The following is a 72089-nucleotide window of genomic DNA, read 5'->3' as shown; positions in this document are numbered from 1 at the left end:
TAAACTGGTCTAGTTGACGACTACCTCGCGCACTTAACTTCTTTTATTTTTGAGAAGACCCAACAACCTCGCGAGGCTTTAAAAAAATATTGCGACAAGGACGAACACTTTCCATGAATAAAAAAGAAACAGAATTAATGAGAAAGAGAATTAAAAAATAGATATTTTAATAAAAATAAAATAAAATAGATAGGTGATCCTTGTTGTTTTGCTGGGCTTCTGAAGGTACAGTGTTTCTTCAGATCCAAATAAAAAAAGGTAAAAATTAAAACAACAAAAGCAGAACCAGATAACGTGGTACATTAATTAATACAGCACTTATGATCTTTGTTCAATTTTCGTTTTCTTTGTTATAAGAGGTGTTCTTTTTGGACACTTGCATGATCCAAAAACGTGCTTTCTCGTGAGTGTGAGTCTTGTTGTTGTGTGTCGGCCATATGATCTAATCTTTGGACAACGCCAACTAAAAGATGCATCTTCAAAAGGGATTTTTGTTATCTGATTTTCAAGGCCTGATTTTTATTTAGTTAGTTACTGATGTATAAAGGAGTCAGTCAGAAATTGTGGGTACATCTTTGATTTTGTCTTCGGTTTTGTTGCGGTGTTTGGTTGGTTCAGCAAGATTTTTTCTCTTGTAACTTTGTGAAGCCAGAACTCACTTTACTTGTTGAAGGGTTTTTTGAAGCCATAATTAGAAAATATATGAAGGTTTTTTGAAGTTCTTTTTATTTTTTTGGGCAATGTTGAGAGTTTATGGAATTACAACTTTCATTTCTGTATACTGGTTTTGGTGTATTATAATATATATGCATCTTTGGGCTATTTCCCTTTCTGCGGAAATATGGCATAAAGATTCAAAATTTGTTTTATAAGGTAAGAATTACATTAATGTACTTCATTGATTTGAACCCTTCACTGTTCTTTTTAATTGAGTTCCTTAAATGTCTAATTTGGTAGCCTATCTGGTTTGTGCAGTCTTCATCAAGAGAAATAAAAGAAGAAGGGAAGTTTAATATATGTAGCACTGGTGGAGATGATTACTTTCATGGAGTCAAAAGAGAAGATTAATGAGGTTGATAAGTGCTTAGATTCTCAGTTATGGCACGCCTGTGCAGGAGGGATGGTGCAAATGCCCCCGGTGAACTCAAAAATCTTTTACTTCCCTCAGGGCCATGCTGAGCATGCTTGTGGGCCGGTTGATTTCAGTAGCTGCCAAAGAATTCCACCATATGTACTCTGTAGAGTCTCTGCAATCAAATTCTTGGCTGATCCTGAAACTGATGAGGTATTTGCAAAAGTTAAGTTGATTCCAGTCAGTAATAATGAACCTGATTTTGATGATGATGGAATTGTTGGAATTCATAACACTGAAACGCAAGATAAGCCTGCATCATTTGCAAAGACCTTAACTCAATCGGATGCTAATAATGGTGGAGGGTTTTCTGTTCCAAGGTATTGTGCAGAGACAATCTTTCCCAGATTAGATTACTCTGCCGATCCCCCTGTACAAACCATTCTAGCTAAGGATGTTCATGGTGAAACATGGAAATTTAGGCATATTTATAGAGGGACTCCTAGGAGGCATTTGTTGACAACTGGGTGGAGTACTTTTGTGAATCAGAAGAAGCTTGTTGCTGGAGATTCAATCGTGTTTTTTAGGGCGGAGAATGGTGATCTTTGTGTTGGAATTCGCCGTGCAAGGAGAAGGATCAGAGATGGACCACAGTTGTCTTCTTGGTGGAATGGGAACTGTGTTGCACCTTATGGAGGGTTTTCAGCATTTTTGAGGAAGGATGATAATAAGTTAATGAGAAATGGTAATGGAATTGTTAATGGATTGAATTCAAATAACAAGAGTAATTTGATGGGGAAGAGGAAAGTGAGACCTGAATGTGTTATTGAAGCTGCATCGCTTGCTGCCAGTAGGCAGTCCTTTGAGGTTGTGTACTACCCTCGAGTCAGTACACCGGAGTTTTGTGTGAAGGCCTTAATGGTGAAAGCAGCATTGCAGGTCCGGTGGTGCTCTGGAATGAGGTTTAAGATGGCCTTTGAAACAGAGGATTCGTCACGAATAAGTTGGTTTATGGGAACTATATCTTCTGTTCAGGTTTATGATCCACTTTACTGGCCCGATTCACCTTGGAGGCTTCTCCAGGTATCGTCATCTCTATTGATCTGCAATTCTTCATCAAATTAGGCATAAAAATAGATACCATGAAATTTCGGTTACTTTAGGGATGGTTTATGCTTGTCAAATCTTTCATCATTCTTGTTATTGTCCTTCACTTTTTTTTTTTTCTGGTTCCACTGATACTTTTCAGTTCCCAAATACTCTGCTAACAATATGATTTACTGCAGGCACTTATGTTCATCTTAGCGTGTTAAGTTTCATTTGCTCGTTTGAACATTTTTACTATAACTATGCTGAATTGCTTCAACTTTTAGCTATTGTATTTTGCAATTTGTCCCCTTTTTGGCTCTATTATTTCCCGATCATTGATGATGCACTAGCATTGGTTCACACTGCGCTTTGTGAATATGAATGTGGACTTAAGATCGATTTGCTGACTGAAGATGTCAAGGAAACCAGTCTTTTTCATTTTTAAGCAACAGACCGTCTAGCTTTTAATAAATTATACAATGTCAATTATATTTTGGTCTTGTCTAGGCAAGTTTCATGATTTCATTCCAACATAACTTTCTTTTTCAACTGTTGGCTCTAAGGTATGATTGTTAAATCAGTTTAGCTTACTAATTGTATGCATATGAACTTTCTGGTTTTTCTCCAGATCCCTTTAAATATCTCCGACAATGTCTTGACATTTTTCAGATTGGTATTGGTTTTGATAAAATCGTATATTTGGAAGATCTACTTTTCTTCTCTTATTTTTTCCTTCTTGTATATTCTGCCTGCAATATCAATTTTTGTTTTTTAATTTCTATTTCTGGATTTCTCATTGCACTTTTTTGACAATTTGGTCTAATTTATCGAAGTTTATATGGTGCAGGTTACTTGGGATGAGCCTGATTTGCTCCAGAATGTGAAGCATGTAAGTCCATGGCTGGTCAAATTGGTATCAAGCATGCCCGCTAGCCGTCTATCCCCTTTCTTACCAACAAGGAAGAAGTCAAGACTGCCACAACACCCAGATTTCCCCCTTGATGAACAACTACCAATGGCAACATCTTCTGGCAACCTCCTTGGGCCCAACAACCCCTTCAGGTGTCTACCCAATAACACTCCTGCAGGCATGCAGGGAGCCAGGCATGCTCACTGTGGTCTATCCTTTACTGATGTCCATCTCAATAAACTGCAGTCAAGTCTGTTTACAGCTGGTTTACCACTGCTTGAATGTGCTGCTGCTGCAACCACAAGGGCCTCCAGTGGCCCAGTCGTCCAGAAGCCTAGCATGTGTGAGAATGTTTCTTGCTTGCCAACCGTGGCACTTTCTTCCCAGACTTTTAAAAAAAGGACGATGCAAAGACACCCCAACTTGTTCTTTTTGGCCAGCCAATACTTACAGAGCAGCAGATGTCTCGCAGCTGCTGTGGTGATACAGTTTCACCAGTTCTTACTGGAAATAGTTTGGAAAGGAATTTAGATAAGATGGCAAAATTTTCCGATGGTCCTGGATCTGCAGTTCATCAACAAGGCCTACCCCAGCGCACATTATGTGAAGGTTTCCACTGGTATAAGGAGAATGGCCAAGAAACTGAACCTAACTTGGAAACTGGTTATTGTAAAGTCTTTATGGAATCGGAGAATGTCGGTCGTACTCTTGACCTTTCATTACTCAAGTCTTATAATGAATTGTACAGCAAGCTTGCCAACATGTTTGGTATAGAAAATTCGGAGACACTCAGCCATGTTCTCTACCGAGACATTACAGGTGCAGTGAAGCATATCGGAGATGAACCAGTCAGGTAGTGATTCATTTGCTTTTCTCCTTGAAATGACATATATCCTCAGAAATGTTGGGTTCTGATTAGTTTGTGTTTTGTTGTTGCAGTGACTTCATGAAAACAGCTCGAAGATTGACAATTGTAATGGATTCAAGCAGCGACAATGCAGGAGTAAAGGAATAAAGTCATGGTTTCAATTGTACAGCTCGTTGATTGCATCTTTTCTTCCCTGCTGACCCTTTATTATTATTATTTTTTTTTTCTTGAAGTTATGAGAATCTGCTCTAATCCATTTTTTGGACGTTCAAGCTAAATCCTCCACGGCTATTTGTTCCTTTTAATTTCTTTAAAGTAGGCTTCTGAACTGAAACTTCCTCTCATTGTCATATAGTCAAGTCAATGAGAAAGTTTAAAATGGCAAGATCTCTTCCCAGAAAATAATTAATTAATATTTAAACAAATTAAATTTAATTAATTAAGGTTAAGGTCAAAGAAAAAGTCAGAATGCGCAGGTGGGAAGTGTTGGAAGGATATAGTTCAAAAAATTAAGATAGTAATAATAATATTAATTAATAATGAATAACAATGAATGACTGTTTTCTTCTTTGACTTGCCTTTTCCCGGAAATTATTTTCCATTTTTATTTTGCACTCATTACTTCTTTCTCCGATTTAAGTAATTCGGGCATGGAATATTCCTCTTAATATGCCATGGATTCTACCCAGAAACCATAAATCAGGTGCGATAATAAATCGGAATTATTAGTTCCTTTGATCGCAAAAAGTATGAAAATTAATGGGCCTATGTTTGTCCGTATTACTGGGCCAAGTGTGTTGATTTGGGCTTAAGTTAATAATTCAAGTTTGATGGGCTTTCATTAATGGGCCTATGTTTGTCCAGCATCAGAATCTCCGAGAAAGATGAGCCACTAGCAATCAGAATAAATAGTAGATCGAATTTTCAACAAAATAAAAAATAATAATATAATATTTCAATAAAAATGTGTGGACTACAAGAACGATATCTTATCACGTGACTGATTTAAGATTTGTGTTTCTCTAGACTAGACGTAATTTCGGGTACAATCATCATCTTGTTTTATTTATTTATTATTTGATTAAATAAAGAGTGAATGGCATTGTCCCACCCACCCACCCATATATTGTCTTTGGAACGCTTTTTCACTCCTAATTTATTATATAATTTTCTCACCCAAAATTAAATTTTATTAATAAAATAATAATAATGTTTGACCTGATTTTAGAGTGGATTCACTTGCTGCTTTGTATGACAACAATCAAAATTTATTACAAAAAAAATCATAGTTGATGTTGATTTTTTTAAGTTTTTTTCAAAAAAGTTAATGTTTTGCCCGTCAATTAGTTATTTCTCCTATATATATCGCCTCCTTCTCCCCCTTTCTTCATTCATTGTTATTCTCTCTTTCCCAATCCTGACTTCCTAGTTTACAATTCTCTCAAGGTAAATAAATTTTGTTCTCCTTTCGATTTTGTTTTTTAAAAGGTTTTTAAATCTTTGTTGTTGATCTGTATGTTTTTGTTATTGTTTATGGTTTCAGATGCAGATCTTTGTTAAAACTCTCGCCGGAAAGACGATTACTCTCGAGGTGGAGAGCGCCGACACCATCGACAACGTCAAGGCAAAAATCCAAGACAAGGAAGGAATCCCGCCAGATCAGCAGCGTCTGATCTTCGCCGGCAAGCAGCTTGAGGACGGCCGTACTTTGGCCGACTACAACATCCAGAAGGAGTCAACTCTCCACCTCGTCCTCCGTCTCCGTGGAGGCATGCAGATCTTTGTCAAAACTCTCACCGGAAAGACCATCACTCTCGAGGTGGAGAGCTCTGACACCATCGACAACGTGAAGGCTAAGATCCAAGATAAGGAAGGAATCCCGCCAGATCAGCAGCGTCTGATCTTCGCCGGCAAGCAGCTTGAGGACGGCCGTACTTTGGCCGACTACAACATCCAGAAGGAGTCAACTCTCCACCTCGTCCTCCGTCTCCGTGGAGGCATGCAGATCTTTGTCAAAACTCTCACCGGAAAGACCATCACTCTCGAGGTGGAGAGCTCTGACACCATCGACAACGTGAAGGCTAAGATCCAAGACAAGGAAGGAATCCCGCCAGATCAGCAGCGTCTGATCTTCGCCGGCAAGCAGCTTGAGGACGGCCGTACTTTGGCCGACTACAACATCCAGAAGGAGTCAACTCTCCACCTCGTCCTCCGTCTCCGTGGAGGCATGCAGATCTTTGTCAAAACTCTCACCGGAAAGACCATCACTCTCGAGGTGGAGAGCTCTGACACCATCGACAACGTGAAGGCTAAGATCCAAGATAAGGAAGGAATCCCGCCAGATCAGCAGCGTCTGATCTTCGCCGGCAAGCAGCTTGAGGACGGCCGTACTTTGGCCGACTACAACATCCAGAAGGAGTCAACTCTCCACCTCGTCCTCCGTCTCCGTGGAGGCATGCAGATCTTTGTCAAAACTCTCACCGGAAAGACCATCACTCTCGAGGTGGAGAGCTCTGACACCATCGACAACGTGAAGGCTAAGATCCAAGACAAGGAAGGAATCCCGCCAGATCAGCAGCGTCTGATCTTCGCCGGCAAGCAGCTTGAGGACGGCCATACTTTGGCCGACTACAACATCCAGAAGGAGTCAACTCTCCACCTCGTCCTCCGTCTCCGTGGAGGCATGCAGATCTTTGTCAAAACTCTCACCGGAAAGACCATCACTCTCGAGGTGGAGAGCTCTGACACCATCGACAACGTGAAGGCTAAGATCCAAGACAAGGAAGGAATCCCGCCAGATCAGCAGCGTCTGATCTTCGCCGGCAAGCAGCTTGAGGACGGCCGTACTTTGGCCGACTACAACATCCAGAAGGAGTCAACTCTCCACCTCGTCCTCCGTCTCCGTGGTGGTATGCAGATCTTCGTCAAGACTCTCACCGTAAAAACCATAACCCTTGAAGTGGAAAGCTCTGATACCATAGACAATGTCAAGGCGAAGATCCAAGACAAGGAGGGAATCCCCCCGGATCAGCAGCGATTGATTTTTGCTGGGAAGCAATTGGAAGACGGCCGCACCTTGGCCGACTATAACATCCAAAAGGAGTCGACTCTTCATCTTGTGCTGAGGCTTCGTGGAGGCATGCAGATATTTGTTAAGTTCTATGGAAACGAAAACGAAAGCGAAAGGACGATAACCCTGGATGTGCAGAGCACTGATACGATCGATAATGTGAAGGCTAAGATCCAGGAGAGCGAGGGCATTCCACAGGAGAAGCAGAGGCTTATCTTCAGTGGGAAGCAGCTGGAGGATACGTGTACCCTTGCTGATTATAACATTCAGGAGTCCAATCAGGAGCCCACCACCCTCCATTTTGTTTACGCTGTTCGTGGGGGGGGGCCTGGGAGGGACTGGGCGGGGTGGGCGGACGAGGACAAAATGGGGGAGAAGGGGGCGGAGAGAAATGGACGTGGGGGCCCGGGGAGGGGGGCGAGGAGAAATGGACGTGGGGGCATAGGGCTTTGGTGTTGCTCATGTTTTACAAGAGGGGGGGAAGGAAGTGAAGATGAAGAATGAATCGTGGGTGTTTGTTTTTATTATATTTGTGGGTGTTTGTTTTTATTATATTTATAAAATTTTGATTGATTTAATATAATAATTAAAAATTAGATCACTATATTTTAAAATTTATCCACTTATCTAAATTGGATAAGAGTTTTTTTGGTTAATAAAAAAATTATTAATCAATATATTAGTGGCAAATTGTTCTTAGCTTAGCCATAAAATAATTAGCCTCTAAACATAAACAACTCCAAATTAATAACATAATTAATTATATTAAACACTGATTTGTTTACGGATACTCAATGCTTGATTTAACTGTTTCAAAATTGGAATCCCGAAGAAGTTTCGATTCTGCTCTAAATCAATTAAACATTATATTAAAATTGCGATCCAGTGGTGATCCCGAGCCATAAGAATGTGACAACATTAATTTTTATTAACAATCATGATTTTTGTTTCAGTAGGGATTTGTTAACTAATTAATTAGCTAAGAATGAGACGGACATTTGTCACGTAAGAGTGAGGAAATCATTTAATATTTCATTAACAACCTTAAAATTTATCAAAATATAAGAGACATCACTATATATATATTTTTTATCTTGTAATTAAAAAGACAAACCCGTGACTTATTTTTAGTGATAACATAAAAATTAAAAAAATTTTGAAAGTTTTTATACGTCTTATGTGTATTTATTTAATATATAAATATATATGATTTAATATTTTTAAAATAAAATAATATTTACCCATATAATAATATATATAAATATATATATTTATATATATAAAATAAATATATATAATATAATTCAAACAAAAAATATTTAGATTGAGATGTTTTTAAAAAAATTAATTAAGAAATAAAAAAATGTTATCCCCACCATAATCAAATTGTCTAGTAACAAATTAAATTATTTAAAGAAATATTGGCTATTTAAAATAGACGTGAGTATTTAAAATAAATAAATGATAAAATGGGGTGAATTTGGATTGGCTGTTGCTCGTACTAAAAGCGTTACTGGTTTGTCAAGGAAAGGAAACGTTTTAAATAGCTAAATGAATATTTCAATTAAAATATTCGTTTTAAATAGCCTTTTTTTAATAAATAAATGTCAGTCTCTTTCACCTCTGGGCGTTTCGTATTGCAGCCTACTTTTTTAAAAAAGTAAAGGAATCTTAAACATGGATTACAACATGAAGACGGCCGTACTCTTGCGGATTACAACATCCAGAAGGAGTCTACTCTTCACCTGGTTCTCCGTCTGAGGGGAGGCATGCAGATATTTGTGAAGACATTGACCGGAAAGACGATTACGTTGGAGGTGGAGAGTTCTGATACAATTGATAATGTGAAGGCAAAGATTCAGGACAAGGGGGGGATTCCACCGGATCAGCAGAGACTTATCTTCGCCGGAAAGCAGCTGGAGGATGGGCGAACTCTGGCTGATTATAACATCCAGAAGGAATCCACCCTTCACCTTGTGCTGCGTCTGCGTGGTGGTGATTTCTAAGCATGTGGTTTCTTTGTGTCCGTCTGTGTCGTTCTGATTGAGTTGGAATGGAAGTTTTCATCCTAATATGGCCATTAGGCCTTGGTATTAAATAATTATAGCAATAAATTTCTCGTATTTAATATTTTCTGGGTTTTTATGTCAGTTGTGAATGTTGTTTGCATCTTTGGAATAATTATTGGACATTTTAGAAAACCAGAAAGCGTATATGACATTAATGCAGATGATCTTGTTGTAGACGAAACAAATCTTGTAGGCAATGATAGTGGTGATGATCCCACATACGATTAAACCGTATAAGAAGAAAAATACTTGAATATGTATGAAGGTGTCCGGATGTCAAATATGTTGTTTTTCGGTGTTGCAAGAAGGTTAGGTTCAAGGTTTAGATAACAAGTTCTAGCAATTGTTCAAATGTTGCTCAATTTGAATATCCCTTGTATTCAAATTTGCCCAATTCTCTCCTTCTCAGTCCACCTATTTTGAAGATTAAATCTAAATATGACATGATATTATCTAATTTAAGCTTAATTTAAATAAAAAATAATTTAATTTGAGTTTATCAAGTCAATATTAAAAATAGTTTGAATTTGATTCGATTTTGATTTAAATTTATAATTTAAATTTATGATTTGAATATATATATAGGTCTTATTCATGATTCAAATTCATGACTCATTCACAAAACGATACTATTTAACATATTTGAATTAAGTTATAAGTCAAATTTAAACTGAATTAAGTCATATTTTTAATTTACGAGTCAAACTCTATCAATATCAAATTTGATTTAGTTTAAAAAATAAATTAAACTTTTTAATTTGAACTCGATTTAAATTCAAACTAAATAAATTTTAACTAAACTAAGTCAATTTTTGAGTCTAGACCAACTTGATTCATGTCCAACACTAAAGTTAAAAAAAACCCTTACTCCTAAATTAAACTGTTGAAATATTTTATGGTAAATTTCTTTGCATTACTGTTATTATCATGGATTTAGTGACATTATAATGTCTCCTAAGTGTTCATGTTAACATGCCTGCAGCCTCAAACAAATTTTCATCCATTTTTTTTGGTAATTTTATTTATTTATTAATTTAATTTAATTTAATTTATTTATTTATTAATTTATTTTATTTTTTGGTAATTTATTTATTTATTATTAAATTATTTTTAATAATTTATTAATAAAAATTTAGATTTTTAATAAGGGAAATTTTAAAAACTAGGCAAAATTAAAGGGGTCTAAGCGAAATTATCCAAAAAATTCAGGTTTAAGCAAAAATGCCCATGTTTTGTGAAATGACGAAACTGCCCCCATATATAAACACAGCAAATTTTCACTGTGCAATTCAAAGAAAATTCGAATTTTTTCCACATCCCACGACAATCCCACGGCGAACGTCATTTCCGTCGATTTTCTTGCTTTCCGGCAACCGAAAATGGAAAATAATGTTATAACATCTCCCGTAATCTTGTTTGGATCAAGTTATTGCTCATATTATTGAGATTTGATTGAGATTTTTGGGTTTCAAATTTTAGGGTTTATGGTTTGAATAATGCTTAAAATGTTTCAATTTTTGGTTGTTTTTGTTGAATTGATTGAGGGGTTTTATGTTATACAATGTGTAGATTTGATTTATGAAAAAATCGGAGGTCGAAACGACCAAAAATTGGCCGAAATTGGCTGCCGAATGGATCGACAGTCTGCCGTGGGAACGGAGTTTCCCACGGCAAGACGAATTCTCCCACGGCAATTGAATGGACAATGGGTTTGGGGGGGTAAACTGGCTTTTTTAACACATTGGGGTGTCGGGGAAATTCTTAGCCCACGTCGGGTTTTTTTGACATTTCGCAGGTTGTCGTGGGAAAAGCCAAATTACGAAACTGCCCCCTTTATAAACACACCAAAATTTCACGAAAATCCCACGGCAAGTTCTGTTTTTACTGTACATTTCCACGAAAATTCCACAAGTTTTCCTCCTCCCACGTCAATCCCACGGCAAAGGTCATTTCCGTCGATTTTGAAGCTTTCCGGCAACCGTAAATGGCAAAGAAGGTTAGTATATCTCCCGTAATCTTGTTTGGATCAATTTATTGCTGATATAATTGAGATTTGATTGAGAATTTTGGGTTTGAAAGTTTAGGGTTTACGCTTTGAATATTGGTTAAAATGTTTGGATTTTTGATTGTTTTTGTTGAATTGATTGAGGGGTTTTATGTAATACAATGTGTAGAGTTGATTTATGTAAAAATCGGAGGTCGAAATGACCAAAAATGAAGCGAAATTGGCTGCCGAATGGATCGGCAGTCTGCCGTGGGAACGGAATTTCCCACGGCAGGACGAATTTTCCCACGGCAGCGTCCTTTGCAAGTCTAGTTGGGGGGTAAAGTGGATTTTTTAAAACCTTGGGCAGCCCATTACAAAAGAGGGGGTTTTATGGATATTGTTCTGTTTCCAGGCAGCCACATTAATTGCATGCCAGTTTTCTGACAAAACAAATACTTTTTGACTTTTTTTTTTTTTCTCTTTTTCAGCAGCTCAACTTTTAAGCACATAAATTTACTTATATACCCTTTTTTCTAACAAATTCGGTTAATACATCAAACTTTGGGAGGGAATAAGTCTTTTAGCCTTATTGATAAATAAAATAATTATGTGTACAAAATCTTTATTTAAGTCCGATTAGGACCTAATAAATCATTAAAGAATTTTTACGAGGGGTTAAATTACGAATTTTCTTATCCACGGTTTCCGATCGTGTAGTTTTCGAATTTTATATCCGTTTTCGAATTTTGGTGCTTTTTGACACAATTTACGATATAACGACGTTATTTCAACTTAATATTTCGATATTTTCATTTATAGGATATATCAAATCGATTTTTTCAATTTTTTAAATGATTTTTCGGTTAGCGACATTCGTAAGTATTTCAACTGATAGAGTTCGAATTTTAGCTCTGTTTTTCCGAATTTTACCATTTCAGGATATATCGAATCGTATTTTCATGATCTCCGAACGATTTTTCAATTATCGTCATTTTTAGGTATTTCAGCGTATAGAATTCGAATTTCAGTTCCGTTTTTTGAATTTCACCATTTTAGGATATATCGATTCGTATTTTGACGATTTCCGAATGATTTTCCGAGTATGGTCACTTTAAGGTATTTCAACGTATAAAATTCGAATTTCAGTTCTGTTTTTCTGAATTTCACCATCTTAGGATATATGAATTCGTACTTTCATGAGTTTCGAACGATTTTTCGATTATCGTAACTTTAAGGTATTTCAACGTATAGAATTCGAATTTCAACTCCATTTTTTCGAATTTCACCATTTCAGGATATATCGAATCGTATTTTCATGATCTCCGAACGATTTTTCAATTATTGTCACTTTAAGGTATTTCAGCGTATAGAATTCGAATTTCAGTTACGTTTTTTCGAATTTCACCATTTTAGGATATATCGATTCGTATTTTGACAATTTCCGAATGATTTTTCGACTATGGTCACTTTAAGGTGTTTCAACGTATAGAATTCGATTTCCAGTTCCGTTTTTCAAATTTTACCAATTTAGGATATATCGATTCGTATTTTCAAGATTTTCGAACGATTTTTCGATTATCGTGCCTTTCATGTATTTCAACGTATAGAATTAGCTTTTCATTTCCGTTTTTTCGAATTTCACTATTTTAGGATATATCGATTCGTATTTTCACGATATCCAGACGATTTTCTGATTATCATCACTTTAAGGTATTTCAACATATAGAATTCGAATTTCAGTTCCGTTTTTTCTAATTTCACCATTTTATGATATATCGATTCGTATTTTGACGATTTTCGAATGATTTTTCGAGTATGGTCACTTTAAGGTATTTCAACATATAGAATTCGAATTTCAGTTCCGTTTTTTCTAATTTCACCATTTTATGATATATCGATTCGTATTTTGACGATTTCCGAATGATTTTTCGAGTATGGTCACTTTAAGGTATTTCAACATATAGAATTCGAATTTCAGTTCCGTTTTTCCGAATTTCACCATCTTAGGATATATGAATTCGTACTTTCATGAGTTCCGAACGATTTTTCGATTATCGTAACTTTAAGGTATTTCAACATATAGAATTCGAATTTCAACTCCATTTTTTCGAATTTCACCATTTCAGAATATATCGAATCATATTTTCATGATCTCCGAACGATTTTTCAATTATTGTCACTTTAAGGTATTTCAGCGTATAGAATTCGAATTTCAGTTACGTTTTTTCGAATTTCACCATTTTAGGATATATCGATTCGTATTTTCACGATATCCGGATGATTTTCTGATTATCATCACTTTAAGGTATTTCAACGTATAGAATTCGAATTTCAGTTCCGTTTTTTCTAATTTCACCATTTTATGATATATCGATTCGTATTTTTAAGATTTCCGAACCATTTTTCGGTTATCGTCACTTTAAGGTATTTCAACGTATAGAATTCGAATTTCAGTTTCGTTTTTTCGAATTGAACCATTTTATGATATATCGATTCGTATTTTCAATATTCCCGAACCATTTTCTGATTATCGTCACATTCAGGTATTTCAATGTATAGAATTCGAATTTCAATTTTGTTTTTTTGAATTTAACCATTTTAGGATATATCAATTCGTATTTTCAATATTCCCGAACCATTTTTCAATTATCATTACTTTCTGGTATTTCAAGGTATAGAATTTGAATTTGAATTTGAATTTCTTTTTTTTGAATTTAACCATTTTAGGATATATCGATTTGTATTTTCAATATTCCCGAACCATTTTCTGATTATCATTACTTTCAGATATTTCAACGTATAGAATTCGAATTTCAGTTCCGTTTTTTCGAATTTAACCATTTTAAGATATATTGATTCGTATTTTCAAAATTTTTGAACAATTTTCTGATTATCGTCACTTCAAGGTATTTCAACCTACACAATTTGAATTTCAGTTTCGTTTTTTCTATTTTTCGTCATTTCATGATAACTTTTTAGATTGTTAACATTCTACGGCAGTTGAACGTATAGAACTCGAATTTCAGTTCTTATTTGTTAAGTTTTGTCATTTCCTTTTTAATTATTTGGTATTTCTCATCTTTTTATGTTTTTTTCACTAATACATTTGTTTACATATTTATTTTTATGAATGTCTAACAAATTTTATGTGATTGTTACAGGATATTTCTCACAAAAGAAGACAGGTTGACACAGAGCTGCGCATTCCCGACGAGTCCAGACACTTCCGGGTAGATGCGATATCTCGTGCACAGCATACTGTATTATCCCGAATTTCTTCTACATTGACCCCTCGACAGCTGCGACTATTTGAGAGGACATGTTTCGGGTCCTTCCTTCGTTTACCCGAAACCAAATTCTGCGGGATATTGGTTCATGCATTTTTTCTCCGACAGTTACATCTACCCTTTGCCAGAGACGAGTTTTGGTTTAGGGTTAGCGGGGTTGATGTGAGGTTTAGCCCATTCGAGTTTGCGTTGGTGACAGGACTTTCGTTTAGCCATCGGACCGATGTTTCTTCATATATTCCTCGCTCCTCCGGACATAGGATCAGATCTACGTACTTTTACGATTGTCTGAAGGTGCAGTATCACGACATCGAGCGTGTTTTCTTGTCGAGGCCATGGGGGGATGACGATATTGATGTATATATTTAGCGTTATTCCTATGTTTAGATGTATATATTTATTGTATGTGCATATGTGTATGATATACTTTATTTGTGGTTATATATGAATGTGTATCGTATTTGATTTCATTTTTTAAATAATCTTATCATGGAAAAACAATAAAAACGTATGATTACTCAAACATTTACACAATTGAAACAATTAGAGAAAATAAAGTAATACTGAAATAAAGTAACACTAAACTTATTACATCAAATGACAATACAATTACACATTTAAAACAATAATAAAAATACATCGGTTACATAAACCTGAAGTACAACAATGAAGAATCATATAAAAAACAAAATTGAGTATAAACATGTCAAGATCTCGTTCCTTTGGCTTTTGTATGTGAACGCTGGGGGGCAGAGCTCGGGACCGGTGCTGGGGATTTACATTGGGTTCGTGTATGCCCCGGTTCATGGCAACGACTGTAAATCCTCGGTGTAACAATTTCTCCTTGAGATGGACGTCGATTTCTATTGGATGGATGACCTGGACGACGACTATCGAGGACGGGGGGCAATATAACTCTGTCTTCCGGTAAGTGTAACCAATCACATTGATTTCCAAGAGGATTGATCGGTTCCTGATATATTGCACGGTAAATGTCAGTGCGGAAGAATGGATGAACCTATGCGTGCACATTCGTCAGTCTCATATGTCGTGCAACGACAATGGCATGCTTGCACGAAATACGTGAAAGCTGAAACTTTCTACACGTGCAAGACATGTCACCAAAGTCCACAATATCCATGAATCCACCAAATCCAACAACCTGATACCAAATCTAACAATCCTTCGGAAATCTGAAAAATACAAGTCCATATCTCGTAAAACGATAAAATTTAAAAAAATGAAATTGAAATTCGAATTGTAAAAGTTGAAAAACCCTAGAATGGCAACAATCAAAAAATCCTTCAGAAATCTGAAAAATACGAGTCGATATATCGTAAAACGGTGAAATTCGAAAAAAAGGAACTAAAATTCGAATTCTAAAAGTTGAAAAAACCTAGAATGGCAACAATCGAAAAATCCTTCAGAAATCTGAAAAATACGGGTCGATATCTCGTAAAATGGTGAAATCTGAAAAAACGGAACTGAAATTCAAATTCTAAAAGTTGAAAAACCCTAGAATGGCAACAAACGAAAAATCTTTCGGAAATTTGAAAAATACGAGTCGATATCTCGTCAAACGGTGAAATTCGAAAAAACTGAATTAAAATTCGAATTCTAAAAGTTGAAAAACCCTAGAATGACAACAATCGAAAAATCCTTCAGAAATCTGAAAAATACGAGTCGATATCTCGTAAAACGGTGAAATCTGAAAAAACGGAACTAAAATTCAAATTCTAAAAGTTGAAAACACCTATAATGGCAACAAACAGAAAATCCTTCGAAAATCTGAAAAATACGAGTCGATATCTCGTCAAACAGTGAAATTCAAAAAAACTGAATTAAAATTCGAATTCTAAAAGTTGAAAAACCCTAGAATGGCAACAATCGAAAAATCCTTTAGAAATCTGAAAAATACGAGTCGATATCTCGTAAAACGGTGAAATCCGAAAAAACGGAACTGAAATTCAAATTCTAAAAGTTGAAAAACCCTAGAATGGCAACAAACGGAAAATCCTTCGGAAATTTGAAAAATACGAGTCGATATCTCGTCAAACGGTGAAATTCGAAAAAACTGAATTAAAATTCGAATTCTAAAAGTTGAAAAACCCTAGAATGACAACAATCAAAAAATCCTTCAGAAATCTGAAAAATACGAGTCGATATCTCGTAAAACGGTGAAATCTGAAAAAACGGAACTGAAATTCAAATTCTAAAAGTTGAAAAACCCTATAATGGCAACAAACAGAAAATCCTTCGGAAATCTGAAAAATACGAGTCGATATCTCGTCAAACTGTGAAATTCGAAAAAACTGAACTAAAATTTGAATTCTAAAAGTTGAAAAACCCTAGATTGGCAACAATCGAAAAATCCTTCAGAAATCTGAAAAATACGAGTCGATATCTCGTAAAACGGTGAAATCCGAAAAAATGAAACTGAAATTCGAATTCTAAAAATTGAAAAACCCTAGAATGACAACAAACGAAAAATCCTTCGAAAATCTGAAAAATATGAGTCGATATCTCATAAAACGATTAAATCCGAAAAAACGGAACTGAAATTCGAATTGTAAAAGTTGAAAAACCCGAGAATGGCAACAAACGGAAAATCCTTCAGAAATCTGAAAAATACAAATCGATATATCGTAAAATGGTGAAATTCGAAAAAACGGAACTGAAATTCGAATTCTAAAAGTTAAAAAATGAAAATGCTTTTACAATGTAAAATATCCAAAAACCCCTCATATTTATCTAAAATTATTTTAACCCCCATAATGAGTGAGGGGAGTTGTATAAATGAAGGGAAGGGTAATTTTGACATTTTAGAAAAAGTTTGAAATAAATAAATAAATATTAAAATGTCTTTATAATGTAAAATATCTAAAAACCTCTCATATTTATCTAAAATTACAGTAAAACCCCATAGTAAGTGGGAGAGTTATATAAATATGAGGGGAAGGGTAGTTTTGGTATTAAAAAAAGTCATAGGCATTTTTTTTTTTAAAACAGTGATTTTGGGCATTTTGACTTGAAAATAGTGATTTTGGGTATTTTTGCTTAATGGGAGGGCATTTTGGCCATTTTTTAAAATTTCCCTTTTAATAATCACTGATGAAAATTTAGTTTTTTTTGGCCTCTGAATTATTGTCTTGACACAGGTCGTATCGCTTTCAGAATCTAGCTGAAATCGTACATTTTTTTTGTGATTACTTTAATTTTGTTTTGCTCATTGTCGTCTTACCCAATTTTAAATATAAATTGGTGGACCTAAGTAGCTATTTCTCATTCTAAATTATTTTACTGTAGACTGCATCTCTTTCAGAATCTAGTTTTAATCATGAAATTATTTTTCAAAGTTACTTTAATTTTGATTTTTTCAGAGTTGCCCTCCTCAACTTTAATGTAAAATTGAAGCGAATTAAAAATATTATGTTTATGTATTTAGATTGATAAATAAATATATATTTAATATTTATTAATTTATAATTAAATATTATTTTATTTTTGATTTAAAATTATTAATTATTTAAAAATAATGATTATTTATCTGATTTAAAAAAATAATTAGATTAAAAATTATTATTTTATAAAAAATATATAATTTTATAAATTATTATTTATATAAAATATTTTATGATTATGAGATACTTTTTTAATTTTATTTTTAAACTTATATTTTTTTTATATATTTCTAAAAATTTATTCAGTATAATTTAAAATAATCAAATTATTTAAAAATAATTAAATTTTTTAAAAATATTTTAAATTTTGATCAAATTTAATTTTATTAATTTTGTTTGATTTATTAAATTTAATCAAACTAATAAATAAATTTTCTTTTAATATTAATTAGCTTGAATTGTACTCTACCAACATATACAATTAAATTATGCACAACTAATTTGTCTATTAATAATTAAATAATTTAATATTAAAATAAAATAATATTTAATTATATAATAATATAATATATTAATACATAAATTCACACTTATTTTTCATATATATTTTTTTATTTGTATACAAAAAAAGTGAGCATCTTAAAAATTTGCTTACCACAATTATTGATCATATAATACAAGAGTACCACTTTAATTGATTATTAAAGAAATTGGACAAGCCCATTTTTTCTTTTTAATTGTGGAATTAACTTCTTCATCTTTTTTTTTTTCATAATGTTTATGATAATAGTTTAATGCCTTCAATGTTTTGTTTTTTAAGTTAAGTGGATTAAATTTTTGATATTTACCAACTCTTTTTTCCTTTTGAAAAAGAAAAATTGAAGCAATAATACATTCCAATATTAAATATTTGATCTATAGTATTATCAATCATAAATTTAAAAATCTCTATGACTAAAATCTATAATCACTGCACTGCCATGGTGAATAATGCATGTTCAAGTTTCCCCCTTTGCTATAAAGTATGTTAAAGACTTACATAAATTAATTAGAAATTAGGATGTGGAAATTATTTCCTGCTATCAGGAAGAAAAGTAAAATTTACTCCTAAATTGAATTTCTTTTCATAACTGTAAATATTATAGATTATAATGTCTGCTGAATAATGCATAAAGTTGTTGGCATGTTGCTTTCTTTGTGTCTTCTTGTTGACTAACCAAACATTTTAGTCTTTCATGTATATCTCATTTAGAAGAATAATTTAATTAAAATTACCAATCAATACTACAAATGTCCTGTATCTCTTTGACCCTGTCGTTTTGATCTGTGAGTTCCTTTTCTTTTCCATTTTTTCCTTCTAATCTGTCTGATACCAAATCTTTCTTTGTGCTTGAGAATGGAAGAAACTGCTGGGAATGCTGTTTTAGAAGTTGGAAAGTGCTTAAGTGCTCCGATCGGGCGTCAGTTTATGTACTTGTACAACTACAAAACCAACTTTCACAATCTTGAAAGAGGAGCTGGAAAGCTGAAGGATGCAAGAGATGAAGTGAAGGCTAAGGTTGTTGCTGCTGAAAAAAATGTGGAAAAGATCAAACAGAATGTTAAGGACTGGGAGGGGGATGTGGATTCCACCATCGAAGAAACAGACAAGCTGATTCAAGAGAAATCAAATAGCAGTTGTTTCAACTTGATCACTTGCTACAAAAATGGCAGGAAAGCATGGAAAAAGCTGAACGCTATAACTGAACTTCTTCAGGAAAAAGAACCATTTGCTCAAGTTTCTCTTCCTACCACTCATGAAGTCATTCGGCTCACTAACAAAGATTATGAGGAATTTGAATCAAGAAGGTCAATTTTCAACGATGTACTTAAGGCATTAGATGATCCTGAGGTGGGAGTTATTGGGGTTTATGGGATGGGCGGAATTGGTAAAACCACACTGGTCAAAGAAGTTGGTCAACAAGCCAAGAAAAACCTGATCTTGGATGAGGTGGTTTTCGTAGAGGTATCTGATAAACCAGATCCTAAAAAGATTCAAGATGAACTTGCGCGTCAGTTAGGTGTGAAATTTGATCCGGAGGCTGATCGAGCGAGCAAGTTGTATGCGAGACTGAAGAATGATAAGAAAGTGCTTGTAATTTTAGATAATATATGGGAACAATTAGATTTGGAGGCTCTGGGTATTCCTTGTGGAGATGACCGTGGAGGATGTAAATTATTGCTGACAGCAAGAGATGTTAATGTATTATGGAGTATGGATTCTAAGAATAATTTCCCGATGGGTGTCTTAAAGGAAGAAGAAGCTTGGAGCTTATTCAAGAAGATGGCAGGTAATCAGAGAATTGTTTCATATTTTATTCATCAGATTAATTTATATTACGTGAAATAATAAAAAGAAAATTTACTCTGAGAAATTAAAAAATAATTGTAATAATTGTGCTAATTAAACTTCAAATTTCAATTTCTCTTGTTACATATCATTTTTAAAAATAAATTTTTTGAAATTGAATACAAATTTAGTTTACTAGTAAATTAATTAAACATCTCTTTTTTTGTATTTTATTAACTAATATTATCTAGTTCTTAAGATGTTCAATATATACTTCATAAAATTTCACAGATACTATTTCAGTTAAAAAAACAAAAAACACTCTTTTTGTTTTTAAAAATTCGAAGCACATAGCAGAAATGCTATTAATACTTTTGTTAAATGCATGATCTGTAGTAAAGAATTTGTTATTTAAAAAATTTCAATATTCGAATGGGAACAATTTTATTATATTTGAAGCATATAGAAGACATATCTCTGCCTCTTGATCTAAAATCCAGGGTCTCCCTTGCAGGTGATGTGGTTGATCAAACAAATAAACTGAATTCTCTGCCAAATGATGTATGCATCGGATGTCGGGGTTTGCCAATTGTTATTACTACCATAGCAAGAGCATTAAGATACAAGAGACATCAATCTGAATGGAAGGATGCCCTACGAGAATTGAAAAAGCCTTCTCCAACAAAGTTTGCTGGCTTGCCAGAAAAAGAATATGCAAAGATAGCATTGAGTTACAATTATCTAAAACGTGACGAGCTCAAGGAAACTTTACTAATTTGTAGTCTAATGGTAAATAATAGTATCATTTTAGACTTGTTCAAACTCATTATGAGTTTAATTATACTAAAAGGAGCTAACTTCACTATGGAAGAAGCACGAAATAAGCTGGAAAGTCTTGTCTATGAACTCAAGTATTCGTGTTTGTTGCTTGATGGTTCAACCAGTGAACGGTTTTCGATGCATGATGTTGTTCGTTCAGTTGTCATAATAATTGCATATAAAGATCATCACGTATTTACAGAGCGAAATGACATGGTGACAGAATGGTCAAATAAAGAGCAATTGAAAAAATGCACTAAAATCTCACTAGCTGATTGTAATATGATTAGTGAGATTTGGTCTCAAGGTTTGGATTGTCCAAAACTTGAATTTTTTAGTGTGGTGGTGAATGGTTCTTTTGAAATCTATGAAGATTTTTTTGTGCGGATGGGAAACCTCAAGGTTCTAAGTTTGTTTCAGCTAGATGTATTGTCCTTGCCAACATCTCTTGGTCTTCTCACAAATCTTCAAACGTTATGCTTAGATCATGGGACATTTTCAAATATAACAATCATTGGAGAGTTGAGAAAACTAAAGATTCTTAGCTTGCGACATTGTATGATTAAACAGTTGGCTGAGGAAATAAGTAAATTGACTCAATTGAGGTTACTGGATTTAAGTGATTGTTGGAAATTAGAAATTATAGTACCAAATGTTATATCAAGCTTATCCTTATTGGAAGAATTGTATATGAGCAAATGCTCTATTTCATGGAAGCTTGACATACTTGAAGAGTTGATGGGTTTGTCCAATTTGACAGCTTTAAAAATAGATATTTCCAATGATCAAATACTGCCAAAAGACTTCATTTCCAAAAAGTTAGAAAGGTACAAAATATCAATTGGAAATGAGGCTACTAATTTTGGTAAGTACTTCATAGATGGTGATTATGGGAAGTTCATGATGGTGAGAAGCCATTTATTAAATAAGTCTACTGCTTTAAGAACACCGAAACTGAATCTTAATTCTTTCATTTGGCAAGAGGAATTGCAGTTGTTATCGAATGTTGAATTCTTATGCTTAGACAAATTGCAGGGTATCAAGAATGATCTCTCCGAATTAGACAATAAGGGTTTTTCGCATTTAAAATATCTCTATGTCCATAATAATCCCAACATCTTGTGCATTGTTGACTCAACAAAGTGCACACCTCATGATGTCTTTCCACACTTGGAGTCTTTGGTTTTTTTCAACTTGACGAACTTGGAAAAGATATGTTATGGTCTACCCTCAACAAAGTCTTTCTTCTATCTAAAATTTATAGATGTGAAAAGCTGTGATAAATTGGAAAATATCTTCTCATTCTCTGGCAGAAGCCTTCCACAGCTTCAATTTATTAAGGTGGAAGATTGCAAGAATTTGACTGAGATTTTTGCTGTTGAAAGTAAAGATAGAGTAGACAAGAATGAGGTAATTGATAAGATTGAATTTTGTCAATTACGCTTTTTGACTTTGATTAATCTTCCAAGGATTGTGAGCTTCTACTCAAATGCAAATAAAGTTTCAACATCACAAAAGACACAAAAAGAATTGACAATTAATTTGGAGTCTAGTGATATCAATTCGGAGGATGAGAAAATTGATACTGTCATACCATTTTTTAGCCAAAAGGTTTGATTTATGATAGTCTTATCTTAATTTATTATATTTTTAGATTTGAATATCTCTAAATGGACTTCATTTCAGGTTTTATACTTTTTTTTTTTAATGGCATTAAATTTTGGGCAGGTTGTTTTCCCTTGTTTGGAAGAATTAATGCTTGAAGCAATTAATTCTGAGAAGATTTGGGACAACAAACTTCCAACAACCTCTTATTGCTATCAGAATTTGAAAAAATTGATTGTGTATGGCTGTCAAAAACTAAAATTTGTATTTCCATCATCTATAATCAAAAGCTTTGAGCAGCTTCAACACCTTGAGATAAGTTGTTGTAAGGAATTAAAGGGGATTATTGCCAAAGAAGAAACAAAGGGTACTACTACATTTATCTTTCCAAGGGTAACCTTTCTGAAATTCAAAGAATTGCCAGAGTTTACAACTTTATACAATGGAAAATACAACTCAAATTGGCCAATGTTAAAGGAGTTGGAGATGTGTGATTGTAGCAAACTAGACATATTTAATTCAGAATATAAGGTACGAGTCTTTTTTCTTTTTTGTTATAGAGTTTATTGAGACAACATCTTGATATCCATGTGCGTATTTACCGAACTGCCATTTAAAAAAAAGTTTTTAAAAAATAAAAATTTTATCTTATTTTTTTCTTAATTTAAAATTTTAATAATTTTCTTCACTCAAAAATTTAAAAAATTACCTTTTTCCCCCTTAAAATACATTATGTGTAATGGGGTTTGTCCTCTCATCAAATTGCTAATTTAACTTGTTATTTTTTGTTTTCAAGTTTGAACATTAATGGTCCTCTTTATTGAATTTTTTATTGATTAATTTCCTAAAGCATTAAGCAAATGAAGCAGATGGCACCAAAAACCAATCTTTCAACAACTTAACAGAACAAATTATGAAACCTACCAAAATGAAGTAATTCATACAAATAACACACAATTTCCCCAAATCACAAGAAGGATGTGTTCTTCCATTGAATGATATATCAGTAAAATCATTAGAAAAATCAAAATCAACAAGAATATGAATTAGAAAATTGAGAGAACGAAAACTAAATAGGGTTACGAACAGTGGCCTTTTGTCAAACACCTACTGGGCACCAACTAGTATAGACCCAAAATATCACCAGGGCAACTTCCAAATCACAACAAACTCCACAATACAAATTCCCAACTTCAATAATTAATTCACAACACCAAAATTAACACAATTAAAGCCTCAAGTTAAACCAAATTAGTCACCAAAATAAGAAAAGGAAACCCAATTGCACAGAGGGAAGATGGTGACGCGACGGGATGAATAGACCAGTGGTGGATGATTGACGGTGGCGGGCGGTGATGATGGAAGAGGGCTGGAGTGCCGGCAGTGGCGGATGATGAGGTGGCAGTGGCTTGAGGCGAAATCGGGTTTAAAAAATATGCAAAGACAGTGGAAACTTTAAGATGAAAAGCTTGAAAACGGTGGTGAAGGGCGGCAAAGAGATGGACAGAACAGGAGTTTCCGGCGGACGGCGGCCGGCGCCCAGAAGCTGACAGGAGTGACCGGCGGATGGATTCCGGTGCCAAGTTGAGAAAGTTTTTTTAATATTTTTATTTAAACAGCGGTTATGCTTAAACACTAACATAGAAATTTAATAGTATTTAGTTTTTAAAAATTTTTCGAATAAAAATTTGAGGGAACATTAAATATTGGGTGGAAACAAATTTTTTGGTTTTTTTTTAAATCAAAAAACTTATTTTCAATAAAATTTAGTATAAATTTAAATTTATATTCACTAATTTTTAAAAACTTAAATAATTATTTGTATATTAAATTTTATTGTTATTATTAGGATGAAATTATTACTTAATAAAAATATTTAAAAAAACTATAAATTCATCAATTTTTTTATATTAAAAAATTAATAATTTTTCATACCCTTTGCATTTCCTCTTGGGTTTAAAAATTGTTTGAAATTAGAATTTTAGTACATGGACAGGTACAATAAATTTTGCATATGCTAGATAGGGAGAAAGATTCCTAAGAATATATTTATAAGCATGGTGACAAGAGAGAGTTTTATAACATTAATATGGCATGTCATAATATATAAAATGAATGATGTACAACTTTTGTTTCTCTACTTAATCTTAGAAATCATTGAAATAACATTAAATTTTGAGCAGGTTGTTTGGAAGCCTTAAAGCTTGGAGCAATTAATTCTGAGAGTTTTATAACATTATATATCTCAGAGAGATACATAATGCATAGTCCAAGAAAATTAAAATCTATTTGATAAACTATTTGAATTTCTTTTTGAAATTGAATAAAGAATAAAATTAAAAACTTGGTATTTCTAAGATTCTTGAATGTTTTTAGTATTGTTTTACAATAAAAAATAAAATCTGAATGCAGGTTGTTGTCCCCAATTTGGAGGTCTTAAAACTACGTTCAGTTTGGGATAGTCAACTTGTGGCAACTTCTTCTTGCTATCAAAACTTGACAAGCTTGATTTTGAATGGTTGTGAAAAACTCCAATATGTATTTTTATCATCCATGGTGAAAAGCTTTGAGTGGCTTGAACACATTGAGATATGCAATTGCAGTGTTTTGAAGGAGATTATTTCAAAAGAAGTGGAAGCAAACAAGACATTTGTATTTTCACGAGTAACCTTCTTAAAATTGGAGAATTTGCCCGAACTTATAACTTTCTATCCTGGAGTACACACTTCTGAATGGCCAGTGTTAAAGGAGTTGGAGGTGTGTAATTGTGGCAAAATAAAAACATTCAATTCAGAATATATGAGCTTCCATCATAATAATGAGGGTCAACATGATATTTGGGGGAAACAATCCCTCTTCTTGGCCGAAAAGGTAAGTGTCTTTCATTTTTACTTTTACTTTTCAAAAAATAAAAGTAACATGAAAAAAATTTATGTTTTAACCTTTTGCCAATGCTGTTTGCCTTCGGTACGAGTTATTTTACCTGTGCATTGATTCAATATTTTCATATTTTATTTCTATTTTATTGTCAAATTGTTTGAGAACTTCAACTTTAGCTTTATTTTGTCTAATTTGTTTGCAGATTAACCTCAATTTGGAGAAATTAACCCTAAGCAGAGTGGATGAAATGATAAATTTGCTGTGTCAGTTTCCAGAAAACTTTTGTAGATGTACAATTGGGATCAAACAGGATAAATCTACCAATATTTCAGTTGGCATCCTTCAGAGATCGCTTAAGCTGGAAAAACTCATGCTCAATGACTGCTCATATGAGGAGATATTTACGTGTGGAGAGAATGAGAAACATACAAAGATCCTGATACAAATAAAAAGTTTGGAGTTGCGTTATCTTTCTGATGCAAAGTACCTTTGGGGAAAAAGCTCCAAACTAGACTCTCTTCTTCAAAATCTTGAAGTTCTAGAAGTAATTTATTGTCCTCAAATGATAAATGTTCTGCCATCCTCAGCATCTTTTGAGAATCTAACAGTTTTGAATGTATGGGAGTGTCATGGATTGATGAACTTACTCACACCTTCAATAGCAAAAAATTTGGTGCAGTTGAGAGAAATGAAAATTCAATTTTGCGAAATAATGACAGAAATAGTATCAAATAAGACAGAAGATGTAGCAGCAGAAGATGAAATTGTTTTTGGCAAACTGAAGTTGTTGTCACTTCGCTACTTACAAAGTCTCATATGCTTCTACTCTGGGAATTATGTATTGAAATTTCCATCTTTGGAAGAATTGACTGTATATAAATGTCCTATGATAAAGACTTTCTCTGTAGGAAACTTATATACACCAAGTTTACAGAAAGTTCAACAAGATTGGTGGGATAAAAGCAAATGGAGTTGGGAGGGTGACCTAAATGCAACCATACAACTACTGTACGAAAAAGAGGTATGCATTTAATTTAAGATTGCTTTTCTTTGAATTTTCTTATTCACCTTCAAACTTGAATTCTTGGCATAAAAATTAATTGAAATTTTTTTAATAGAAAAAATATTAAGTTACAAAATTTTAATTTTAGACACACTAAAAAATGAATTTTCTTTTATGTTCAACATACAAATTAAAGCTGAATAGTACAACCGATATTAGGATGACAAATTAGTTGTCTACATTCAAAATTTTTTTCTCCTTTTTGTTAAAAAAAGTAATGCTAGAAATATTGAAAAAAACATTAACTTTTTTATAATTTACTTGATCAATCATCAGGTTAACTCTAAGTAAGAGGAATTGACACTAAGTGGAAAAGACGTCACACTTTTATGGCAAGACCAGCTTCCAGAACATCAGTTTTCTAAAGTGAAAATTCTTGAGATCATTAAAGATGAATCATCTAACATTCTAATTGGAATCCTTCAGCGATTTAACAATCTCAAAAAACTTGTACTAAAATCGAGTTCATATGAAGAGATATTCTTATGTGAAAAGGATGAGAAACATGTAAGCATGCTCACACAAATAAAGGAACTAGAGCTATGGGGGCTTTTCAATTTGGAATACATGTGGAAAGAAAAATCTCATCTGGGCTCAATTCTTCAAAATCTTGAAATGTTAGATGTAACTTTTTGCCACAATTTGATAAGTATAGTGCTGTCTTCAGCCACTTTTGAAAATCTCAAAACTCTAAAGGTATGGTACTGTGATGGATTAATAAACTTAGTATCATCTTCAACAGCCAAAAGTTTGATGCGACTTGAAAAACTGACATTGTCAGAATGTAAAATGATGGCAGAAGTAGTATCAAGTGAAGGGGATCAAAAGCCGAGGAAATTGTTTTTGACAAATTAAAGCTGTTGTCACTTGGTAATTTAAAAAATCTCACAAGCTTCAGCTCCGGTAATTACGTCCTCAAATTTCCAGCTTTGGAAGAATTGATAGTTTGGGAATGCCACAATATGAAGACTTTCTTTGAAGGAGTCTTAAGTGTACCAAGTTTACAAAAAGTAAAGCGGCAATGGAATGACACGTTAGGAAGCTGGAAGGGTGACCTTAATACTACTATTCAATTTCTACACAGAAAAAAGTGGTACATATTCATTTAACAGTTACTTATCTTTGTATTATCTTATTCCCTTTACTTCTAATAATTGTTTCTTGAGGATAAGGTCTTGCGTCCTCATGATCTTATCATTAACTTTCCTTTATATTAACATTATCTTGGAAGTAGTCAATAACTCTGTAGACAAAAGATACAAAAAAAATTATTGAATTTAATAGTAGCGTGAAGGTCATTCGAGGCAACCTTGATATATGTACTAGTACAACCATAAAATGTCATGATTATGGAAACGTGCTTTGTTTTCTCTTTACCAAACTATAGATCATTTTAAAATTCAAAATAATAATTTTCTGCACTTCGTTTGTTCACTTCATTGTGTTGTGCTTTATTTTTACAGAATATTCAGAGTTCTGGAAAGGATGCAGAGCTTACTTCGATGAAATCTCCAGAATAAGGCTCTTTTGTTTGTCGTTTGTGAGGCATTATTGCGACTCAAGTTCCCTGAGTTGAGGTCAGAGATGGGAGGCCTTTTGTTATAATCATTTCTCTTGATCTCTGTTTCAGTTCTGATCTCACACAAACCATTTTAATTGCATATCCCTTAGCCATCCTGTCTGTGCAAGATCATTGTTCTGTTGGTATCTCTGTTTGATTTGCAATTATTGGGTTCACATATGCCTTTCAAACAAACATGAAATATTGTTGAAATTCATGCATTCATTGAAAATCTCAAGTAAGTTGGTATCTCAATGACAAATAATTCATTGAAGTGTAAACTTCAACTTGTTTCATAAAACCTTTCACTATTGCAAGCACAGATTTAGAAGGGTGTGGTAATGGGTACAAAGGAGCATGAGATCACCTTGTTGAATCTTAGGTCCTCTTTTAAGTCTTTTGATTGTTCTTCAGCAAAAATTGGTAACATTTATCTGGTATCGAACTTATTTCCTGCTTTTGTTTTATTTATGAAGCAGTTCTGGGATCATCCTTTCTGTCGCAAAGCTCTCTCCTGGCCACGCAGCTTATCGTTTCTTGGTAAGCTATCAAAATGGGAAGTTTGTGCTTGCATACTGCAAGTTTCCTTGCGTTGATTTATTGGAACTTGCAAAGGCATTTCTGTCCAAGATCAAATATCAGAGCCAAGTTCTAAATCAATTTCAATTGATATTTTTGTTTATCTTGTCCAGATTCTGGTTCCAGGTGTTCTGCTCCAGAATAGATTGTGGATCCTCTGCTTCCTTGGTTCCCTGTATTTTTGTTGTGGTTTTATGATGCTTGTTTCTCTGTACTTTGTATTAGCTGATTATATATTTATAAGTTTCTTCTTGGGAATACTGCTGGAATTCTTGAATTTCTTTTCTATTCATGTATATACATACAAGAGGCATTTCATGATGCATTCAAAAATCTTGTGCCCTTAATCTATAACCAAATATTTTGCTAATTTTTGTATTTGTACTAGTTTGTTGTAGCTTTGTGTTGCATATTTTTGTCTTTACCAAAGAATAATGAGAAATGATTTGTAGCCCTTATTATTTTTCTCTATAACCCTACTTCGTTGGTACTTTTAATTTACAGTTTTATATTTATAGTTACTGAAAAATTAAAAATAAATTAATAGAATAATCACTAGTTTAAATCAGAGTTTTAATAAATTTGCAATAGGTCCATATTCTTTTTACTATTTATCAAAACTCCTTGAAGGTTAATCAGAGAAATTACTTACTCGTTTCATGTTTCTTTCCTTTGAATCTCTTTGTATCTTGTCACAAATATCAATTATCATATTATTTCAATTGGATGATTATGTATTAAATTAACCGGTAATTCTAATTTATTTAATAAAACTTTGTCTTAATTTACTATTATTAAATTACAAAAAATAAGATTTTTATCAGTATATCAATTTATTGGAGAATTTTGTTAAGTGAAAAATATACAAATATCATTTTGCATAAATTTTTCTATCATATTTTTTTCATTTGAAAATGAGACATGTTTAGAGATGGACTATAACTTTTGAAAATATATTCGGGATATTAATAAAATTTTAAGGTATTTTTGAAATTTTGAAAAAATTAGGAATGTTTTAAAATTTTTTATCTATCTTTTGAGTGCTTCCAAAAATAACAGTTAAATCTCTAAAAAATTGAACAAAGCACTATATTTTAAGATTAGTTAAAATTGTAAAATTTTTAGAGTTTTAAATGTAAATTTTTAAATTTATAAAGATATATGGTTAATTTGATACTTATGTTAAATGTTAATAGATATTTTGTAATTTTAATAAAAATGTGATATTATCCTTTTTAAGAAAATTAAATAAAATTTTCTAACCAGAGTAGATAAAAGATAAAATTTTAGTTTTTTAAAATTAAAATAAAAAATAATTATTTAACCATAAATATAAACGTGTTTAAAATGTAAGATGAGAGATATAGAGGAAAATAGTAGGGCAAATAAATTATTTACAAATTACTTTTTTTATTTTTAAATCCTAATTTCCGAAAATGGTAACAAAACTGTTATCCTTTTCTTCTTTTAAATAGAAAAAAAAATAAAAAAATGTTGAAATGTTAGAATCATGTATATGGTCTCTATCTAAGCATATATATACTGAGTATGCAAGATAGAAACCAAAATAAATTGCGGAATATTAAACACTAACCTCCAGCCATTGCTTGACGATTTGATGCAGTATAATCCTCTGGAAATTGCTTGCAAGTTTCGTCTTCCAGGTGATCTCTTTTTCTCATAGAATGGTGTATGTTTTCAATGTAGAAAAAGCTCACCCAGGGACCCTATTTATAGCCTGAAGAAGCATTCTACCATCAAGAATGCTACGCAAATTGTGGAGTTATGGCATGGGAGTTACAGACCATTACACCATGAAGAAGTAACTGCATGAAGCAGTTACCATTATCCCATGAAGAGGTAACTGCTGCAGTTACCATGCATGAAGCCATGAAGAAAGCAGTTACCATGGCTTCATGAAGAAAAAACTAACATTCTCCCACTTGGTCTGTAACCCATCAATCCACATACTGAAGTAAAGAAATAAAATACATGAATCATGGCGATAAGTCCTCTAAGAACGAGTATTATCTTCCATGTATCACGATGTATTTATTCCTCTATAACTTAATGAATAAACCTTATGTTTATTCTAGGTCCAAATTTGATTATTTTCTCAACCAAAATGTGCACATAAAATGAGAAAACTTAATCAATTGAAAAACTGAATAATTTTATTATAGAAAGTGTATATACATCAAATCACAGGATGGAACCAACTCCCATCACTATTATAACATGAGACTAACTCCCATTCGCTCTACATGATCCTTAAAACGTTTTGGTGGCATGCCTTTTGTCAAAGGATCGGCAATCATCAATTCAGTGCTGACGTGTTCAATGACCACTTTATTTTCTTTTACACGTTCCTTAATGGCTAAATACTTAATATCGATATGTTTACTTCGACTACTACTTTTATTATTTTTAGCCAAGAAAACAGCAGCTGAATTGTCACAATAAATTTTTATCGGCTTAGAAATAGAATCCACAATCCTAAGCCTAGATATGAAACTCTTCAACCATACACCATGTGATGTAGCCTCAAAACAAGAAACGAACTCAGCCTCCATGGTAGATGTAGCAATCAATGACTGCTTAGTACTCCTCCAAGATATGGCTCCGCCGGCAAACAAGAAAATATATCCAGATGTTGATTTTCTTGAATCAACACAGCCGGCAAAATCTGAATCGGAGTAACCAACTACCTCTAAATTATCAGTCCGTTTATATATAAGCATGTATTCTTTGGTCCCTTGAAGGTACCGCATCACTTTCTTTGCAGCTCTCCAGTGGTCTATACCTGGGTTACTCTGATATCTTCCTAACATCGTAACAACAAATGCAATGTCAGGTCTTGTGCAAACCTGAGCATACATAAGGCTTCCAACAACTGAAGCATAGGGAATATTCTGTATTTGTTCCTTTTCAAGTTCATTTTTAGGGCATTGGTTCAAATTGAACTTATCACCCTTCACAATTGGTGCTATACTTGGTGAACAATCTTTCATCCGAAATCTCTCTAAAACTTTGTTGATATAGGTTTCTTGAGATAGACCTAGTATGCCTTGAGGTCTGTTCCTATGAATCTTAATGCCAATGACATAAGATGCCTCACCCATATCTTTCATATCAAAGTTTTTAGAGAGAAATTGTTTCACCTCATAAAGCAATCCTTTATCATTGGTTGCAAGTAATATATCATCCACATATAGAACAAGGAAACAAATTTTACTCCCACTGACCTTCTGGTATATACATTGATCCATGATATTCTCTTCAAAACCGAATGAAGAGATAACCTCATGGAATTTCAAATACCATTGACGGGATGCTTGTTTCAATCCATATATGGACTTCCTAAGCTTGCACACCAAATGCTCACCATCACTAGAGGAGAATCCTTTAGGTTGTTTCATATATACCTCTTCCTCTAAATCTCTATTGAGGAATGCCGTTTTCACATCCATTTGATGCAATTCTAAGTCAAAATGGGCTACTAATGCCATTATAATATGGAAAGAATCTTTCTTAGATACAGGAGAAAAAGTCTCCGTATAATCGATTCTCTCCTTTTGAGTGAAACCTTTAGCAACGAGTCTTGCTTTATATCTCTCGATGTTACCTAATGAGTCTTTCTTTGTTTTATAGACCCATTTACACCCAATGGCCTTTGCCTCATTAGGTAACTTGACAAGATCCCAGACTCCATTACTCTTCATAGATTCCATCTCATTTTTCATAGCATTGTACCACAAAATAGATTTACTGCAATCCATTGCTTGTGAAAACGTAACAGGATCATCTTCAGCTCCTAAATTATGGTCAATTTCTTGTAAATACACTATATAATCACTAGAAATAGCTGATTTCTTCATTCTAGTTGATATTCTTAATGTTGTAACACTATCCTCTTGTGGAGTAGAGTGTACAACTGGTGGTTCAACAATATTTGAAGGTTGTTGAACAGTTTCATCTACTAGAGTATTATCAGCAATTTGTGGAACTTCATTGATTGGTTGTTCAACATCCATTTGAACTTGAGGGGTGTTGTAAATAACAACCAATCTATTACTCGAAATGGGTGGTTGAGTACCTGAATGATCTTTCTCAAAAATTAAATCCTGAGATTGATCGCTCCCACTGATTAAGTCATTTTCAAGAAATTTTGCATTTCGAGATTCCACTATTCTAGTGCTATGTGATGGACAATAAAATCTATAACCCTTAGACTTTTCGGCATATCCAATGAAATAACCACTTATAGTCCTTGGGTCTAATTTCTTTTCATGTGGATTATAAACTCTTACTTCAGACGGGCATCCCCAAACGCGTATATGTCGCAAACTCGGTTTCCAACCTTTAAATAACTCAAATGGTGTTTTAGAAACAGCCTTGGTTGGAACTCGGTTCAATATATACACTGCCGTTTTAAGAGCTTCCACCCACAGTAATTTAGGAAGATTGGAGTTGCTAAGCATACTCCGCACCATGTCCAATAGAGTTCGGTTTCTTCTTTCTGCTACACCATTTTGGTCCGGAGAACCAGGCATAGTGTATTGGGCAACAATCCCATTTTCTTCAAGAAACCTTGCAAATGGACCAGGTGCTTGTCCATCATGAGTGTATTTACCATAATATTCTCCACCTCTATCTGATCTCACGATTTTAATTTGTTTTCCAGATTGTTTCTCTACTTCTGCCTTGAAAACCTTAAAGGCATCTAATGCTTCATTCTTGTTATGAAGCATATAGAGATACATGTATCGTGAATAATCATCAATAAATGAGATGAAGTATTTTTGACCATAAGCGTCCATATCAGGACAACAAATATCTGTATGTATGATTTCTAATATGTCTGAACTCCTCTTGGCACCTTTCTTTGACTTGTTGGTTTGTTTTCCCTTTATACAATCCACACAAGTATCAAAGTCAGTAAAATCTAGAGTATCTAGTACTCCATCATTCACTAACCTTTTAATTCTTTCTATGGAGATATGTCCCAATCTCCGATGCCACAATATAGAGGAATTTTCATTCATAACACCTCTTTTAATACCAACATTATCTTGAACATGCATTAAATTAAATGAAACATTATTTTGTAAATGAATTCGGAACAAACCATCAGACAATGTACCATTTCCCACAACTGCAGATTTATAAATCAAACTAAATGCAGTTTCATTAAATGTAAAGGAAAATCCAAAGGGTACAAGTCTTGAAACAGAAATCAAGTTTCTAGAGAAACTTGGAATATAAAAGGTTCGTTCTAAATCCAAAACAAAACCAGAATCTAAAACTAATCTGCACGTTCCGACAGCTTCCACATGTGAACGCATCTTATTTCCTGAATAGATGCTTTGTTCACTGGCCATCGGCTTCCTTTGGTTTAGAAAGCCCTGCAAGGTATTTGAAACATGGATTGTAGAACCAGAATCAATCCACCAAGTGTTATGACAAACATCAACCATATTAGATTCATAACATACAAGTGAGATTGGATTACCTTTCTTTTCAAGCCAAGCTTTAAACTTAATGCAATCCTTTTTGACATGTCCTTTCTTTTTACAGAAAAAACATTTGGATTCCTTCTTAAATTCGGGCTGATTGAATATTTTATCTTTTCCCTTATACTTAGCTTGGTTTTTCGTCTTCTTCCCTTGTGTAACCATATGTGCACTTTCATTCCTTTCAATCAACAACCTTCCTTCCTCTTGAACACACATGGTCAGAAGTTCATTGATTGACCATTTTTCCTTATGTGTGTTATAAGAGATTTTGAAAGGTCCGTATTGTTGTGGAAGAGAATTTAGAATGAAATGCACTAGGAAAGATTCAGACATCTCAATCTCAAGAGCCTTAAGTTGAGCCGCAAGATCCCTCATTTGCATGATGTGCTCACGCACACCTTTAACACTAGTGAGCTTCATTGATGTAAACTTTGTTATTAGAGTGCTGGCAAGTGCTTTATCTGAAGACTCAAACTGTTCATCAATAGCCTTCAGTAATTGCCTGACATTATTACACTCAGGGATTGAACCACGAATACTAGCAGATATGCGTGTCCTGATGAACATCATACTCAAGCGATTAGATCGCTCCCAATGTTCATACAGGGCAATTTCATTCTGAGTGCTAGTTTCTGTAGCTGTAGGTGGTTCATCCTTCCTAATAGCATAATCAATGTCCATACACCCTAATTGGAGAAGAATTCTCTCCTTCCAAATTTTATAATTGTCACCACTCAAAATAGGAACATCACATACATTATCAGAGAAATTCACAGGTTGAATAACTGCAAATAAATATTAACATACACGCTTAAGTCACTAAATTTGAAGCTATCAAAATTAATATCATGTTCTACCAATGTATAAACATGCTTTAAATATATAAACCATATAACATAAAAATTGCCTGTGGGCTAAGTTTTTAATTTAAATAGGTTTATCTACAAATATATAAACCGTATGATAAAACTACCAAATTATATTCCTTTTCTTAATTCCTGTGGGTAGATTAAGAAAAATAATTTGTTATTTCATCCTAATTAATCACATAAATATAATAAAAATTCCTGTGGGACAAAATTTATCATACTTATATTGATTAATTACAATTGATGTCATATAACTAAATGTGATCCCAGGATACTTAATGTATAACTTTGATATAATCAAAGATGCTGTGGTTACTCTATGATCAATCAAATATTATACTAATCACATGACATTTAATTTTATGCATATAATCCTTAAGAAATTATTTAAAGTATAATTTCAATTAAACCAAAATTATGCATAAAATTAATCATATAAATAATTATTAAATTATTTAATAAACACTAAAAATTGGATAAATGAAACTTAAATTATCCAATTAATATTAATAACTTTGGTAATTACATGTTATAAAATATACTTTATTAAGCCCAAAAATATATTCAAACTGAACCCTAACAAAGTTATTATTCATGAAAACTAAACTTAAAGCATATAACAATATACGATGTCCCAAATTTTCGACGAAAATGAAATTAGCTGAGCGGCAAATGTCTTACTCAGAACCTGGTGCCTTGTGGCCTGGGTTCAAGACACGAAACTGAAGGAAAATTTTAAATTTTAATAAAGTAGATGAACGACATGTCATCCACTGGAGATGAATGCAAATGACATGTCAGCTGGCAGTGCATAACAAAAGAGACAGAAGTGATGCGTATGACATGTCGTCTGTAGAAACCAAAAGCAAACGACATGTCATCTGAAGATCGTCCCTGACCTCTAGCCGGGTCAAGATTCGGGTCGACAGACCCGGTTTCAGACCCGTATACATTTTGCACTCTAAATCAGCCTATAAAACTCTGATTTTGACGTTCCATATATCAAAATTCTCAGTTTTTGATGTAAAATTCATCTAAATAAAAATTTTATTTAAAAAATGCCAACAGCCAACTTTCTCTCTCTAAAGAAATTCGAGATTTCATAAAATTATGCATGTTTAACACATCAAAGCAAGGCAGAGGCATAAAATAGCTCTGATACCAAATGTTAGAATCATGTATATGGTCTCTATCTAAGCATATATATACTGAGTATGCAAGATAGAAACCAAAATAAATTGCGGAATATTAAACACTAACCTCCAGCCATTGCTTGACGATTTGATGCAGTATAATCCTCTGGAAATTGCTTGCAAGTTTCGTCTTCCAGGTGATCTCTTTTTCTCATAGAATGGTGTATGTTTTCAATGTAGAAAAAGCTCACCCAGGGACCCTATTTATAGCCTGAAGAAGCATTCTACCATCAAGAATGCTACGCAAATTGTGGAGTTATGACATGTGAGTTACAAACCATTACACCATGAAGAAGTAACTGCATGAAGCAGTTACCATTATCCCATGAAGAGGTAACTGCTGCAGTTACCATGCATGAAGCCATGAAGAAAAGCAGTTACCATGGCTTCATGAAGAAAGCAGTTACCATGCATGAGGCCATGAAGAAAAAAACTAACATGAAAATCCATAAAAAATAGGTCTATAAACTTTTTTAATTTTAACTTAAAATTGGAACGTCAAAACAAATAATTTGTTATATTATATATATATACATATATTATTTTAATTTAAATTTACTTAATTTTATATATATATATATATAAATTATCTATTAAAAATATATAAATAGTTTATTGTTATCCATTTAGATGAGGAGTGACTCAAATTCCAACATCGGTAAAATAAAAGGATAAAATAAAATTCCTCAAAGTCCAATATATGTAAAATAAAAGGACGAAATAATATTCAACAGTAAGTGTCATTTTATTATTATGTTTAGGAATTCATAAATTTGCTTGGGAAGAAAAAGAAACTGTAATATATACATATTCAGAAAATTACTAAAAAACTCAAATTTGAATTTCTTTTAATTGGCTTACAACATATATTGGTAAAAGTATGTATATATAATTTTAAGTATATAAATAATATATTATTATATTTATATATGATTTTATATTAAAAATAAAATAATATTCAATTATATAATAACATATTATCTGTATATTTAATTGTGTATTAAAATTGTATTCATATAATATTACTCAATAAATATAAACAAAAATAATATTATGTGTACAAATAATAAATACAAATTTTTACATAAATAATAATATGTCATCATATGATTGGATATTACTTTATCTTTAATTTAAAATCATTCAATCACATAATAATATATTATTATTTGTATATAAATTTATATTCTTTATTTGTGTACTTATTTTTTATTAATAAAACTATATACATCAAATACAAATAATATATATAATTTTATACATAAATAATATATCATTATCTTTGCATAAAACACTAGATGATTGATTATTATATTTTAAATAATTTCCTTTTATATTTTTCTATTTCCATTTAAATGATGGTAAATTTGTTAGGGAACACGTTAATACATAAACCATATGCATATTAGATATTATTATTATTATTATTATAACAAAATCAACATTTATATATTTTTGATTCCTTAACATTGACTTTAAATGTAACAAATTGTACTATTTTTACTAGGAGGTTTTTTCTCATTAAGTAATATTATATATATTTATATTAAATATACATAATTATATATTATTATATAATTTAAAATTATTTAATAATATATCTTAAACATAAATTCATTTATATATTTAATATGAATATCATAATATGATTTTATTTTTTACAAATTTTTAAGTAAAATTTATTCATTATAATTCGATAATAAATTAAACTAGTTGAACTAGTCACTCTGGTCAAATTATAAACCAGTGAAATAACTAATTCGGTTATTGGTTCAGTTTTAAAAACATTATTTTATTTTATAAATTTTTATTAACATTGAGTCTTTATATAAATTTTAATCCTAGCCTTTCATAATTAATTAAATTTTTTCGTTTTAGTTTAAAGATTTATTTGACCGATGAAAATATAATACTAAAATCTATGAAAAATATAGCTTGGTGAATCAAAATAAGTTGAGAAAAGGAAATTAAGAGAAAACAAAGTGTAAAAAAAACACAATTAAATTTGATTTGAGTGATATTATGTATATTTATTTTGAGCACATAAATAGATACAACCTTATATGTGTCATTATGTGAATGAGTGTTGTTTTATTTTTAATTCAAAATCATTTAATTATATGATAATATATATGAATGTATACTCATTAATATACTTAAATTATATATGTATAATTTTATTGTGTGGGTTTTTTTTTAAGAGAAGAAATGTATTTGGTCACTGGCGCTAAAGACCAATTATATGACTTTGGGAATACTGCTGGATTTCTTGAATTTCTTTTCCATTTATTTACGTACAACCAAATATTTTGCTAATTTTTGTATTTGTACTAGCTTGTTGTAGCTTAGTGTTTTATAAATTTAGTTAATGAGAAATGATTTGTAGCCACTTGTTATTTTTTCTCTATAACCCTACTTTTAATTTTTTGTTAAGGATGAAACTGTTTTGTTAAATATAAAAAGAGTATTCTTCTTCATTCATACTTTTAATTTAAAGTTTTATATTTACAGTTACTAAAAAATTAAAAATATCAATTATCATACTTGTTTTGTGTTTCTTTCGTTTGAATCTCTTTGCATCTTTTCACAAATATCAATAATGATATTATCTCAGTTGGATGATTAAGTATTAGATTAATCGATAATTCTAATTTATTTAATAAAGTTTTTGTCCTAATTATAGACTAAAAGATTCTCACCCAAAATTTATTGAAATGATAATTTACTACTATTAAGTTACAAAAGATCATATTTTTATCAATATCTAATTTTATTAGTAAGTTTTGCTAAGTGATAAGACAAAAATTTTATTTTATATAGATTTTTTTATTTGATTTTTTTTTCAAAATAAAAGATGTTTAGGGGTGAACTATAATTTTTGAAAAATGGTTGGGGAATTAATGAAATTTTAGAGTATTTTTGAAACTTTGAAAAAAATTAGAGGTGCATTAAAATTTTTTATATATTTTTAGATAATTTCAAAAATAACATTTATACCTTTAAAAAATTAAGTAAAATATGGCTTTTAAAATTAGTTGAAGTTTTGAAATTTTTGAAAATTTTTTTAATTGATATAGATATATTGTTATTTTGATATTTATATTAAATATTAATAAAAGTTTCATAATTTTATTAAAAAGGTAAAATTATCATTTTTATGAAAATCAAACAAAATTTATTGATGAGAGAAAATAAAGTGTAAAAATTTGAATTAAAAATAGCCATTTGACCTTGAATATTTATTTGTTTACAACATAGGCTGATGGTTACAGAGGAATTTAGCATGGGCAAATAAATTGTTTACAAATTATATTTTTAAATCCTAATTTCCAAAAATGATAACAAAAGTGATTTTCCTTTTTTCTTTTAATAGAAAAGAAAAGTTTTTTAAAAAATGCCAAAAATCTATAAGAAACAAGTCCTTAAACTTTTTCAGGTAATAATACAATGAAACTAACATTTATTTTTAAACCTAAAATTAGAATGTGAGAGCAAATAATTTGTTGACAAATTACTAATTATTATCAAATTATTCAAATTTCAATATATGTAAAATAAAAGGACAAAATAAAATTCAATAATACAATTTTATTTTATTATTATATTTATGAATACATACATTGATTTACTTAGCAAGAAAAAGAATATATTCGGATAATTACTGATGAAAACTCAAAGTTGAATTTCTTCTAATTCACTTAGAACAATTTCTTGAAATTTTTTCAATGGATAAATAAATGTTAATTAAATTATATATATAAGTTTAAATACGTAATTGATTATATAAATTATATATGACTATATAATTATATAATTTTAAATTAAAAAATAATATTTCATCACTTGATAAAATATAATCTATATTTATAATTACGTAAACAAACCAAAACTTAATTAATGATATTATTACAACAATACAACATACATTACAATGTCAGACCATTAAATTAATTTGGTATAAGTGATAATCTAAAATGATGTAATTGATGACAGATTATTATTTTTAAATAATTTTTTACATATTTTTTTATTTCCATTAAAACAATGCTACATTTGTTAGATGATACTTTAGTTATTCTTTAAGATTGACGCAATAGGGGTCCCCTTATTCTCAATCCTCGCGGGTGGGAGTATGACCTGCTATTATATCAGGCCATTTAAAATATAAAAATATTTTTATATAAAATGGATGCTTTTGAATGGTCTGCACCCTCATAGGCCAAGCCAAGCCCCTAGCCATTGGGCTCCAAGGCAGCAGTTGTTGGCTTTTTTTTTTTTTTTTTTTTTTAATTTTTTGTTATTTCTATGTAAACCCTCGTTCCCTGCATTCTCCAAATCACATTCAAAAGATAATTTTTTAATTTCTTTACATTTTTTCATTCAATTTCAATCTCAAACTTTTTCAAATCTTAATGGAATTTCAATCTTATCTAATAACTTAATTTCTATTTTTTTAACATTTTTTATTTTTTTCAATTGTATTTGGTGCCCAATTTTTTAATAAATTAATTATTAAATTTTACTAATTTATATTTATTATTAAATTAATATAACTGAAGACAATGTTTCATAAATGATGTGTGACCCCTCAAATCACATTTTGTATTTATTTTAAATAATGTTAAATTATTTTCTATTATTTATTTTTGCATTGTAATAAAAAAAACTTTTTATTTTATTGGTCGCATCATGTTAGAATTTTTTTTTCTAATTACTTCTTTTTGACTTACTTGATACTTGATCTGAAGCAATTGTTGCTCATATGCTCTTATAACATAAGCAACAAGAAGCTCACGTGTGTGACCTTTTGACCGTGTCACTTTTCTTTTTTTTACTTTACCTACTACTCCACCTTTTATTTAATGTATAACAATTTAGTTTCTATTTTTTTTTTGCAATTTGTTAATTATTATTTTTCTTTATAATATTTTAGTAATGAAAAAACTTAATATGTTCTAAATAAAAAATGTGTTCAAATAATTGGGACAAATCCATTTTTTTAGGCTTAAATGAGAGAATAGGTTTAGTGCAAACACCGTATGAGAAACCTCGCAGAAATAAGTAAGAAACTCTTACTTGTTCCTACAAAATCTTTTTTTTAGTGTTTATACTACACCCATTCTTGCTCAATTGAGTCTACGAAAGTGAATTCGTTCTAAATAATTTGAACAAATTTTTTGTTTATAATATATTAAGTTTTTTTTTATTACCAAAACATTATAAAGGAATAAAATTAACTAAATTGTGACAATGTTTGAAGGCCACGCACGTCAGTGTCTCAATTCTTCTTGTTGGCGGAGCATATAAGCAATAATTGTCCTACATCAGACATCAAGTAAGTCAAAAAGACGTAATTAAAAAAAAAAGTCTCAACATTAAGTCATTAATAAAATGAAGAGTTTCATTTAATTATAATACAAAATTAAGTAATAAAAAATTATTTTATATCATTTGAAAATAAATACAAAATGTGATTTAGAAGATCGATTCACTAGTACGATCTTCAGTTATATTAATTTAAAAGTAAATATAAATTAGTAAAGTTTAATAATTAATTTTAAAAAATAATTTATTAATAAAAAACTAGATCAACCCACAACAAAGGTTACAGACAATCCATTAAAAGTCTGACACAACACAATCAAAAGTCTAACAAATTTGATAAGATTATTTGTTATTGTGTATACCTTATGAGAGCCTCCTCGTTGGTCTCGTCATTATAATTACAGGGTTCAAAAATGCCTGATTCAAGATTCACCCTGGAAACTGGTTTCTTTAATAGTTCTTCTCCAACTTTCACAAGGCTTTCCAAGTTATTCTTAGTGGCTATATCAACAGAAGATACCACCCCATTTAATTTATCTTCCTGGGCTTGTTTCATTAAAAAGTTTTGAACAATTAATCTTTAGTTAGAGAATAAAGTGAAAGTTGGAGAAATTAATAACTTGAATGATAAATTCGATGTATGTTGTAGCTACCTGAATCCGAAGACAGTTCTTTTCTGAGTGAAGAGCTTGGAAAACGACAGGAATATGCAAATCTACCATATCTGCACTTGCTTGAGTAAACACATCAACTAATGGAGTGGAACCACCACCTGTGAATTTAAGAAAGTAGCACCTCTTAACAAAAATTTTTAGGGGGGTTTGATCGTAGCTTTAAAGCATAGGGATGTTAAAAATTATTTGGCTATTTCCCACACAAAGTTTGTTGAAATTATCCATTTTCACCTTCTAAATTAAAAAAAAAAAATTTCATCTATCATGTACTTTTGTTTATGAATTATATTTGATTTTAAAAAAAAAATGCTTATTTTGCCTTTTAAATATAATTATAAAACTATCATTAATACTTAATATCAATATTAAATTATTAATATATTCTTATTAATTTTAAAATTTATCATTTCGACTCTTAAAAATATCAAAACTATAACTAACTTTAAAATTTTGTGGGATATAACTATAATTCTAAAACTACTTTGGGGTATATTAAAAAATTTTAAAAACACATCCCAACTTTTTTAATTTCCAAAACCTTTAAAATTTTTTTATTAATATTCTTAATATTTTAAAAAAATTTATGCTAGCCTCTTAACTCTTGAAAATTGAATATAGAAAAAATTAAAGGGAAAAAAGAAAAATAAATTTAATGAAAAATATAAAGAAAAAAAAGTAAATACAAAGAATAAGAGGAAAAAAACAGAAAACTTTTGGGAAATTTTTTTTACATCTTTTCATTTAACGAAATTCTCCTAAAAACAAATAATAACATGTGATAATCTAACTTTTTTATAATTGTTATTTTAAGCATAACCTAAAGGTTAAATTAATAAAATTTTGTTAACCCCCTTTTATAGCATAAAGTTTTCCCTTACATCCCAATTTGATTTTTAGCTTAAGGATTAATGAACCCACGTTCTTAGAAAAATTACCTTGTTTGCCTATAAAGTTTTTATAGTTACACCCCTATCTTGCCTAAAAATTAATGTAATAAGCTAATTGTTAACTTATTCACCTTTAAACTTATTCAATCCTATTTAAATACAATCCAAACTCAATGAATACCCATCACATTCATAACTCAATCACCAAAACAATCATAATCTTTTATTAGTTCTAACCACCTCCTCTATTTCATATTTAACTCTTTTCAGGTGAAAAAATACTTTAGACTTTGTGATTTCGTATAGATGTTACACTTAAACCCATACAACTAATACCGACAAATTTTTAATGCAAAGACAACTGCAACTAATTCCAAATCATAGGTTGGGTATCAAATCTCATAATCTTTGAGTTGTAGGGAAGCATAAGTAATCACTTTCCCTTTTTATATCAACACAACTCTCAAACTCTAGTGAGAGGTATCTGTATACAAATCATACTCCTTGCCCTCAATCAACAATGCCAAAACCGGTGTCGAAGTCAATCTTTCCTTTAATTCCAGGAAGCTCCTCTTACAAGCATCCAACCATTTGAAAGGAACATTGGTTTAGGTCAACTCAATCAATGGTTCGACTAACTTGGGAAAGCCCTATACGAATCATTTATAGTAACCTGTCAATCCTAGAAAACTCTGCACCTCCTTAGCTATCTTGGGTCTTTGCCACTCTAACATAACTTCAATCTTACTCAGGTCCATAGAGATACCATCAACAGATACCACATGTCCCAGAAAAGTCACGTGGTCCAACCAGAACTCATATTCTGAGAACTTGACATATAACTACTTCTCACCTAGTCTCCGTAATACAAACCTTAGATGCTACTCATGCTCCTCACGAGTCTTCGAGTTTACCAAGATATTATCGATAAACACCACAATAAATTTATTAAGGCAGTCTTGGAACACTCTGTTCATTAAATTCATGAAGACTATAGGTGCATTAGTCAATCCGAAGGGTGTCACCACAAACTTATAATGCTCATACCTCGTCCATTTTCAAGCACAATAATTGGATCATCAATAGTTAATGGGATTGATATTTGTTGCCACTAGATCATCTCCAAAAGCCTTCTATGAGCAATGCAACTAATGGTAACCTGACATGATAAATATCACCATTTTTGCTCTGCTCTTACATGTCAAGAAAAAAAACAATAATCTAGCTTTAATCCATTTATACTTGATTGGTATTCAAAATGTTAATTATATCAGGCTTTTGCCTACAACAATAGTATGACTTGCAATTTGCATTTTAAGATCATGTGACTTACCTAATTTCGTCCCTAGACACTGGACAAATTTTTATCTCATCAACAAATAGGAAATTTATTTTAGTTAGCATAAAAGAATTGGATTAAATTACATGGAAAAGCATTAATAGAAGTAATAATTCTATACCAAGCCAAAGTATTAGTTGTTGATGGATGAAACATAAGGTTTAAAGTACCCAACTCTCTCTAGTCTAAAATATAGTGCATAAGTTCACATTTCTTATACAAAAAGTACTAGAAAAGAGAAAAAGTCATAAATGCTTGAGAGAATACCTAATCCAAACATGCTCGTCTTTTGGATGACTAGACAACTCATTTTAGATCTTCTAATAGATCTCAAAGCCTATGTATCTTCTTGCTCCCTTTAAATTTGAGAAATTCTCAAAGCCTATGTATCTTCTTGTTCCTTTTAAATTTGAGAAATTCCCCTAAGACATATTTATTACCTTTACCTTCTAACCTGCCAATAAATAAAGAGGTTTTTATCTTTTTCCCTCAAGTGGCTACAATGTACAAACATATCAAATTTATGATGGAAAAAAATTCAATCAAAGAATAACCTAACATATGAGAACATTATACTATCTGTTCCACAAACTTGGTGGGATGCAACATGTCTCACACAAGTCAAACCTAATTCTAAGGCTATTCAAACCAACAAATATATACTTAAATTAGAGTCAATGAACAAAAATAATTAAAGGTGAAGGGCACCCTCAATATTCTAGATTCTGATGTTGCTCATGGTATCAATGCCGAACAGGATCTTGCCTAAGTCAAGCAAGAGTGAGAGACTCTAAGCATATATTTTCAGAGAACAACACAGAATTAATTTTATCCATTGAATTTGAATCCTAATATAAATTGAATTATAAACAAGTTATGCATTTTAAAAACCTAAAATCAGCTGGTGGCAGCCTACCATGCGAAAGCTATGTGCTAGCATGCAATTTCGGTACAAACATGGATTTTTCATATTCTTTGGAAAAAATGGACCATAAATCTACAACCCAAAAACTTAGACTAAATCATCACAGTCTGGATATCCATGAGATAATATCTAGCACCAGCTAAGCACCATTTTATACCATAAACTATGGCCATTTTATCAGATCACAATCTTTTTCCATAATGAGAACTGAAGCAACGATGATAGGTCCATGTAAAACAGTTAATTATTGTTAGTTTTGTTTTAATTTTACAGCAATCAGGAAATTCAGGGAGATGGACCAGAAATCCTTGGAAAAAAATTAAACATCATAACTTTAACAAGTAATCACAACAAACTTGTTTTCATCACTGTTTATGTAAGTGCTTTAATCTCTACTATTCAGGGTCATCTTTACATACAAGAGTAACATACATATGAGTAACATGTAAACATGTTTTCATCACTATTTTTGTAAGTGCTTTAGTCTCTACAATTCAGGATCATCTTTGCATACAAGAGTAACATACATATGATGCAGAAGATTGGACTGCAGGTTTTACTATCTATGAACTAGGATTTTCTTGATTTGCATCTATATTATCTACCAAACAGTTGATTGACATAAATTCAATACGACAATATGCAAAAAAAAAAAAAAAAACACAGAATATTAAGGTACAGAAAAACCAAAAGAAAAAAAACAAAACCTGTCCCAGATTGGAGCTGTGCTGAGAATGAAATTGAGTTGCTGATTAATAGATTCCTGCATCTCTTTTTTTCCACCACTAAAGACACCCCTAAGCCAGCCAGACAGCATATTTTTTTGTTCTGGTTTCAATAGTGTCCACTGCTCAAAGGTAATAACCTCAGACGGAAAATTGCTTTAATAAATGGAGCTAGAAATATAAAACCAAATTTCATAAGTTAATCACTGATAATCCTAAAATATTTTAACAACCAAGTGTAATACAATCAGTACTTCACACTCAGAATATAAACACAGTTAAGGGCATAACTATCGAAATGGATTCCAAATTATGCAACTTCCTTTTCTGAAATATTTTCAATGTCGTAATCAAAATCATTCATCTTTCTCTCAGTGCAACTACTATTTATAAGCAATAAAAAGCTCTGTGACTCAAAATATTTATGTTGAGTTTCAGCACTATAATCAACTAGGTCAAGTTCATAACTAAGAAATTTTTCCACCCAAAAATTAGTCTGACTTCAGCTGCTTCAAACATAGAGATGACACATTACATTTATCACCAATAGCACAGGCATAAATTTATTGTTTAAGAAATTTCATCAAAATTACAGTAATAGATACAGGACAATATAAAATCAGTAATTCTGTCATAATGCGATATGCATTCATCAGTTAAAGCAACTGAAAAGTACATCAAAGCTTCCCACCTACAGCAGAATATACTAAACTGCAATGCTGGGCACACCATTATGGAGATTTAAACACATACCAAGATTTTGGATTAGGAAGTATCACTTTGTATGAGAAATATCCTTCTGGCAGGGCAACTCCCCTTTGTTCAAGATATGATTCAAGAACTGAAGCTTGTTTTTTAACTTCCTCCACCTGAGACATATAAATTACAAAAGAAAGAATAAATTATTAATAAAAATATCTTTGTAGTATATTTTCCTCTGTGAAGCTATAGATATCAGAGACTTAAGGACTGGTGAAGAAAACCTAATGAAAAGAAATATTTCAAAATCTAATCAAAACATCTTCTAAAATAATGGAGAACAAGTGTTCCGTAAAGGAGCTGTACACAATGAAATACTACTAAGCTCACAACATATGGCAACAAGTTTTAAATAATGAAAAACACCATCATAATACTTTAGATCATTCACATAATTACAATGTCGTTACAAATTAGATTTCCCACAAAATATGAAGTTCGAAAATGAATAAGATATAGGATGCTATGCAGTTAATACAGACACAGCAACTGCGACAAGAAAGGATCAAAGAAATTTATAGTCTTAAATTTATCATCGATAACAGTGATTGATTTTTAAGAGTAACCATGTTGCACTATCAATACAAGAAGCATGCCTAATTAAGTTACCATAGAAGAGACATATATAACTATGACTTACAGGGTCAGGATAATGCTATGACCTGTGCCCATGCTGGCCTTCACAAACCCAGCTGCCATCTCCATTGATTGATACAAATCCTGAAAAATTCTTCACAGAACTTAAAACACAACTAATTAATTTAAGCTCATTCTACCAGAATCTATAGTAAGAAATAAAATTCCCGAAAATTAAATGTAGTGACTTTTCCTGGAAATTACGATCTGTTGGTAAGGACTAATGATCTTCAAAAATTTAATTTAATAAACTATAAAAATATATGTATCTATTTTAAATATACAAATATATATATTTATATATCATCATGTGATTAAATAATTTTGAATTACAGATAAAATAACATCTACTTATATAATGACACATATAAATATATATATATTTGTGTATTTTAAATTAATACAAATAGTATTATTCTTTAATAAAAAGGCTAACGCTTTTGTCCACCTAAAACTTTGATCAAAAGACATGTTCCACTCTTTAAGTTTAAAATTTTGTTTTTTGACCTGTCCTCTGCTCCTATTAATGAAAATCATTTAGTATTACATTAAATTACTCATTTGTCCTTTTTTAGTGGAATTATGAAACTATTTTGAAGATTTAATGCAGTTGTATTATTATTTTTATTTAAATTATATAAATAATCTTTTCTTATTTTCTCTTCATTTCTTCTATCCTCTTTTTCTCTAGTGGTGCCTTACTGTTTTTAAATCCTCCTCATCTGCATCAAATCATATTCGATTATAATATTGTTGGTGCAAATTCTTGTACTAACAAATGTGCTCAAATCAAAGTCTTACTCAAAATAGGTTATAGTAATAGTGATAAGAATCTGATTAGACTTTTATTGATACGATTTCTTTTCACCAACTGACATACTTAATTTAGATTTTTGTGCAAGATAAACTAAGATAAAAACTATTAGAATTTGAATAGGCTTTTACTTAAACAGAAGAGTAGAAATTCAATCTACTGGCAAAGGATATAAAATGCTCAATGAAAAACTCTATATTTATTGTCAACGTAACAAAGGTAAGGGTGCAAATAAGTTAAACACTTTCATGTGTCAACTATTTTTCATTAGTGTATATATTCTTATCTTTTTATATACTGATTTTCATTAATAAAAGTGCATGATAGATGAACAAATAAATTTTTTAAATTTAAAAGAAGAAAAATTCTTGTTTCACCAAAGCTTGGGTTGAAAAAAACCATTCGACTTCAATCTAATAAAAATATAATACATTTCCTAAAGATATAATGATTCCTAAAAGCTGAAATTTTTACAATCATTCAACGCAACAAACAAACACCATCGTAACAATGTCGTTACAAATTAGATTGCCCACAAAATATGAAGTTCAGAAATGAATGAGATATAGAATGCTATGCAGTTAATATAGACACAGCAACTGCAACAAGAAAGGATCAAAAAAATTTGTAGTCTTAAATTCATCATAGATAACAGTGATTGATTTTTAAGAATAGCCATGTGGCACTATCAATACAAGAAGCATGCCTAATTAAGTCACTATAGAAGAGACATATATAACTATGACTTACAGGGTCAGGATAATGCTGTGATCTGTGCCAATGCTGGCCTTCACAAACCCAGCTGCCATCTCCATTGATTGATACAAGTCCTGCAAAATTCTTCACAGAAACCGCCACGGCCTCCCTGTAAGAAAGCATTAATTATATTGCCATGAATGTTGAGAAAAGAAATAAAGAATAAATAAACAGAGAATAAAACCAGGATTATGCTACCATAACAGGGGTAACATATACGTGCAATTTCATCGCATGAAATGTCAAACTAGACATTTACAAGTCTATTTTGCTAAACACTCAATTCCTGTTGATATCTGCTTTTTTATTTTCCATATAAACTCATATAAGTACATAAGTTTAAAAAAAGTGGCATGGAATTATGGAGTTCACGAAATTTTTTCTCATAAAAAACTCAGTTGATAGTAAATTCTGCACCTTTTGTTAACTTATGACACCAAATTAATTCATGCATTAACGTGCTAAAGGAATGGATTTTAAAGTGCAAGATCTTAGGTCCCCACCTGAGACTTTCTATCTCACTATAAGTTTTTGCACTACAATTGAGTAATACTACATATAAAAATGAATTATACAAACTATTCCCTACAATCTGTTGCAAGAACCCGCCATGTTTGATATATCATTTGCTCTAAAGAGTAAATCATCTAGGTCAATGGTTTAAAAACTTAGATAGACCCAACTGATTCAATCGGGATTTGATGATCAGTTCAATTTAAATAAAGTTTGAAAATGGTTAAAGGTTTGAACTGCTTTGAACCGCAATTGAATTAGACTGATCATGTTGATACAATGGACTTGCTAATGTTAGCATGACTTTTGATTTTTTTTTTTTTTAATTGTTGGGATTATGAGGCAAGTTATGTGCCATTAGCCCATAATTACACATTATTTAAAATTTTATTTAATTTATTTTATTGGAGAAATGAAAATTTTCGTAATTGATAGGCCCAACAATTTAGAGGGAATACATTATACCACTAGACTCGGTCATATAAATCCATAAGAGTAATGTTTGAATATTTAAGTGGTAATATTTATTTATAAGTGCATATGTTTATTTGTATGTTTGTATAAATATCCTTAAGTTGGTAGAATTGTGACAAGGGATCAACAAAATGTTTGATCATGAAGGCCTTCCGAGCATATATTGTGGTTAATCTAAAAATATTCATAGCTTCAATATTATCTTGACTAAAGGTAAAAATAATATAGTAAAACTATCATAATATTGAACTATCTTACTAAAAAGTAGCAACAAATCTCATGTATTGAGATTGTGGATGTCAAACTAGTACAGTACATGGATGCATGCTAAGAGCATGCCTCCTGGATTGACTGGTGAAGAAAATTCCACATAAATGATAACTTTAGTATCTATGGAATACATCCTTGTAATGGATGGTGGTACAAGTAATCTTTAGACATGAGATCAATAAAATGTTTTATGCACCATGAGATCAATATAGCATATTAGCTAAAATAAAATAGATAAAAATAATCACGATACAAAGATTTAGATCTATCCAAAATTTTAAAAAATTATTTAAAAAAAAAGACTAATTAAGATAAAAGAAATCAACCAAAAAATATATATTAAAGTTCATGAAAAAAAACTTATAAAAACAATCAAACTTACAAAATAAGAAAGTAATTTTTTTTCTATTAAAAATTAATAAAAAAACTAATTGAATAAATCATGAAAAGATATCATTTTTAATATAAAATATTATTTGATAAAAAATAGAAAATCAAACTTTGCTTGGAAATCTCTCAATGCTCCTCTCGGAAGTAATAATTTCCCCACCTTAAAAGCAATCTCTTAAAAAATCAATAAAACAATCATTTTCCCCCCTAAAAACATTCTCTTTGACGAAATTAAATCAAGACAGTATCCCTATGATAAAATAATAATAATGAAAGAGAGAGAAATAGATGTGAATCTATTTGAATAATAATAATAATGGCAAAGTGTATAGCAATTTACCAATTTTAAATTAATTTAAGAAGAAAATATTGTATTGTGATAATTATTATAAATTTATGAGGGAAATTATTTAGATGTCACAATAAGTTATTAATTTTTTGACTTTTCATTTTATTTAGTGACCTTTAATTAAATGCCACAAAAAAAATACAAATAAATATTATTTTTGTTGTAGTGAATGACTATTATTTCCGTGCGTCTTCTATTTTGTTGTTGGTTCAACATGATTTTCTTGCCCTTCTATATGTAATATGAGTGCACAAGTGAAATTTTCAAGCTTAACGGGTAAAAAATGATCTTTTCATCAAAGTTTAGGTTGAAAATAGTGATCTAGCTTAATAAAAATATAATGAATTTCAAACCATGAATAAATAACAACAAATATAATATTTGAAAGACAACACAAACCCTAACGAAATGAATTCAAATAAAAAATAAAAAAAATTTAAAAAAGTGACGTATATCAGGATAACCACTAATTTTGTGTTAAATTGGTGTTGTATATGAAAGCAATAGAATTAAGAAAGAGATTGATACCCATGAGATACAAGATGCATCATACACTTAGCACTAAGGCACATTACCCACTTATTTCAGTTCAATTTAGATATGCATGATAAGGGAGAGTGACACTAGTTAGTTTTCTCATGTGGTTAGCGAGATACATTGCACATATGTTTGTGATTGGGGTCATCCCAAGATGGTAATCGAGTTAGCAATTTCGGTGTGACCAAGGTATTAATATTAGTAGCCTGAAACTCAACCGACAATAAAAGACATTTGGGATGTCGCATGATTCACATAGCTTCGATATGTTGAGTTTAGCTTAGGCTTTAGTCATCCAAGATGACACTACCTATGCATTCAAAGTATGAAAGTGTCAAGTTGAGAAGGATGGGCATAGGAGAATGCTAGAAAATATCTTATAAGACCACACAATGTAATAGTGATGGAACGCTATGGTTTATAAGATGTTGTGTGCAAGGTGTTGAGAGGTAATCTACTTATTGAGTGTTTTCACTCATGTGTTCATTTTGTGGTTTTTGTAGGTAGATAAGGTGAGTAGCAAAGTATGTGGGGAGCCAACGGTTTAAGTCAAGAGGTTGCATAAGGTTGAGGGGTATTTTAGTAATTTATTGTCTACATTAGGACTGTGTACTTTTTTTACATTTTGAAACTACATTTGTATTTATGCACTTGATGTATGATGTTGGATATTCAGACATGTGAGGTGTTTGTTTTTTTGATAATTTACACGTGAGATGTTGAATGTTGTTTATTATATATATAATCATAGTATTTCAATTGACTTTTGTGTTACAAATGTGTTTATGAGTTACTCATGCTATAGTTTTGCTATGTGTTAAATGGAAATTCAAGTCAAACATGTCTTTTCGAGTATATAATAGGAGATGGGTGTTCCAAATGATGAGTGGACAAGTGAACCTTTTAAACTTGAAGAGTGAAAAATTATCTTTTCATCAAAGTTTGGATTCGAAATAGTCATTCAACCTAATAAAATATAATACACTTCAAACAAAAAATAAATAATAAAGAAGATAATATTTGAATTAAGAAAAACATAAAAAAATTAAATAATTTTTATACAAAATATTAATCGGTAGAGAAGTATCCACACATACACGCAGAAAACAATTTAGCCGAGAATAGTTATTTAAATAGTAGTAGATAGAGGTGGCAAAATGGGCAAGTCACCTATGTAACCCATGGGTAACTCATCTAAATACGAGTACAAGTTTTAGATTTTTGGACCTATACTTACGGGTAATGAATTTTTGCAAGCAAGTCGGGTATGTTATGGATACCTACGGGTCACCTTTTTTTTCTATTCATTTTCTTGTTCCACTTCAACATCAAACTTACAATACACTCAACATAAATTTTACATATTTTCCCTTCTTTTGACATGAAATGAATCAAATCTACTCTAAAATTAAAAAATTTGTTATATGAAAAATAAGTTTAAAAAATATGAGCATTAAACATTTTGTTATAAATACTCATTCTATGTTTAATGCTAAAATTCTTCAAATTTATAAAAAAAAAAAAAACATTTTTGTAATTTGAGGTAAATTTTTGTTCCTCCACAAAATACTCATATGTTTGAAGAGAAAAATATTGAATATTAAGAAAAGAATATACTAAAATGATAAAAACAAAAAATTACAGATATACAAGATGAAATGCCCTAAAACCAACAACATGAATGGTTTCTAGGGCATGCATTAGTAAAAACTCGTTAATCGAATTGAGTTGAAATAGAGATTTGACACTTAAGCCACGTGAGTATCTTAATTATGTAATCCACTCCCTACACCATTATTTGATTGTCATCTAACTCGAGCCTATTACGACTTGCCATACCTTATTTTAAGTGATCAAGTTCTACTATGAACCAAATGTCTTGCTACGGATAGTGCCTTATTATGGGCAGTGTAAAGAGTATCTCACAGGTGCCCTCTCATACCGACCTTAAGACTCATATCGCTCCCTATGGTACAATCATACTATGCATGCTAATTTGAGCAACTTGACTATGAGTTCATAATGTTCTCACCCTTATTTACTTAACATCTTGGACTTTTAAGGCATATTTTATATTATAGGTCTATTGTTATACCAAATAGAGTTTTCAAGATTCATGTCTTTGTTTCATATCTTATCAGTTGCATTACACACATCTATTCGTATCTGATGAATGATTGTTCACGTCTGATGCATGATGAGCAAATGTCAATGCTCTGATGAACGGGTGTTCATCATCTTTTGGTGAACGACTACCCTTCTTCATCATGGTTGTTCCTAGTCCCAAGGGTATTTTTATCTTTCTACTTTATGCATGGTCATTCATATCTGACGAACAATCATTCATGACATATTTTTCGATGTTGATGAACAACAAGCAGCACACATACACATTCATCCAACATTGTTCAAAAAATTTACATACCATGAATGGGTGTTTGCTATGGCATGAATGGGCATTAACAACGCATAAGAATTTCGTTCCAGGCATGGAACGATTGTTCAAATTTGATGAATGATCATCGGTGGCGTCTGGAAACTTGAAAATTCAATATTTTCTCATATTAATTGCAATATACACATTGCTCCACAAATAACATATAATTTAACAATAGCATGACATCAAAACATACTAAAATATCCCAGAGTTGTTCACAATATCATCAATATCACTCCAAGAACACAAATTAACACACAAACTCTAATTTATGCTCATAATCAATCAACTAATTATTTTATCAGGTCAACACTCATCTTATTAGCATTCTAACAATTTAATACATACCACAACACTGCATTAACATGAAAATATTCGATTAAAAATGCAAATCATTATATAACCCTAGTTCATGTTTCTAAATATGCAATATTCGACTAATTCATACCAACATCATATATATGTATTTTGACATCAAAGCATCACCAAACACAGCACAAGAACCCATCAAACATTCCTGGAGCCTTCTGTTAGCACTACAAGGAAGTTTATCACATGTATACATATAGATATATCCATACACCAATAAAAGTTTATGAAAGCAAGAACATTATTCCATCAAGTCATATGATTCCACACTTCTACACCTTATTAGCATTCTAGCATGCAATACATTCATATTATTTAAAGCACTCAACTAATATCACCTTTGTGGATATGATCTCTTTATTTCTCAATCAAACCATGTTAAAAACCATGCTACTATAATTTAAAGAGAAGAATAAAACTATATGTACAAATACATTGTACAAATTTATCTACACAAACTGATATTATAACTTGTGATTGAATGATGTGATTATTTATTTTCTTTCCAACTTCAAAATCATTAAATAAAATGTTATCATCTCAATTTGTATATATAAGTTTGTACAATTTGTTGTTCACATAATATTACTCTTAAATAGATTTGACACAAGCATATTAATGGGCCTACTTAATATAAGTCGTTGGGCTTAAAGCCCACAGCTTGTTTGGTTTGAATGTGTCATATTGTTTTTCGACTCTCTTTAACTACGGTTTGGAGTTTTAATGACTACTAAGAAATAAAAAAAAGGTGGTGTTAGAGGCAATTAATGGAGACCTTAGTCACTCTTGCTCTCCTTTCAACATGTAACTTTCACTCTTTTTTGCTATTTATATTCTTACTTCTTGAAACCTTTCCTTCAATTTCTTTGTAACACGGAATCTTTAATATCTTTATTGAGTTTATTTTTAACACTTTCAGTGGATTAAAATTTGTTTGAAGGAGAGCAGTACTTGGGCTAGTTTTTACCTTGAAAAGTACCTGTATGTATGGAGAAATATGTCTTTGCTTTGCTCAGAACTTTCTAAGGCACAAACCCAATTTTTACAAGTTGGCCCTAGTCTTATAGGCGATTGAACAACCGCTTTCTAATTACTAGACTGAACAGCTTAACACTGGCCTAAGCGACCAGACCTAACAAAATGACCTAGCAAAAAGAGACAAGTATTTTAGGAGTAGAACAGATTCCTCAGTTCAATTACTTATATTCATTTTCAGCCTTACCTTACTTCTATCCAACTTATTGTGAATCTATATGCAGATAGATTGTTAAACACGAAGAGTGAATTAATTTTGCTATTTACTGTAACAAATTTAATCAGGACCATTTTGAGCTGTTGACAATTAAGCTGCCACATTGTGATTATTTTCTGTTGTTTGAGTAAATTCATTATTTGCTAATTTTAAATCAACTAAGCAATATTTAGCATTCTAGTGTGATAGAATTTTCTAGAATAAAATTTGGTTTCTTTGTGTGAGAGATTAGAATAGAATTTCCTATAATAAAATTCTAGTGTGATAACATTCTATTGTTTAGAATAAAATTTGCTAAACAATAGCACTCTAGTGTGAGAGATTAGAGGTGGAATTTCTTAATTTCAATGGGTTGAATATAGACACATAGGAAACATAAGTAGAATACTTTAGCTATAATAAAGAATTTTGATGGCAGATGTTGTAATAATTAGGACAGTGTTAAACGTGAAATTACTTTTACAAAGTTAATTTATTTTTATTCATTTTAACTTTGGTCAAAATGTCTACTTCTTGTTCTGTGGATGCGATGCACGATAGCGTGATTCCTTATTCAATTTCTCTCTTCATAAAGTTTCTATCTATTCTTACATGCCTCACTCGATCATGCCAAATAGGATCATGCACTATACTAATAGAAGATTTGCTATCACTACAAATAATAACAGAATTACTCATAGATAGTTGTACATCCTCAAAAATTCTTTCCAACCAAATCAACTCACAAATTCTTTGAGCAATGTCTGAAACTCAGCCATAACACTACTTTGGGTTCGGTCAACCACTAATTGCTTTCTGTTTCGCCAAGTTACTAAATTACCCCATATTTTTGTGCAAAAGTTTGAGGTGAAGCGATTATCTTCTGGTAAAACAACCCTATTTGTGTTGGCGAATCCAACTATTCATTTGATCTCACTCTTTTGCAAGTTCCTTTTAAGTATCTAAGAATATGTATCACCACATTAAGGTGTTTCTGAGTAGGGGAATGCATATATTGGCTTATTACACCAACAACATAAGCAAGATTGGGTCGAGTAAGAAATAAATAGATCAACCTTCCTACCAATTTTTGACATCTCTTTATCTAGCCTCATCAATTTTACGCTTCTAGTTTCTATCCAAAGATGTGCTCGCTAGTTTGCACCCTAACATTCATGTTTCCTTTAAGAGATCAAGAGTATATTTTATTTTAGAAACAAAGATCTCTTCTTTGCTTTTTGCAATCTCTACACCAAGAAAGTATCTCATAAAGCCTAAGTTTTTAACTTCGTTTTTTGCCTCCAACTACTGTTTATGTTAGCATTTATATATATATTCACTTGTCCTTAATCCATACGCTAGTTTAGGATAGTTTTATTATAAATAGGATGTTAAATGTCAAAATGGGAGAAAAAAATATATTAGAGTTTAAATTTTAAGGGCAGCCACTTGTACTGATTCAGGGAGGTTTTCGACACCTCAAGAGGCTAGAAAATATAAGACCTTAGACTCCTTAAACTATCTAGAGTGAGAGGCCTTGAACTCTTTGAACTATTTAGAATGAGAGATTTGAAACTTTTTAAATTGTTCGAATTAACTTTATAACATTTCAATTAATGAAATAGTTACATTTTACTATGATTTATGTTTTGATTTTCTGTTTTAGTTTGAATAAGGCTGGGTATATTATCAAATGGTATCAATGCAATTAAACCTAGGTTTCTGCTGTGACATCGGCGGGGGAAATGAAAAGAGATGGATGAAGAACTTGAAATGTCTCCGGTTGAAGGTGAATCATCACTCGAAGGGACTGTCGAAAGGAGATCAGCTCAAGAAGATGATAGTGAAAGGCAAATCAACAATGGGAAGACAAATCGGCATGACAACGACGACCGAAAAGTGAAAAGTCACCGGGAAGTGGTTACAGCGGAGGCTAGAATCATCTCCAAAGAAAACAGTGACGGACACGTGTCGAAAAGTGGCCAGAAGAAAAAAAACAGAGGAAAGAGAAGAAAACAGAATGCCAAAAAGGGACAAGGCTGGCTGAAACGAGAAGAAAGTCCGGTAGAAGTGAAAGGAAAAAAATGTAGAGAAGAAGAAAGAAAAGGACGAAGAGGATGCGGAGGAGAAGGACAAGAGAGGAAAAATAACAAAAAGTGGGAAATGGTTGTGACAGATGGCTAAAAAGTAGACCTGGCCACGGGCCGGTTTGGCCCGTGAACCGAACCAAAACTGGCCCGGATGAAACCAGAACCAGAACCGATAAACTCGAAACCGGAATCGAAATTGGATTTTGATAGTTCGATTCTGGTTTACCTAAATTGGAACCGTAAAACCGTCGGTTCACACCAGTTTATGAACCGATATATAAACCGACGATTTATTGTGCTGAACCGAAAATTTTTGAATTTTTTTTGAATTTTTAGAATTTTTTTAAGATTTATTTAAATAGCCAACGGTTCCCTGCACAGGGAACCGTTGGCTTGCAGTAGAAGAAGAAATTGTAGGGGACCGTTGGTCCCCTGCAATTTTTTAAATTACAATTTACCCCCCTATTTTTTAATTTTTTTCAAAAATTTTTTTTTCTATATATATACCAATTCAAATTTCATTCTCTCAAATTTCAATCTCTCTACTACTCTCACTCTCAATCCTTCAAACTCTCATTCTCATTCTTTCAACTCTTAATACTCTCTCAATCTTTCAATTCAATCAAATACTCTTAAATTTAATTAAATTCTTTCTTAATTTTTTATTAATTATAATTTCTATTTTTATTATACAATTCATAATTAATTATAGAATTTATTTCTATAATTAATTTTATTTATTATTTTTGTATTATCTTTCCTAATTAATTATATAATTTATTTATATAATTAATTTTATTTACTTTTTTATTATCTTTTATAATTAATCAAATAATTTATTTATATAATTAATTTTATTTATTATCAAAAAATGACAAGTAGTGGAAATTCTTCCGGTAATAGGAGATTTGGTCAATATTTACATATATCAAATGTGAATGAAAATCAACTTATAGATGATTTTTCAACACAAGAAAGTGAAAGCCAATATGAAGAGGTGGAGCAACAACAACAACATCAACAACAGATGGAGATGGAACAACACGAACAACACTCTCAAAAAATTTTTACATCCGATATTTTCAAGATTCATTTCAAGAAAATACAAAAGGAAGATGGTAATTTCGATGTTGCTTGCAATTATTGTAGGCAAATTTACAAATTCAAACAAGGAGGTGGATACGGGACATTCAAAAGGCACTTGGAGTCAAAGCATCAGGAAAAAATGGGGCAAAGCCGAGGCCAAACACAAATAACCAGGTATGGTTCTACACACAAATCTTTATTTATGTATAGTGATAATAAAAGTAAAGAAGAATTTACAAAAATGGTAGCAATAGATCATTTAGCATTTAGTTTTGGTGAAAATTTAGATTTTAATAATTATTGTAAAACCGCATTAAATCCTGCACATAAAACTATTCCAAGAAACACATTAAAAAGAACATTATTTAGTTTATATAAAAAAACAAAAAAAAGAATTAATTCAATTTTTTACAAATTTTAGTGGGCGTGTATCTATATGTAGTGATATTTGGAGTGACCATTGGCAAGTTCACTCTTATATAAGTATAACTTGTCATTGGATAGATGACAATTTTCTATTACAAAAAATAATTTTAGCATTTAGGATGTTTGATGAACGACATACGACCGATAATATTTATAGAATAATTAAAGAAATATTAGAAGAATATAAATTACTTTATAAAATTTTTTCAATTTCATTTAATTAGGTGGTAGATTTTTTCATATTAGATATGCATGTCATGTATTAAATTTATGTGTACAAGATGGTTTACATTGTCTTAATAATTATATTAGTCCAATAAAAACAACAATTTCATTTTTATGGAGACATCCCCAAACTATGAAAGAATAGGGTAAATTTTGTAAACAACATAATAGAAGACCAAAAAGATTTCCTAAAGACGTGCCGACTCGTGGGAATTCAACATATGAATTACTCAACGAGTCTTTTGATTATAGAGATTTATTATGCTCATTTATTTCACAACATGTGCCACAAGTTACATTATATCCCCAATATTGGGATATTTGTAAAACAATTTTAAATGTATTAAGAAATTTTAATAATGCAACATATACTTTAAGTGGGGTTTATTATCTATCTCACTTCTCATTTGTTTTTAAATGAAGCTGTTAATATTATTAGGGTTTTACAAGAAGTCGAACAAGATATTATTCTACAAGAAGCTATTTTTTTAACGAAAACAAAATGGTTAAGTTACTATAAAACAATTCTAGAACTTTTTCTTGTTACATGTTTTTTTGATCATAGATTTAAATTAGATGGTGTCACAGATTATTTGACATTATATTATGAATATTTTTAATTAGATGAAGTTAATATTCCATTAACTATAACTAATATTATGAATTTAATTAAAGAAATTTATGCTAAATATTCATTAATTTATGGTGGTTCTTTTTCCTCTCTACCACCTATTGCCCTATCATCAACCCAAAATATGAGTTATGGTGATCGTATTATGATGCAAAGGGGCAAAAGACCAAGAAGAACATTAGGCTCCACCTCGGAGCTTGATATTTATTTAACTACTATTTTTTAGTTTGGTAACAACAATATAGGTAAAGACTTTCCAGTTTTAAAATGGTGGAGTCGACACACATCAACTTTTCCAACATTAGCAGCTATTGCTAAACAAGTTCTAACAGCACCAGTATCAACTGTCGCAGTAGAACAAGTTTTTAGTCAAGGGGGTAATATATTGGATGAGAGGCGATCAAGTTTGGCTCCCGAATCTATTGAAGCCCAAGTATGCGTGGACGATTAGACAAGAGCTGAATTACGTCAACAAGAAATAAAAGTAGACTTTCAATGAAGAATTGCCTGATTTAAATACGGATAGTTCGATGACGAGAAATAATACTTAAGATAGTGGAGGTGAATGATAAGGTAAGGGGGTATTGCCAGCTATTAGATATGCAAAGGTAAGAGAACTACGTAGGTTTTGATTCTTCTAAACCCCAAAAAGATACGTAGGAAGCTGGTACGTGCTGTCGTTGACACCCAAATTAAATCCTAAATTCCTGTAACAAAAATGTAGTAAAGGAAAGTAGGGATCGATCCCTCGAAGAGCCTTGATTAGTACGTCGTTACAAATAATCGAAACAAAGAAATAAAAGGGGGGTTTTGAACTGAATACAAATTATAATGGAAAACAATAAATAAAAATTCAGAAAAGTAATCTAAAATGAATAAATCGATTTAACAAACCTTGGTTTTCGGTCACATCCACCATTGGAACTACGATCGATCATCGAAACAAAATATCAAATTAATTAATTGAATATTCGTTGTGGTATTGAATTAACCTGTCATTCCTTACGATTAGTTAACCAAAAACATGTATTCCAATTAACCCTTATTGATTAATAATTCGGATACGATCTCGAATTTAATTAAACAATAGCATTACGAATTAGAAAGACCAACGAAGCAAGACAACACAAACGTACGACGTTGCATTTAATCTAGTTGATTATTTTCCTAGGATTTAAAGTTTCTGACGCAGCAAACGATAAACCTAGTTGCCACTTCAATTAGATGGATTGAACAATTACGGATTCAGCACCTAAACTAGCAATAGATTATATTAATTGATAAACTAATTGCGCACCTTAGAAATCAACCAACACAATCATGAAAAATAATTCAGAAAGATAACCAATACTCAAATAATTAAAAGATGCATTAAAGAACAAAAATAAATCTCACAATCATTGTAGTTCCATGGTTTCAGATCCCTTCAACCAAGATAAATTACTCAGCCACTGTAGAACATATTTTGCTCTCTAATTCTCTAAGTACAATGGTTGATCCTTCTCAAATAAAAATAAGAGTTTATATATATTATCTTCCTACTAAAAATCTGGAAATTGAAATCAATCCTAATCTCCTAATCCAATCAAGCAAAGTGATCCATATCTTCCCAAAAAGAAAGGAAAAGATATGTATTTTTAATATAAATCCTTTTTCCAAAAATATCATTCCTTATTTAGCTCAATTAATCCTCTTTTCCAGCTGGTGATTATCCCTTTCCTTGGAAGCAAATCTTAATATTTTCTGGACTCTTGCAACAAATCTGGACGTTCAGATCTGCTTTCCGGATTCTGCTCTCATTTTTCACGTGCCCACGCCTAGTCTGCATTACGAAATTTCCAGTTTAATATATCTGCTCCAGTTTTTCCTCTTTTTGGCCCTATTTATTCCAAAATTGCTCAAAGCTTCCTAAAAGCAAAAAGATAAGCAATTCCATTAGATTAAATCAAATTTCCACACAACACAAGGGAATTATAAATCAAAATAGTAACAATTATTGGCCTTATCAGAAGCTTAATTGAAAAATTAAGTCCAAGCCTTTCTTTTAATTTTCAATTATTGTAATTAATAATTTAAAAATTAAATCAAGATCATGTATTAGAATTGACAGTTCAATATCGGTTTCGAACTGAAATCGTCGGTTCTGAATCGGGGCCATGAACCAAAACCGTCGGTTCCAAACCGTGGATGAACTGTCCTATTATTGTTTCGGTTCAGGGTTCTTATGTTTTCGAACCCTGAACCGATGGTTTCAAACCAAAATTGACGGTTTACGAACTGTGGCTAGACCTACTAAAAAGGTTTGAAAAATATAGACATGGGTTAAATAGTGGCAGGAGATGGGAAAAAGAAAAGTCCTAAAACGCAAATGATGGAACAGGTGGACTGAGAGGAAAAGAAATAATAAAAAAGGGTTATAAAAGGTTGTTACTGTTGGGAAATGTGAAATGTATTGGAAGATGAAAAGAAGAGGACCGCAGCTGTGAAATATATAAATGGAAAATTATTAAGTATCCTAAAATTTAAGTACTTAAGTGTCCCAATTTTAAGGACTTAAGTGAAAATGTTCTAAAATAAAGGATTCAAAGAAAATATTTCACTTTATTTAAATACTAAAAATATCTTTTATAACTTCTATATAACCCTTCACCCTCTTTCATTTCTCACACCATTTAGATTTTTAATTTCACTCAATATCTAATATTATGAGTTTATTCAAAAAAAAGAAAATTCGTGTTTTTTTGTATAAGTTAGAAAAATCGGTTTATATTTATATAAATCTTAACCTAAAACTTAATTTATTCGTTAAATTAAATTCGTATATTTTTATATATGTATATAGAATTGTCCTATAAAAATGATTGTTTAAAAAATAAATGAGATATTTTGATATTAAAGAATGTATTAGAGTGTTAAATGAAATGTTTAGAAAATATAAGGGGCATGTGATAATAGAGAAATATAAAAAATATTTTGATATTAGACAAAATATGAGGATGTTAAATGAAATATACCAAAATTTAGAGGGCATTTTGATATTAGAACATTTATGAGAGTGTTAAATAAAATTTGTCAAAATTAGTAACAATGTAGGGTGTAATGAAATTTGCCAATAAATATGGTGTACATGAAACTTTTTCTAAAATCTGGCTGTTAAATTGATAGTTGGTCAACTTAAGTCTAAATGATTTGATATTTAAATGTGGGGGTATTGTGATATTTTACTCTTTGAGGTTCAATTAATAATAAAATCCATGTTAAATTAATCATGTAAATCAAGTTGACTGCTTTGGTAAAGTTTAATGTAGATTTTTTATATAAATGTTTTTTACCCATAATTAGTCATTGTATGATTGATTATTGAAATGACAAGCTATGTTGCAGTTTATTATGAAAGAGAATGGATTTAAAGTGATAAGAACATAATGAAATACGTTGGAGGTGATAAAAAAGTGGTTAAAATTCGATCTGAAACAACACTTGAGAGATTTATCTAATCGTTAAGTGAAAAGTATGGAATCCTCCTATGCTATCAAGTCCACCAACTGTACACTCGTGATAGATTGGGGAATGAACATAACGTTTTTAGTGATCAATATATAGAAATAAATATACATTTAATTATAAATATCAGCTTTTCCCCATGTGATGCAATGTCCATGACCTCTTTACTAACACTAGGGGAGAGGACTGCAAGGAAGAATAATCATTCATCCTAAAAAGATGACAAAAACAAAAAATTAATCACCTTTTTAGATTGAAATGCATTGGATTGACTTAAGAACAATAATGTACCTAGCTCTACGATCAGTGATAGTGTATGTGGAGAACCCTTAATTGATACTCCATTATGCCAACTACCCTGCAGGAAGATTAATAATAAATTGTTCAATAACAGTTCATAGAAGATGTCATAACAAATAATTGCTAACCTTGGTTGGGGAAGGAGATAGAATAACAGGGTCCATGGGCAAGGGCCTATGAGCATCATCGTGAGTACCCTGTCATAATATAAACATGTTAGTCTAATAGGTATATAAAGTTTAAATAACAAATAAATTAAATTTCTTTGGCTTTTTCATCTCATCGATTGTATCTAGGTGGCTTAGGTCATTATGTCCTTCAAATAACTCATCCGATCCTCTAAATTGGATATCTGGTCCCATAAACGAGACATTTGGTCCTGCAAACTATAGATCTCACCTAATAAAAAGATTACTCTATTGGGCCAATGTAGTATCAAAGGTGGACTCAATTATGGGGGGCACGATCAAGGATACAACATCAAAGGTGACCCCATAATGACACGGGTGATCTGCACTCAATTGTTAGGTATTGGACATCAAGATGAGTACTAACTGAGGAGTGGATTGCAGTGGGCGTTGTGGCGGGAGACAAAAATGATGCCTCAACTAGAGCATAATCAATGCCCAAATAACCAACGTTAGGACAAACTAATGTTGGTTCTCTTGAGGAAGATGATGTGGACAAAGAAGACGATATGATCAATAATCCCATGTTTTCTTGCTAGTCTGTGGCCTTTTCCTCCAAAGTTATAATGAGAGGGAAATTAACATCATCCTACTCAATTAGTTAAATTCATTCAACTTCTGTCTAAGTAATCTTTATAACATTTTTTTCATAAATGGCAAGTAATTCCTTACGTTAGAATAGGTGAAGATTATTTGTATATCAAACCAACCCAAGATGTTTCTTGTATACCAATGCAACATACATTGAAGTGCACCCAACACTATATTCGCCTAATGATACAATGTATCCAACATCTCATATATCTGAAATTGCACTTTTAACATCAATAAGTATTTCAAAAGTAACAACCCTTTTTAATCAATTTTATTTAAATTATAAAGATTTTACTTTACAAGTTACTCAAGGATACCATTACCTAGAAAACGAGGGGAACCCTATTAAACCATATTGTTTAAGGGAGTCTGCCGTGCTGATTAGGTCAGACTCTAGACACATTTGAGTAAGGTTGTCACTAATGGAATAATGTGTCATATGCCACATTTATACTCTCTACAGGTATGCATTGAAACCATCTAGATGATTAACTAATTGTGATACTAACTAGGGGATTTTTTTCTCAAATCACTCCCTAATAACCCATGGTGAAAATAATACAGTAGGACCAACTTGACTGCATCTTCATTGTTTTCTCTTCAAGGCCTTTACTTGAAAACTTTATTAATATCTTCATAACTAACTAACTTCTTACTGTCGAATCGAATCTTGTGTGTGTCATCTAATGGAATATACATGCCAACATCTATTAATCGACTGAATTGAAGGCCTGTCATAATGGCAAACTCGTATAAGCTAAACCTAATGTCAGCCCTATTCACCCTAAACCATAACTTATTTCTTAAGTTCACCCTATTGACAGCTCTTAGAAGGAAGGAGTGTACTGACACTTCATTGAATATGTTATTCCTGAGGTCAAGTAAATGGCCAAAACATGTGCTCCAAAATATTTTCTACTGCCTCTCTGTCAATACTTTACTAACCATGCATATCACATCTCTATACCTGCATTGAACAACTTAAGCTCTAAAATACTGATCAATAGGGATCGCCAGTTCACTCTTTGCCTTATCCCTTTTTCTTTTCTGTAGTGGTCTATATAAGACAAAAATTGCAATTACATCACTTATATAATAAAAATAAGGACAATTTTCAAGATAAGTGCATTTTTTGAAAAAATGAATCTCAAATTTAAAATCTACACATCCAAAAACTTTCAAATGGAAAAAAAATTTAACCCCAAAAAGGAAAATATCACTCTGCCCCCTCAATCTCCACCATGCAAAATCATATGGTGAGAAACTTTAAAAAATAACAGTTTACCCCTCACTTTACAAAGGAAGGAGACTGGACTTCTCTAGCCTCAGGATATTCAGATATACCCTTTAAGACTTCTGAGACACATGAGGAGCCTACTCAGCCTCTTGTTATGGAGAAGCCTCTATGTCCCCCTAGAGTTCAGAGCCCACTGACCACAGACCATCTTGGAGTGGAGGACTGTACTACCCATCATGTCATCGAGGAGTGTCCCCCATCCGTACCACCTAATATTTTCACACTAGATGCTACATTGGCGCACTAGGGTGCTACGATTTTGCATGAGATTTTGAGTTTTCACGATGATATGTCTTCATAGATGACTCGATTACGCGATGATGTGGCTCGATTATAGGATCGTATGACTCGTTTGGAGGACATCATCATGAGTACATGTCCAACCCCCATCGCTCAGGTTGTAAAACCACATCTAATTTATTACTTATAAAAATTGTATTTCGTTATTATTTTGACAACTATAATTATATTTGTACAGGAGAGAGACGACAATATCGGGACAACCTCTCCCATTAATACTGCAATACCATCCCATCAGTCACATGAGGTCCGTATGTAATTTCAAAATTATATTTAATGTTAAATGTTGTTATTATATTATAATATTGTTATATATGAAATGTCACTGATTAAATTATTATTACTATTACCTTAGGATAGTCGCCAAGAAGGGGCACTAGTTGGCCCTTCTATTGCATCACCTATCCGATCTGAAGTATGTCACTTATCGATGGAACTTTTTTTTTATAACTGTTTTGTTATCGATTAATTCATTTTATATATTCGTATAGGGTCTTCCTCATGAAAGCCTTTCAGTCAGATCTCCGATTGTTTTAGATCTTCCACTTGAGGTATGAAAATTATTATAGATATTATATTTTATATGAAATATAATTTACCTTTTTGTCATTTTCATGCATATAGGGAACCCACATTGAGATATTATCGATCGAGGGTTCTTCCTGAACACCTTCCTCGGAAGTTGAGGTTATGTTTTTTTAAGAAATGTCATTGATCGATTTGTCTTTCCAATTATAATGTTTATTTAATGATGTTTTGTCTCTTTTTCAAGACGAGCGACTATGGTTACTTGCTGATATCCTGAGCTACAGCAAAAGAACAGTGGATATTAGTTCATAGGAGAAGGACTTCCAAGAGGACATTTTCGAGGCCATCCACATTGAGGTATATCAATTATAATTAGTATATAAATATTCATATATATTGTTTACTAAGATGTTCAAAATTACAATTTTACAGTCTGTCAAGGGAGCACGCACGGTCGACTTGACTGTGATTCAGGATTCTCTAGCCAAACCTCCTCCCGCATACATGGAGAAGGTAACATTAATCGATTAATGTCTAATTGTTACATATAATGAAATAATGAATTAATAGTTTTATGTTCTTGTAGTTGATTCGTACAACACGTGGTCAGATCGTTCGGAAGGGTCCACTGGTTCACACCCCATATACAAATCCACTCAGAGGGAGGGCAAAATGACAACTCAGGACCTTTCCATCCTCTGCCTCAGAGCGTGAGGAATCTTTATACCAGAGCTGCGGCTTCTGACGCGCATGATGTTTTCTCTATCAAGTCGAAATTGAAGGACAGTTTTTGGTGGCTTATGGTAGAGTTGCGTGACTGACTGACCGACGATGTAAGTTGTATATACTATATAATTCGGTTAAAAGTTTAATATATTTGCCAATAATTAACACATTTGAAGTTGTTTGTACCATTTTAGCATGTGGATTCTTTTTTGGCTATATTATGTCAGCGCTAGGACAATTACCGTGCGACTGTTTCATAGTGCTGGATGACTGCCCACACATTCTTTTAAGGCCATATTGAGATGGCTTGGAAAAGTTGGAAGACCACACTGTATAAGGAGTTTGAGTTTTCGGGGCTCTTCACGAGGATAGTTGAGGTAGCGTACACCCCGGGGTTGTTTTACAAACCATGGGGGATGGTCGATAAGGTATAATATATATGTATTTTCATTACATTTAACGTTGAATTAGTTTATAATCAACTTTAATTTGTCACTGTTTATAGGTTTACATCCCTATAAACTTCAACTGTATATATTGGGTGGCCAAAGTTATAGATTTTCGTGAGTGATCAATTACAATATACGTTTCATAGGTATCATATTCGGGGAATATGGGGTCTCTTGAGCAGCGGATGCGACCATACATGACATTCATACCCGTATTATTAGAGGCGATGAGTTTTTAGACAGCTTCTAGACAAACTCCATGAAGTGATTCATTCACTTTACATCGAGCGATGAATGTCTCTTAGTAGGGGGAGGGCTCCGGTGACTGTGGCGTGTTTATGTTACATTTTTTTTAGTGTTTGGTGTTGTCACGAAGTGTCGATTTTCCCCGAGAGCCGTCTACCTCTATGCGTCGACATTTAACGTCGCAATTGTATTTTCACTGTATCGAGTAGCTCACAGGTGTATATTTAGTTAACTTATTGTTTATTTATCGTTCTTCATATGTTCTTATGTATATATTTATTGTATGTGCATATGTGTACGATGTACTTTATCTGTGATTATAGATGGATATGTATTGTATATGTATTATATTTGATTTCATTTTTTAAATAATCTTGTCACGAAAATAATTATATGTGATTTTAGTGATGTTACTATCAAACGTTAGATGAAATAAATAAATACTCAAACAACTCATTCTAACAAATATAAGATGAATAAATTATTTACACTTAAGTTATTACATCACATGTCAATACAATTACACATTTGAAACAATAATAAAAATACATCGGTTAGATATAACTTAAGTACAACAATGATGAATCATATAACTAACAAAATTGATTATAAGCATGTTAAGATCTCGTTCCTTTGCCTTTTTTAGATGAACGCTACGGGGCGGAGCTTAAGACGGGTGCTGGGCTTTTACATTGGGTTTGTACATGTCTTGGTTCATGGCAACGACTGCAAATCCTGGGTGTAATATTTTCTCCTTGCGAAGGACATCGATTTCTATTGGAGGGGCAACCTAGACAATGACTATCGAGGATGAGGGGCATAATAACTATTTCTTCAGGTGAGTCCAACCAATTGGATTGGTTTCCAAGTGGATTGACAAGTCCTTGATATATTGCACGGTAGATATCGGTGAGGAAGAATGGATGAACCCATGCATTGACATTTGTGAGCCTCATATGTCGTGCAACAGCAATGTCATGCTTGTACGGAATACATGAAAGCTGAAACTTTCTACATGTGCAAGACATTTCACCAAAGTCCACAATACCTATGTATCCACCAAAACCGATAACTTGATACCGAGTAGGTGTAATTGACCGAACCTCCAAGCGTGCAGACTTAGACAGATGACTACTGATTTTCTCTTTCGCTTAAGAGGTAACAAAGTTAGGACATTCATCTGTAATTTGAAAAAATATTAACAACACATTTGATAATAACCAAAATTAAGGGGAAAAAGTACATGAGAAAAAACTTTTAATTATTAATGATTTGATACTTACTTGTATGATTTCTCCTCTCGTAAAACCATCACTGCACGGTACCACGAATGAACTCGATGAGCATTGTGATAGGTAAGCTCGTGCATGTCTGACAAGAGCGTTGAATGACTCTACAATTTTAGTGGGCATGATGTTGTATCTATGTCCCGAAAAGTGTGTTCTACTCCAACGCTCAAATTCGACATCATATAGATAAGCTTTAGTTTGAGGGTTTATCGAATCAAAAGATTGCATCATCACCCCAAATTCTGCTTCTGTGTATGATTTTATGGCTTTCCAATATGCACCCGCAACCTGTAAGGTGGTAAAAAATATGAGAACTAATTATAATCAAAATATATGAAAAAGATAAACTTTTACAAATTTTAATACTTGTTTAAACATTATACCTTTGAGTCTTGTTTATACTTTGCCCGTATGTTACACAAAAGATGATGACAACAATATTCATGGTGGACATCTGGAAAAACTTCAGCCATTGTTGAGTATATAACATGATATCGATTCGAGATTATTGCTAACTCGGAGAGGTCATGGATGCGTTCTTTAATCCTTGTGAGAAACCAACACCACGTGTCGTAATCTTCTTTTTTGCCGACACCAAAACCAATGGGATATATCTGGTTATTACTGTCAAGAGCCATCGTAATGAATAAATGCCCTAGATATCGACCTTTAAGGAAAACAACATCGATGTAAATAACAGGTCGGAGATATTCTCTGAATGCACGAATGAAACATCCTAATACCATGAAAAAATTCTTAAGTCGATGTTCATCATCCGTTTCAATAACAGTAATAGTGCCCGAATTAGTGCACTGTAGATTGTAGTAATAATCTGGTAAAAGCATAAATAATTCCTCTGGTGAGCCCCTCAATGAATTTATAGCCCAGTTTCTTGCTTGCCACGCCTGTGAATATGAAATATCAATTTTATATCGATCGACAATGTCCACAATTATTTCCTTAGGCCGATAAATTCGATCAATCATCATAAACTTTGACCTCATTAATTGACCTAAAGCTCGGGCCTCAGCTTGTCTGTGATGTGGCATGATTTGATCAACTAAACATGTGTGGGTAGGATTCATATAGTTGATTTGAAACACTTCACCGACTTTGGACTTGGTTGCATGTATATACCACTCACAATTTTCAGCCTTGCATTTAATTTCTCATCGTTTCTTGTCAGGCTTTTTGACCATGAATTAAAATCTTTTAAGTAAGGCGAATTGCTTTACAACGTCTTTCAATTGTACTTTATTATGAAAAATATCACCAACCTTTACACCATTCTTCTCTCAGATCGATCTGGTACCACCTAATGATATTGATGGCCGTGGAGGAAAATCAAGAAGCTACCTAAACGGATCAGTGGGAACATTATCAAAAAATGGCCCAGAATAATTTCCACCACCTGAAATAGGATCTTTAAGCTGCAAACTATCCATACCCTCGATAATTGGTGCCATAAACTCAGGCTCTACATCTTCAGAAGGAATATCCCATATCATTTCCATCAAAGTCACCCCAATCGGGAACTCTATCTTTTTCTCCATGAGCCCATGAGTTTGCAATGTACAATGGGTTATTACTGAAATCAATCAAGTTTTCTAAATCGTATTCTTTTTGCACCCCACTAATTTCTTCTTCTTCTTCCTCTTGCCCTTCAATTAGGGTACATGTAACAAAAACAAAAATACATTCCTGTAAGTACTGAGACATATCAATAAGACCCTGGACATCTTTATCATTTTGGATCTGTACGGGGTAGTCGAGCTCAATTTTTCTTAGCTTCATTGATAGTTGAAGGTAGTTTTTCATTGGATCAATACCGCAAGACTCCTTCAAAAGCTCAATAAATCCCTCAAATGTTGTTCCATAAGGAATTTTAATCAATTGTTTAAATCCTCTAACATATTTCATTATGTTGTTGCCACCTTAAATCCATTCTCTTTGGTAACGAATTGATGCATAACCATTCATTTTAATTATCAATCCTGCAATGACAAGTTTTTGAAAATAATTATTCATTTATAACAAAAAATCTGTAATAACTATGTAAAACAGTCTTACAATTATTACTATAAAAAAACCCCTCATATCTTTCTAATATTTCATTTAACCCCCTATAATTATTTAACAATTTATATAACACCCTCATATGTTATCTTGTATCAAAATGCATCTATATGTTCTTAATGGTCCATTTAAAACGTTTTACAATGTTTACTATCAAAATACCCCCTATATTTTTTTAAATTTTCATTTAACCCCTGTAATTATCTAATATTTTATGAAACATCCTTATATAATATCTTGTATCAAAACATATCTATCTATTTTTAATATTTTATTAAAAACGTTCTTACAATATTTAATATCAAAACACCCTCTATATTTTTCTAATATTTCATTTAACCCTCTATATTTATCTAACAATTTGTTTAACAACATTTTGTGTTACGTTTTATCAAAATATATCTATCTATTCTTAACATTTCATTTAAAACATTCTTACAATGTTTAATGTCAAAATACCTCTTATATTTTTTAACATTTCATTTAACCCCCATACTTATCTAATATTTCATTAATACCCTCATATGTTTCCTATTATCAAACTACATCTATTCATT

At 31.7% G+C, this 72089-nt stretch overlaps 3 protein-coding genes and 1 pseudogene across 7 annotated transcripts; all 4 read left to right on the top strand.

Annotated features, from left to right (window-relative positions):
• The first annotated feature begins 293 nt into the window (after positions 1-293).
• Positions 294-4244, top strand: LOC123205005 (annotated as a pseudogene).
• Positions 4245-5279: 1035 nt separating this feature from the next.
• LOC123205006 (polyubiquitin-like) lies at positions 5280-9139 on the top strand. The gene is made up of 3 exons (XM_044621799.1): positions 5280-5385; positions 5483-7253; positions 8705-9139. Exons 2-3 carry the CDS (start codon positions 5483-5485, stop codon positions 9013-9015), a joined length of 2082 nt encoding a protein of 693 aa, XP_044477734.1. The 5' UTR covers positions 5280-5385; the 3' UTR covers positions 9016-9139.
• A 9877-nt stretch (positions 9140-19016) lies between these two features.
• Positions 19017-22518, top strand: LOC123205087 (probable disease resistance protein At4g27220). Its single transcript, XM_044621902.1, has 2 exons — positions 19017-20083; positions 20597-22518. The coding sequence occupies exons 1-2, from the start codon at positions 19150-19152 to the stop codon at positions 22516-22518; spliced, it is 2856 nt and encodes a 951-aa protein (XP_044477837.1). The 5' UTR covers positions 19017-19149.
• A 115-nt stretch (positions 22519-22633) lies between these two features.
• Positions 22634-28959, top strand: LOC123205004 (putative disease resistance protein At4g19050). 5 transcript variants are annotated; one of them, XR_006499674.1, is made up of 6 exons: positions 22634-23037; positions 24919-25377; positions 25589-26407; positions 27913-28026; positions 28490-28550; positions 28703-28959. XR_006499674.1 is itself a non-coding variant. In XM_044621796.1 (4 exons), the coding sequence occupies exons 1-4, from the start codon at positions 22657-22659 to the stop codon at positions 27967-27969; spliced, it is 1716 nt and encodes a 571-aa protein (XP_044477731.1). In that variant the 5' UTR covers positions 22634-22656; the 3' UTR covers positions 27970-28291. The 5 variants fall into 5 exon arrangements, 2 of the variants coding, with proteins under 2 accessions (XP_044477731.1, XP_044477732.1); XR_006499672.1 differs by having other exon boundaries at positions 28490-28959; XR_006499673.1 differs by having other exon boundaries at positions 27913-28248; positions 28490-28959.
• The last annotated feature ends 43130 nt before the right edge of the window (positions 28960-72089 follow it).

This window comes from Mangifera indica, unplaced genomic scaffold, assembly GCF_011075055.1.
Source record: "Mangifera indica cultivar Alphonso unplaced genomic scaffold, CATAS_Mindica_2.1 Un_0001, whole genome shotgun sequence".
Lineage (NCBI taxonomy): Eukaryota > Viridiplantae > Streptophyta > Magnoliopsida > Sapindales > Anacardiaceae > Mangifera > Mangifera indica.
Note: the sequence above shows the minus strand (reverse complement) of the source record. Positions and strands in the feature narration are given on the sequence as shown.

Bases quoted from the DNA above. Each gene is read 5' to 3' on its own strand.
- LOC123205004 (XM_044621796.1), top strand. From the start codon at position 22,657: ATGCTTGAAGCAATTAATTCTGAGAAGATTTGGGACAACAAACTTCCA. The intron at 23,038-24,918 runs GTACGAGTCTTT...ATCTGAATGCAG, and splicing joins TATTTAATTCAGAATATAAG to GTTGTTGTCCCCAATTTGGA. The intron at 26,408-27,912 runs GTATGCATTTAA...TTATTTTTACAG, and splicing joins AACTACTGTACGAAAAAGAG to AATATTCAGAGTTCTGGAAA.
- LOC123205006 (XM_044621799.1), top strand. From the start codon at position 5,483: ATGCAGATCTTTGTTAAAACTCTCGCCGGAAAGACGATTACTCTCGAG. The intron at 7,254-8,704 runs GTACCCTTGCTG...TACAACATGAAG, and splicing joins GAAGCAGCTGGAGGATACGT to ACGGCCGTACTCTTGCGGAT.
- LOC123205087 (XM_044621902.1), top strand. From the start codon at position 19,150: ATGGAAGAAACTGCTGGGAATGCTGTTTTAGAAGTTGGAAAGTGCTTA. The intron at 20,084-20,596 runs GTAATCAGAGAA...TCTCCCTTGCAG, and splicing joins CTTATTCAAGAAGATGGCAG to GTGATGTGGTTGATCAAACA.